This window comes from Salvelinus alpinus, chromosome 22, assembly GCF_045679555.1.
Source record: "Salvelinus alpinus chromosome 22, SLU_Salpinus.1, whole genome shotgun sequence".
Lineage (NCBI taxonomy): Eukaryota > Metazoa > Chordata > Actinopteri > Salmoniformes > Salmonidae > Salvelinus > Salvelinus alpinus.
The window spans coordinates 20,581,994-20,650,347 of NC_092107.1; the positions used below are offsets into that span (position 1 = coordinate 20,581,994).

The 68,354-nt window shown below is 43.7% G+C and overlaps 3 protein-coding genes and 1 long non-coding RNA gene across 5 annotated transcripts; 2 read left to right on the plus strand and 2 right to left on the minus strand.

Moving 5' to 3' along the window:
• Positions 1-401: 401 nt before the first annotated feature.
• LOC139549214 (inositol-trisphosphate 3-kinase A-like) lies at positions 402-21,716 on the minus strand. The gene is made up of 8 exons (XM_071359437.1): positions 21,581-21,716; positions 12,666-14,037; positions 4,442-4,538; positions 4,075-4,288; positions 3,629-3,833; positions 3,321-3,422; positions 3,122-3,193; positions 402-2,475 (listed from the first exon to the last, which is right to left on the minus strand). Exons 2-8 carry the CDS (start codon positions 13,863-13,865, stop codon positions 2,266-2,268), a joined length of 2,100 nt encoding a protein of 699 aa, XP_071215538.1. The 5' UTR covers positions 13,866-14,037; positions 21,581-21,716; the 3' UTR covers positions 402-2,265.
• Positions 21,717-25,093: 3,377 nt separating this feature from the next.
• Positions 25,094-37,335, plus strand: gfm1 (G elongation factor, mitochondrial 1). The gene is made up of 18 exons (XM_071359485.1): positions 25,094-25,286; positions 25,453-25,605; positions 25,792-25,924; positions 26,110-26,314; positions 26,409-26,525; positions 26,685-26,835; positions 26,982-27,136; positions 27,337-27,421; positions 27,568-27,705; positions 27,961-28,062; positions 28,210-28,266; positions 28,406-28,543; positions 28,732-28,814; positions 35,421-35,583; positions 35,980-36,124; positions 36,235-36,395; positions 36,519-36,572; positions 36,766-37,335. Exons 1-18 carry the CDS (start codon positions 25,212-25,214, stop codon positions 36,901-36,903), a joined length of 2,253 nt encoding a protein of 750 aa, XP_071215586.1. The 5' UTR covers positions 25,094-25,211; the 3' UTR covers positions 36,904-37,335.
• Positions 32,450-40,408, minus strand: LOC139549243 (latexin-like). 2 transcript variants are annotated; one of them, XM_071359486.1, is made up of 7 exons: positions 40,087-40,408; positions 34,739-34,897; positions 34,400-34,459; positions 33,993-34,167; positions 33,708-33,844; positions 33,336-33,398; positions 32,450-33,249 (listed from the first exon to the last, which is right to left on the minus strand). In XM_071359486.1, the coding sequence occupies exons 1-7, from the start codon at positions 40,237-40,239 to the stop codon at positions 33,130-33,132; spliced, it is 867 nt and encodes a 288-aa protein (XP_071215587.1). In that variant the 5' UTR covers positions 40,240-40,408; the 3' UTR covers positions 32,450-33,129. The 2 variants fall into 2 exon arrangements, with proteins under 2 accessions (XP_071215587.1, XP_071215588.1); XM_071359487.1 differs by lacking the exon at positions 40,087-40,408 and adding an exon at positions 35,133-35,271.
• Positions 40,409-47,626: 7,218 nt separating this feature from the next.
• Positions 47,627-53,259, plus strand: LOC139549244 (uncharacterized). Its single transcript, XR_011669853.1, has 2 exons — positions 47,627-50,326; positions 50,838-53,259. It is a non-coding gene; the product is annotated as an uncharacterized lncRNA (long non-coding RNA).
• The last annotated feature ends 15,095 nt before the right edge of the window (positions 53,260-68,354 follow it).

Sequence of the window (68,354 nt, forward strand, 5' to 3'; positions counted from 1 at the left end):
TTGATTGGCGCTGAGTGGCTCAGCGCATTAAGTTAAGAAATTCCACAAATTAACTTAAGGCACACCTGTTAATTGAAATGCATTCCAGGTGACTACCTCATGAAGCTGGTTGAGAGAATGCCAAGAGTGTGCAAAGCTGTCAAAGGCAAAGGGTGGCTATTTGAAGAATCGCAAATATAAAATATATTTTCATTTGTTTAACACTTTTTTTGGTTACTACATGAATCCATGTGTTATTTCATAGTTTTGATGTCTTCACTATTAGTCTACAATGTATAAAATAAACACTTGAATGAGTAGATGTGTCCAAACTTGACTGGTACTGTTGTAGGGCAGTGTAAAAACATTTATCAATATGATTCATACTTCTGATGTTGAATGAGACGACACAGGGCTTCAGATTAGAAAGGACTTGAGCTCTTAGTTCCAGTTTATTGCAATCAATGGTATTCTAGACAAAGAGAGCAGGGACCCGTCTCAATCCTTTGAACATTTGTATTTGCGTCCCCCAGCAACTGTACAGCACAGAGGAAAGGCTTATCCAAACTATATAAAATCTTAGGCTTTCCCAACCTTACAGTCCAGCTCACAGCCACACACAAACAGTCTGAAAGCCAGTAACTGTCAGGTTAAGAAGAGGATACATGGTACGTAAGATATAATACTTTGTAAACAATACATTATTCCAGAATGTGTTTTTATGGTGTGGAATATTTGAGAGATGTCAACAGTAGAAACATAATTCCAGTTCCATGATGTCAATGCTGACAGTCACACAGAGCTTCTCCATTGTCTAGACATAGAAATCTGTACACACACCATAAATACACAAACAGTATCTAACTGTTTAAGGATATGTAGGAAGACTTGGATGGGAATATTGGCTGGCAGATCTACAAATCCAGTGACACAAGTCTGACGTGTGGATGAACGTGTCATAACATACAGTAGCTCATTCATTCCAGTTTCAGGTGACTTGTTCAAATAGTCATTTCAGTTGTCAGGCCAATCGTTACCCAGTCCAGAAAAATGTATGAACCGAACTGAAGGAATAAATGGTCACAACTATGCAGATTGATCAACTTCCATTCACCAGAAAATGGTTTGCTTATAAGAACCTGGGACACCAGAGGGAATCCATATTCAAAGACAGAGGCAGGGCTAGCTTTGTTCAATGGCTTTTGTGAGGAACCCATTTGTGCAATACAGTCTAGTTCGCCATGACCACCAAGTCATGTGCCCCACTAGGAGAGAAAATAAAGAAAAAAAACATTAAGATCCATTAGTCCAGTGGTTCCCAACCATTTGTGGTTACTATAGCACCAGCTGAATTTTGCTCTGTCCAGAGTACCCCTGAAGTACCCCCTCATGTACTTTTTACCAGTAAGCCTATGGTCTCATTAAATATTCTCAAGTACCGCCCTGTGGATCGACCAAGTACCCCCAGAGGTCCTAGTAACCCTGGTTGGGAACCACTGTTAGTTTATCTGCTGGGTCAACTCTGCCAATCAACAGCCTCCAGTTTTCGCCATCCTACTTACAAAAAAAATACAAAAGTTACAGACTTTGGGTCAACTCTCCAGCAAACTTTGGAATGATATATAAAAAATAATCTGCCTCCAATCCCAAAATCTAGGCACAGAAAAAGTACAAAGTGTAAAGAGGCTACTCGTGAAGGCCAACAGATGAAATAAAACTGTATTTACATTAAAAGGCTAAGTACCAGATAAAGGTTACATATACCGTTTTTCCCCCCAGTGTTTCTAGTGTTGACAAATATATAAAATAGTTTAAAAAGCATAAAGTCAAGTGGTCCATAATGTAAATAAAATGTTCTCCATTGGTCACTTGAGGATATATCCCATTGGAAAAGTACAGTACATTATCATCATACTTGTGATCATATGAAGGAAGAGTAGTGTGTCTGTGTGTACGTGCTGCAGTGATAGTTGACGTCATAGCTCTTATAAATGAGAGAAGTTGATGAGGGATGACACACCGCTAGTCGTGTGGACAGGTTTCCTCACTCTGACTAAAGAGTGTCCACCATGTTCTGTGTGCTCCTCCGTTTGCCTCTCTTTCACTGTCATCCTTCTTTCCTTTCCCCTCCATCTCACATTCTAGTTTGGGTAATGACCAGTTCCATTTGTTCTTCCCCACTTTCATTCTCCATCTGTGACTAGGATGAGAGTGTTCTCTCCATCCTCCTCCTCCTCCTCTCTTCCAGGCCATCCCTTTGTACTCTCTCACACGGCCCGCTCTTTCTCAGCGGCTGGGGGGGAGCATGGTACTGAGAATGTCTATGAGGTTGTCCAGACCCCACAGGTAGCCATCCTCGCAGTTGCCCTCGATCCAGGGGGTCCGGTGGTCCAAGGTGAGGTGGGCAGGCAGGGGCACCGTTTTCCCAAAGTCTATCATCCACACACGGGCCTGGCCTGACGCATCGTGCACAAACAGCAAGGAGCTGCCCACCACCTGGGAGAAAACCGGACATTTGAGTTCAGTCTGTCAGTGAGAGTGTTTGTTTGTGATTTAAAGCTGCACTACGCAGAAATCGCTTCGCCATGTCCTGGTTACTAAAATTCTAATAGTTTGCCTAATTTGGAAGACACATTTCAGTTGAATGCATTCAGTTACACAACTAACTAGGTATCCGCCTTTCCCTTAATTTCAGTTTGAGACAAAACAAGCATGTATAGTGTAGAGAATCATTGTAGCATCTAAACCACTGAAATATATTGTCTATAACCAAAAATATTGTATTTTAAGCTGGTGTACAAAACTGAAAGTAAAAACGAAATTTAAGAATGGGACGCATCGAAAGAGTGCACATAGAACAGATCTACCGCTTTTTAGACTTGCTTTCAATGAGGATGACAGATCTATAACTATTTCTATTTGGTCAGGCAGCTCAAATTGCAGGTTTAATAAGGAATTTGAATCATGTTCATATCAATCACATTTAATCATAATCCAGCAAACAGGTTTGTTGAGGGAAAGTACTCATGCCAAACTTAACTATAAATATTGTCTTAATTTACCACTAGTAAGTAAAGCAGAGTACTATGGGTACAGAGAAGTGGGCGGTAGTATAGGGTGTGGGTGAGTTTGTGTGGGTTACCTCATGTGTTCTGAAGAACTGGGACTTCTCCAGCACAGATCGCAGCTCCTCCAGACGTTGCAGGTAGACTTTCTACCAGAGAGAGAACGGGAGACAAACAGTCAAACAGACAGTCAATCTGAATTGACTGAGTAGGTCCCCCTAGAACTCAAGTTCTCTTATGTGCCACCCGACTAAATGTCCCTCTAGAAACACGTACCAGGATCTGAATGTTCCCATCAACAAAGTCTCCCAGAGCCTGCATGACCTGCTCCCGGTGTTTGGTCTTCTTAAAGTTGGTGTTGCACGTCCCATCCGCTCTCTGCACATCACAAATAACACAAGAGTAATTGATGCAGTGAAATTATTATTATTAGTTTTTTAATGAAGTAAGCTTTATGTGACATTTTTGAGTGCTGACCCATCACACCCATTTCCTTGTCTCATTATTGTTAAGTTATTTTGCCCATAAATTTGAAACACTAAAACTAATTTAGACCCCGTGTTGAACCCAGTGTGCCCCCTGACCTTGATGCCCTCGATGCGGAAGCCCAGGGTGGCAGTGGAGCTGAGGGTCTCTCTCCACTGCATGTATCTGGGCTTCAGGATGCCTTGTTGGGCCCTCTCCTGATCCGTAGGGGCCCCAGGGTCCACGGCCACCATCTTCTCATACATGTCCCTGCGGAGCCGTGGACGCTCCCTGGCCTTCAGTAGCTCCTCCTCCAGGTAAGTCCTGATAGGACAGGGAAGACCGGGTTAGTGAGCCAGTTCATCATCTAACAGCGGAGTTATCTAACAATAGTAATCTCCTATGGGCATGCAGGATTTAGTTTTGCTCTGATGAAGGTCGACTGAAAGATGGCTCAGCTCAATTTTGCATCCAGCACCTTCACTAAAATCGGTTTTGGGTGTGTGGTAGATTCTGCCTATTATTTTCCAGCTCAGTACACCTATCTCTTCCCCCGGTCTCTCACCTGCTGCCCATCTTGCAATCCATGATGGAGGGAGAGTCAAAGTCAGCCAGGAGGTCGTCCATTAGGTTGTAGTCCTGTTCGTCCCTCTGCACCACGCCGTAGTAGCCAGGGACATAGGGCCGCAGAATGTCCCCCATCAGCTTCAACAGGCACAGCTGCTCACACTCACAGTAGCGCTTCAACAAACGCCCATACTCCCCCGCCTGGAAGTTACCTACGAGACAGAGGGAGGGGACAAGTGAGTGACAGAGGAGAAGAAAGTGAGAAATACTGAGAGAGAGAGACAGAAACAGAAACAAACAAACAGGGAGAGAGAGAGAGAGCTAGAGCACTAGAGAGACAGAGTGTGAAAGGGAGTGGTGTATACCTGCGTGCCCGGCGAGCTGCACCCAGGGATAGCGCTTGTTAATGGACACGAAGGGAGACCAGTGCACCATAGTTTTCAGCTTCTGCCACTGCTTGGTCTGGAAGGAGAGAAGCAACAAATGGGTTACACACCACCAGTCAGCTAAACTAGTGGTTTACATATGGTCATCCCGACTCATTCTTACTTGGCCACAGCAGAAAACTGGATAGAAATGTTGTATCGCTTATCAGTGGGTCATACGACCATTTGAGGTTGATGAAAATAGTTTGAAAACCAATGATCTAAAAGACACACAAACACACAACGGGAGGCACAGAGTGAGAGTGAGGTCCCAGCTCGCTTGAGCCAAGGCCAGGTACACAACATTTCTCACAGCCCCCATTCACCAAACATTGACCAGAAACGTCACACTGGTTCCACAATAACAAAAATATAACATTCCTGGCCTACACAGGAACACCATGTGCGAGTTTGATTGAGTAAGTGTGTGAGTCTGCGGACATGTGTGTAGTTAGTTTATCTTTATTGGGAAAAACACAGCAAGGTCACTATGCAAGAGAGTTTGACGCAAGCAAGCAGAGAGGAGAACACGCAGCAAGGTCACTATGCAAGAGAGTTTGACGCAAGCAAGCAGAGAGGAGAACACACAGCATCGATTGCACACACACCACTGATTAGGAAATGATACTGTATGTGTGTGGGAAGTCACAGGAAGGAGACCGAGAGAGAAAGGGACAGAGAGACAAGGAGAGTGCAAAGGTAGGGCAAAGACAAAACATTTGAGAAAAAGAGACAAGAGAAGAGGAAGGCAGAGGTCATCATAGAGGTAATTGAGTGGAAGGACAAGGTGCCATAAACCTATATTTTATGATCATTTACAACCCTCAGACTGCTAAAGAATGCATGCGCCACTACACTACAGACCAGTACAACCAACCCCAGCCAATGTTTGTCTGCCTCCTCCGCACCCACACATTCTTTACACTGGACTGCTGAAATGTTGTGCTGAATACAGAGCGAGAAAAGAGTAGAAATACAGGCCAGAGGCCGTATTCATTAAATATCTGAGTAGCAGTGCTGATCTAGGATCTGTCCATATAATCTTATTCATTATTATCGGAGACGCTTTGTGGATACGGCCCCTGAAGTTGTACTGAATACATTGTAAAGAACAGAGACAGCGCAGGCTAGTAGTCTGAGTCCCGGGGCTGGTCAATGCCAACAGAGACTTCCGAGCTCTAAAGCTCTTTACCAGCTTAACCCAAACATAACCCTTACCTCAGAGCAGATGACACATTCACACTCACAAGAGCGGGATTCAAACCACACAAAAGTGTACAGTCACCCACACACACCTGCCAGATTGAAAACATTGCAAAATAAAGACAAAGCCCAGAAGGAAAAGTGCAAAGAGGCAGAGGTCAATGTGACAGGTGAACGATGAGCTAGCTCCAAGGTGGCACAACACTAATCTGCAGGGGGAATTCAGCTAAGTCAATCACTATCATTCTCTCTCTCTGTCCCTCTCGGAGCTGAGCATTGGGTGCTGGGTGTCACTACAGGGGGTCCGGAGAGGAACGGGTAATCAAAGCAGAGCTATACCCCTCCTAAATGGCTCTTTTCTCCCCTTTCACTCCTCTCTCTCATCCACTCGTTTATCTCCCACTCGCTCTCTCTCCAGCAGCTCAGGCCAGACAGCTTAATGAATGGCCCAGGGGGGTCAGATGTAACTCAGTCCCCTCTATTCGATTTGACCGCCTCCTCCCATCTCCATTATTACCTGACCTGAATGACCCTGGAGAGGAGAATCTGCTCTTCTCTCTTTACTTCTCCTTTTCCCTTCCTCAACGTATTACTCCCCCTCTCCTGCCTTCATTCACTGCTTCCCGCTGTTGTTGTTGTTATCCTAATCCCGCTCCATTTCTCCCGCTCCTCCACTATAAAACAGCAGGGCTCTGTCCCTCTGCCCCCTCCCTCCAGCCTTACCCCTCTCTTTTCTTCCCTTCATCCTACACTACATTCTTGGAATGCGTCTTGACTCCTGTCATAATGACAGCAGCCATGAAACACACACACACACATATCAGTAGTGACGTCAGTGTTGTCCGCAAGAGGAACACGAAAACCTCTGTTCTGACCACGAGGTCAAAAACTAAAAGGTCGTGAAGCTGTGACCCTACTGACCTACAGCCCTAGTGTCTATTCTGACAACAGCCGTCATCATAAATCTCCCTGGCTTACCACCGCCTTAGGCCAGATAGAGACAATGCAAACGTCAACTCGGAGAACCTTATTAAAACACCCACGACATAACAGATTTTCATAATAAAGACAGATCCTAGGTGTTAAACCTGGTCAAATAAAGATACAATCAAATCTTGTTGGACTTTAATGGACCCAATACACACCTGACCCAGCCTACAGACACACAAAGACAACTCTCCTTCTACCTGTCCATACTAGCTAATGCCAAAGCAGATAGATAATCCTTCTACAGACGGACAGAATCCAACACCTGTCCAGACCTGCCTCAACTAGAGAGGACAGGGTTTGTAACAGTACTTCCACACATACCTGTGTGGATCAGCACAGAGAGAGGAGATACTGTGTACCTGCCCACCTCATACCTAATCCTAGAGAGAAACACGGTCTTACATACTGGATGTACACCAGGGGAGCGTTCAGCAGGACGCAACGTTTTGGAACGTTCAGTTAGCAATGCGCTATGTAGAACAAACATGCCTCTCTGACAAGTAGAATAAGGAATCACGTTGGCTCTATTTGTGGCATTTCTATCTGCAACGTTCAATGTGGCCCTACATCTCAGCCCACAAGGACAGGGACAGTCTTCACCTGTCCACCCCTAAGGTTATTATATCTATGACTATAGAAGACTATTGTTCTGACTTCAACTCCTCGCTATACTAAAGCAATAAGGCCTGAGGGGGTGTGGTATACGGCCAATACGCATAACGTAATGCAGATGGCATATACCACAAACCCCCGAGGTGCCTTATTGCTATTATAGACTGGTTACCAATGTAATTAGAAGAGTAAAAATAAAATGTTTTGTCATACCCGAGGTATACGAGCTGATATACCAAGGCTTTCAGCCAATCATCATTCAGGGCTCGAACCACACAGTTTATATTGTATTGTATGCAAGCCTGTCCTCACCTGTTGACATCCGTCTCCAATCTCAGCTCTTCCCAACAGTATATCTAATCTAGTATGTCTAATCTGTTTGTCTCATCTCTTACCTGGCAGACAGAGCAGTAGTGGAGCAGCAGACCGGCACTGACACAGGCACACACAGACACAGAGGGGAGGTGAGAGTGTAGCCAGTCCCACACACTCCGCACCCTCAGTAACAGGGTCTCCAAACGAGACCTCCACGAGCATCCGGCGCTCCATCGGACTGTCCCTCAGTTAGCCTAGAGGGGTTAGCATTTAGCCTTGCCCCTCTCTGTATATCCCTGTTAGCCTAGCATGAGCATTTGGCCCTACATATGACTGTTAGAAGGGCTGTGGCTAAATGCTACAGAGGCCATCTGTCCCTCAGTTAGCCCTGCAGCATTAGCAGTCATTCAATGCAATTGCCTGGCTTTGTTAACTTGTGTTTTCTGGTAAACATCCCCTCTCGTATGAGGTTACATTATAATCCCTCTCTGCCTTCTCTTTAACACCAACTGATCTCTGTCCTCTCTGCAGCATTTTGTCCCTCCTCTCTTACAGTATCACTGTCTCCCTACCTGGTGTTACTTCTCCCTCCCAGGTCTCGTGCTCGCTCGTTAACTCGTCACTCTCCCTCACACTAGTCTGTCACTTAGCGCTACATTTTCCCTCTCCAAGTTTGATGACCTCTGCCTCCCTTTCATCAATTTTCCCTCTCCATGTTTCTTTCCCCACCACACCAACTGTCTTTCGGATATCAGGGTCTCTCTCTAATCCCCCCCTCCCCATCAGCCTGTCCTGAGCCGGTGTCCTCAGCAAGACAGAGTCCCCAGTGACAGACTCGTCTGTAATACCCAGAGAGAAAGGGTCTCTTTACTCTGCACTACTTTGATGACACATACTAGTCCCAGGAAATGTACTACTGTAGTGTAAACAGACAGATCGATTCAAAATCTCTCTGAGAGATGTCTCCCACACTAGCTCCAGAGGTAGTGTGGGAGACATCTACCCCACATACCCCCCTGAGTAGTATAGTGTAAAGACAATGGCTCTCCCACACCACATGTCCCTAAATTAAATACCAACAGACAGCATTTTTTCCCCTTCTGTTAACTAAACTGAAAATTGTGGGGCAAAGACAACTTTCAAGTGTGTGAGTATGATGCAAAAGACATCGACCTAATGTAGCCAATTCTGTTTTGTGAGAGTCATCATGCTGGAGTCAAAGTGAATTACTAGATTGGATATTCAGAGGAAAACATTTCTAAATACCCCTAAGCACTAACCCCACTTTTGCTTGCTTTCTTTTTTTTTAAATTGATTCTATGGAACCCAGGACTCATTGGAAAACAGTGGCATTTGTTAGAGTGGGCTATCCTGACTAAATAAAGAACATTTAAATCCACTAGAGTACTCCCCTATAGCTCCCTCTATACCCTTCCCCCGCTGTCCTGTTTCTCTTTGTCCCTCAGAGGAACTCCTCAGACATATGTAAGCCCAGAGGGAAAAACACAGGCATGTGGCTGTTGTAAATAGCTTTTGATTTATAAAGGGGGTGCGCCCCGTTTTACTGCTCACAACACCAGCTGTAGTCTTTAAAAGACATCCTCCAGCGACTTAAAAAAAAATAATACTTTAACTGTTGAAAAGCAATATCCCAAGTATAAATACAGTAAAGTACACACACTAAAGGGTCAAATAAAATATCTTGAGCAAAATAGTGTTTTGTAGACCGCTGCAAACTTCAAGGAGTTGGACATTAAAGGAGTTGGTCTGATGGGAATCTGTGATAGTCACGGCCTTCCCCCTTGCTTGAGGAACAACAGAGAAGCATTAGAGAACAAGAGGAAAGGCTCTCTCTCCACTTGTGGCCATGTCATGACTAACTTGGACCACCTATTGAGATGTGCCTTTTGTTAAGTAAATCTTGTGATATCGCGTATCAACAGTAAAAGTTGAGTAAAAGGACATCTTACTCTTAGGCGTGATGCTGCTCTTTTTCCAGGCCTTGTTTACATGTAAACCACATCCCCTCTGCTCTCGGTGGCATGCACAGCACAGCTCAACCACAGCCCAGTTAACACACAAAAAGTGTCTGACACGAATGTGTTTTTTTATTGCTGTTGTGGACACTTACAAATATGAGTCTTTGTGTGCGTACGCATGTTCGAGTGTGGCAACTTTGCCATCACGAGTTGCATAATGCGAGTTTATCGATGAGTTGTTCTTGTGTGTGCGCATGTGGAGTATGTGCTGTACACGGGCGTGTGTTGTGGGATATATTGTAGAGTGTGTGTAGGGAGGGTACTTTATCACTCCTTCTCCATTTATCTATATTTTCCTCTGCCTTCTGTTCCACTGCCTGTGTGTCAGGGGAAAACCTTGTGCTGTGCTGCAAGGCTAAACATAGGGGGGGGGGGAAAGATATTGTCAGAGAAATGAAGGGATGATGCAGGCAGAAAGAGACTTTATGAAAATATGTCAAAAGTAATGTGTAATATATAAGACGTTACATTCAAAATACAGACCAAAGAGAGAGAGAGAGAGAGAGAGAAAAAAAGAGCGCCATATATGGCAATGATGTCGCCTAGCAACGCAACTGCCTGCAGCCCAATTTTCCATGACACTCTGAGATGGCATCAGAGTGTGTAGTGTCTGAGTGTGTGACTTCAACTCTAAAATATGCAGTGTGAGCAGGCAAGTATCTACAATGTACGTCACTGAGCACAAAGTGTAGCAACTGGTTTGGCCACACTTTGAAAGCGTACAGTTAGCCAATAACAACCAAGGCCCTAATACTATCACAACCAACACTCGCCCCAGTGCTGCCGTATCACACCAGCTAGATCCAAAATGGACATCCTGTACACTCACTATGTTCCAGATATTCAATCATAACAGTAGTGTGGGTGGGATCTATAACATGGGAACTGCTGACATACCCTCTCATCCAGACTAAATTCATACATTAACAAGGATGACACACGCGCAGATATGGAAATTTCTGGACTCGCAGAAGATAAAGCAAATTAGAGAAAGCAAATGAGGGAGGAAAAGAGAGCGACAAAGTAGATAGAAAGAGAGCTGTGGCTAAGTATCGGAATTCAGTTACATTATTTTTAAGGCTCACTCTCTCCACACATTGACTCACACACACACATCATAGAAACCCACTGGAGCACACACACAATGTGAGAGTGAGTCACTCACACCAATGTCATCTAAATAGGTCAGCCATTATGTGTTATTTGGAAGACCATCTCCCTTTCAGAGACATGAAGAAATTAGGACTGAACATATGTTCTCCTGAAGTAGTTTCTCTCATAAACACATTGATTACAATGACTACGCACTCAGAGAGAGCAAGTATGTGCGTGTTGGTGATATGTAACATGTACACATTCCAGTATTTCCACACAGTGGTGACTTCCAGGATTCACACCATTCCTGTTCAGGAAGAGAGCTTTGCCTGCGTTTCAATTGGTCAATTTCTAGGAAAGACATCCTGTTTTTGAGCTCATGTCATTCCAAGCATTTCTTGGTCAGGGCGCATTCAAAGGCTTGCGACTGGGGAGGGAAACATGAATGTACCACTGTACAAGGTTAGAGCTGGATCACGCACGGGTCAAAACAAGAACGTCTTGGGGTTGAGCAAATGACGCCGTGTTTATCAAGACGAGCTCATTAGTGACAATCTCGGCTAAGGGTCATAGTGGTTGGAGTCATGGGTAAAGAGTCACTTAGGAGTGAAAGGGCCTTCATTGGTGAACCTATTTATTGGCTTTGGTGTAGTATGTAAGCGACGCCACAGGTTCACCTAGCTCAGCTGATTTCCACCATGTTGTTTACACCCAACTGATCCTTTCTGATCTATGTGTAAATACAATTGCGCTCCAAACTCCTTCAGGCTAAATATTCACCACACACCCTGTGGTAGGAGCACAGGGGCTTGGTGTGTGTGTGTGTGTGTGTGTGTGTGTGTGTGTGTGTGTGTGTGTGTGTGTGTGTGTGTGTGTGTGTGTGTGTGTGTGTGTGTGTGTGTGTGTGTGAGAGAGAGACGTGTGTGTGTGTGTGTGTGTGTGTGTGAGAGAGACGTGTGTGTGTGTGTGTGTGTGTGTGTGTGTGTGTGTGTGTGTGTGTGTGTGTGTGAGAGAGACGTGTGTGTGTGAGAGAGTGTGTGTGTGTGTGTGTGTGTGTGTGTGTGTGTGTGTGTGTGTGTGTGTGTGTGTGTGTGTGTGTGTGTGTGTGTGTGTGAGAGAGAGAGACAGACGTGTGAGATTCAGATATGTTATCTAGGAGTAGATCTGACAGAGAATTGTGAATTCCTCCATCTCCAGTGTGTGTGTGTGTGTGTGTGTTTGACATGCAGTCTGTAAGTCAACAATGGAGTTGTGGTACTGGAACATGCATTATCAGTGAATGTCTGCTCTGCGTATTAGGGCATCATTTCAAATCATAGTGCAGCTCTTCTGCATAAATGAAAAAAGACTATGCCTTATATCAATAGCATGAGCGCATACAGTAGGCTACAAATGTACCATGGAAGTGTGTGTGTAGAGAAAGTAGTCTAACATAAAGCATGAGCTGGTGTACTCCCAGAGAAATTATTTTGTTTAGAGGTGCTGACTAACACCGTATAAACTGCAAGCTATAAAAATAGAGTTTATATATATATATATATATATATATATATATATATATATATATATATACTCCCAGTAATTGATTGGGTAAACCAACAACATTTTACCCTGAAGGAGGAACAGTGATGCTGAAATGTTGGTGGTTTACCCAATCAATTACTGGGAGTTTATATATAGGTGCTATGCTCTTTATTTATTAGTGTGCAGAAAGTAAACAATAAGGCTGTGTGTTTAAGTATGTGCCTATCCATGCCACTTCTAGCAAAAACATTTAGCACCGATTATAGCCAAAGAGTTTAACATAATACTAATGGGTGTTTTTGTATGCAACCTCATACAGAAGATAAACCTCTAGTCAGCAGACCACCAGATTTTATGCACAAACAAATTAAGGATGGCACACTCACCCCCATTCCTTCGTCTGGACTGCCCAGCATGTTGCAAATGACTGGGGACAGGCTGGACTCGATGTCGCTGCCGGTGAAGTCATCCTCGGACTCCTCAAACGACGAGGCGGAGGATACGCAGCCGGCGGAGGACGAGTTGGAGAGCTTTCGGTGAAAGCGCATTAGCGCCGGGGAGCCTCCCCAGCCACTGTCCGAGCAGGGGGACTCATCATCGGCGTTTGGATCCAGGGATGATCCACCGACTCCGAGTTCCATGGTCCTTGGGTCTAGTGTTTCCTGAGTCCGACTGGGGCTTGGATCTCTGGTTATAATAAGCTTTGGGATAGTACCAGGGAAACGTTGGCTACCTAGTGGACTTTGGACCTGTCCGTGTGGCTGTTTTGGAGAGTTAGTCGAGGGGTCCTCCTGGTTCCCCGACTCAACAGAACAACCGCATTGTTCATTTTTCCTGACAGCTTCGGGCTCACAAGAAGCAGTGAGAAAGTTACATTTAGTAATTTCTAACTCTGTGTGTGGTATCTCATACCTTATCGGTTCTGACACGCCACTTGTCAGAGGCTCGTCCAAACGCAAGCTCAGTGATGCCAGGGTCAGTTTTAAATTCTCCTCTCCAGATATGCGCCAATGGACTGAACCATCCGGTGATACAGCCCCCGGTATCGCCCTGACCTCGGAGGCAACCCCACTCTGTTTATCAAATCCGAATGGCTTGTTTTCCATGGCCCAAGCCGGGGCATTCCAGACATGATCCTCCCCAGTTGTTTCTGGGCTGCTGCGCTGCGTAACCACGCAGCGGGTTCTTTCGAATCCTCTGGCCAGCGTATCCAAGCCTGTCGCATCGAAGGAAGAGTCGGCCGCTCCCTTGCTCACAGCGTCACTGTCGAGAGCCTGAATCTTTTCATAATGAATTCGAGATGGGTATTCGGCGACCGGGGTGGTGTAGTCCACTACCGCCGACTCGGTCTGGCCTCTCAACAACTTTCCTCGCCCGTGACCACGAAGGGTTTCCGAATCTCCAGATCCGATTACAAGCCCCACCTCCGGTTGACCTGTGCCTGGCGAAGGCAACTGCTTCGTTTTCATCAGATTCCTGTAAAACCGGTCACCCCTTCGCTCCTCACGGGTAAATCTGCAGATAGGGAGCCGTTTGGCTGTCTCAGTTGGTTTCCAGTACGAGAGACCAGAACGCGTTTGACCCATTCTATACACGGTAGTAGCAGCGCACAAGTCACACCTTCCGAGATGTTTCCAATTTGAAACAATTCTCACTGTGCTACAAAGTAACACATGAGTCACGTGCTCCACTCATTGTTGCCAATGATAAATGACAATTATAGGAAAATGTTGATCAAAATGTTTGAATATTCCATATCTGCAAGAAAAAACAAAACAGTTTTAGAATATTTTGCCAAAACACTTCACATAAGTTACTGTACTGCTTTCCATTTGGTCTTATCTATGTCATATTGCAATAAACAACTTCAAACAATCTCATAAAAAAAGGTACAAGGTACACACTTTTGCTTTCGTTAAAAGAGATGAGTGAAATTGATGTTCGGTGTGAAGGGTGAATACATCAATATGGTACGAAAACAGGAAAAAAATAAAAAAAATTGTGCCTTTTGAGGCCAATGACTTGAGTTATATTGGCTTTGCACATGTTTTTGCATTTAGTATGGATGTGGCGGCAGGTAGCCTAGTGGTCAGAGCGTTGGGCCAGTAACCGTTAAGGTTGCTGGATCGAATCCCCGAGATGACAAGGTAAAGAAAATCTGTAGTTCTGCTCCTGACTAAGGCAGTTAACCCACTGTTCCCTGGTAGGCCCTCATTGTAAATAAGAATTTGTTCTTAACTGACTTGCCCCATTAGCTGCTGCTAAGGCAGAAGCTACTCTTCCTGGGGTCCAGCAAAATTAAGGCAGTTATACAATTTACAGTACATTCACAACACATTGTGTGTGCCCTCAGTTCCCTACTCTAGAACCACATAACACAACATCTGTGTGTATAGTGCACATGTTATTGTGTGTTAGTATTTTTTATTTAGGCAAGTCAGTTAAGAACAAGTTTTTATTTACAATGACCCGGGCCAAACCCGGACGGCACTGGGCCAATTGTGCGCCGCCCTATGGGACTCCCAATCACAGCTGGATGTGATACAGCCTGGAACCAGGGACTGTAGTGACGCCTCTTGCACTGAGATGCAGTGCCTTAGGCACAGAGTGGTGCAGCGGTCTATGTTTGTGTTGCTTCACAGTACCCGCTGTTCCATATGGTGTATTTATATCTGTTTTTTTAAATATAATTTTACTGCTTGCATGACTTACTTGATGTGGAATAGAGTTCTATGTAGTCATGGCTCTATGTAGTACTGTGCGCCTCCCATAGTCTGTTCTGGACTTGGGGACTGTGAGGAGACCTCTGGTGGCATGTCTTGTGGGGTATGCATGGCTGTCTGAGCTGTGTGCCAGTAGTTCAAACAGACAGCTCAGTGTTTTAAACATGTCAATACCTCTCACAAATACAAGTAGTGATGAAGTAAATCTCTCCTCCTCTTTGAGGCAGGAGATTTACATGCATATTATTAATGTTAGCTCTGTTTACATCTAAGGGCCAGCCGTGCTGTCCTGTTCTGAGCCAATTGCAATTTTCCAAAGTCCCTCTTTGTGGCACCTGACCACACGACTGAACAGTAGTCCAGGTGCGACAACTAGGGCCTGTAGGATCTGTCTTGTTGATAGTGCTGTTAAGAAGGCAGAACTGCACTTTATTATGGACAGACTTCTCCCCATCTTAGCTACTGTTGTATCAATGTGTTTTGACCATGACAGTTTACAACCGAGGGTTACTCCAAGCAGTTAAGTCACCTCAACCTGCTCAATTTCCACATTATTCATTACAAGATTTAGTTGAGGTTTAGTGAATGATTTGTCTGAAATACAATCCAGAGTTTTTGAAATGTTTAGGACTAACTTATTCCTTGCCACCCATTCTGAAACTAACTGCAGCTCTTTGTTAAGTGCTGCAGTAATGTAGTAGCTGACGTGTATAGTGTTGAGTTATCCACATACAGTCTTGGGGGGACTTTGCAATTAATTGCAATTCATCTGATCACTCTTCATAACATTCTGGAGTATATGCAAATTGCCATCATACAAACTGAGGCAGCAGACTTTGTGAAAATGAATATTTGTGTCTGTACATAGACACACTGGCTTTACTCAGTCAGTAACATGTCATTAGTAAAGTTTGAAAAAACTAAGGGCCTAGACAGCTGCCCTGGATAATTTCTGATTCTAACTGGATTATGTTGGATAGACTTCCATTAAAGAACACCCTCTGTGTTCTGTTAGACAGGTCTGCCAGATAAAACTCAGGAGGGACGACCAGGGATGTTCTCTTGATAAGTGCGTGAACTGGACCATTTTCCTGTCATGCTAGCCATTCAAAATGTATCGAGTACTTTTGAGTTTCAGGGAAAATGTATTGAGTAAAAAGTACATTATTTTCTTTAGGAATGTAGTGAAGTAAAAGTTGACTTAAGTAATACTTTGTAAAGTACTTAAGTAAAAATACTTTTCACCACTGCCTATAAGCATGCTGAAAGTCTGTTGTCAATTTGTTTACTGTAAAATAGCATTGTATCTGGTCAAACTATTTTTTCCAAAGGTTTGCTAAGAGCTGGCAGCAAGCTTTTAGGTCTGCCATACTAAGGGTTGGTAACAGGCTGATTGGTCGGCTATTTGAGCCAGTAAAGGGTGGCTTTATTATTTATAGGTAGGGGAATGAATGCTTGATCTGAAAATGTGGTCGGAGGATTCATATGGAGGGTGTGACACAATTGCGTAGCCTTCGGAGGCATGCAGAGGAAAACTCAAGCTCCGTACCGCATCGCCGTGTGCCTCAAATTTTGTAACAATGTGGAGGGCTTTGTAAAGCTCCACATTGACATAATTGGTTGATGGTAGGTGGAGGTGTGAGGTCCTGTATAAACAAACTCACTTCCTTAACTATTTGAACTGCTCTGCGAAGTGCTAAAAGTACGTTTTCTCTGACTTCTGCGGAGGCCGCATCGCAGTAAATGCTGTACTGCCAATGCAGGCATCGGATTAACCATGCCAAGCCTTTTATCGAGGTAACTTTGGTCAACTCGAGTTCAACTCAGGATAACCAGTACCGCAAAAGTGGGGCATGAGAGTGTCGAATTGTCGAAGACATCAAAACTATGAAATAACACATGGATTCATGTAGTAACCAAAAGTGTTAAACAAATCAAAATATATATTTCAGATTCTTTAAAGTAGCCACTCTTTGCCTTGATGACACCTTTGCACACTCTTGGCATTCTCTCAACCAGCTTCACGCCGAATGCTTTTCCAACAGTCTTGAAGGAGCTCCCACATATGCTGAGCACTTGTTGACTGCTTTTCCTTCACTCTGCAGTCCAACTCATCCCAAACTATCTCAATTGGGTTGAGGTCAGGTGATTGTGGAGACCAGGTCATCTGATGCAGCACTCCATCACTCTCCTTGGTCAAATAGCCCTTACACAGCTTGGAGGTGTGTTTTGGGTCATCGTTCTGTTGGATGAAAAAATTATATCCCATCTAGTTTACGCTTAGTGGAACTGGCATATCGCTGTAGAATGCTGTGGTAGCCATGCTGGTCAAGTGTGCCTTGAATTATAAAGAAATGACACTGACCGTGTCACCAACAAAGCACCACCACACCTCCTCCTCCATGCTTCACGGTGGGAACCACACATGCAGAGATCATCCGTTCACCTACTCTGCGTCTCACAAAGACACGACGGTTGGAATCAAAAATCTCAAATTTGAACTCATCAGACCAAAGGACAGATTTCCACCGGTCTAAGGTCCATTGTTTGTGTTTCTTGGCCCAAGCAGGTCCCTCCTTATTGGTGTCCTTTAGTAGTGGGTTCTTTGCAGAAATTCGACCACGAAGGCCTGATTCACGCAGTCTCCTCTGAACAGTTGACGTTGAGATGTCTGTTACTTGAATTCCGTGAAGCATTTATTTGGGCTGCAATCTGAGGCTGGTAACTCCTTTGCAGCAGAGGTAACTCTGGGTCTTCCTTTCCTGTGGCGGTCCTCATGAGAGCCAGTTTCATCATAGTGCTTGATGGTTTTTGCGACTTCACTTGAAGAAACGTTCAAAGTTCTTGACATTTTCTGGATTGATTGAGCTTCAGAGTGTTATTTTATTGTCCCCAGCACAAGGTGCACCTGTGTAATGATCATGCTGTTTAATCACCTTCTTGATATGCCACGCCTGTCAGGTGTAGGATGTAAACACATTTGTGCACAACATTGAGAAATAAGCTTTTTGTGCATATAGAACATTTGTGGGATCTTTTATTTCAGCTCATGAACCCAACACTTTGCATGTTGTGTTTATATTTTGTTCAGTATAGTATCTCTGCCTAGAGGATCTCCTGGAATACAAGCTAAATTGGCTTTAGCAAAGCCACAGGAGCCAGGCCCAAGTTGATGTGACTTCACTTCATCTAGATTGATCTATCTAACGACTTTCGTAAGCAGCATCAGGAACCTAATTAGGCAACAACTGTAGCTAATATCACCTTCTACCAAAGATGGAAAAGGAAGCGAGACATCCCACTGTTTCAAATGGTAGTCAATGAACTAAGCCGAACTATCGCATTCGTTTTTAATGGGAGAGCCACCCTGTTAAGTAGACCAGAACTTACCATTTTTTACAATGGTAAACGGCCTGAGTGAACTATCTTAAGTTATCCACCATCTTTGCTTCTACAATGCTGCCCACATTTCTGCTGCCCTCCAGTAGCCTAATGTAGCAAGCGTAAAATAACGTAGTGTCTCTCTTTCTGGTCCTGACTTGAACATTTTAGGCAGGTTCTCTTCTGCACTGTTCAACCAATCCAGTAAATTTGGAGCAGGAGTTAAGTTGGATTGTTGCCTTGTTGATGTCCAAAAGTGGAAGTCACATCACAGGCTCTCTTTCGATTTCACATGAAAACTGGATGCATCCGGTTTTGTGGCCCTTCAGTGTTGCAATGTTACAATACATAGCATAATAAAGCTGGAAACCATTAGTCTGTTAAGGAGGATCTGAGGGGGTTTCACTATTTCATGTATTTTCTTTAACATGAAAAGCTTCTAAGTTGAAGTTAATAAGATGAAACAGCGATGCTGACAGGCAAAGAAGACATGTCAATTTCCCCTAGCATCAAATCAGCGGAGAGAGTGAAGTAGTTGTGTTACAATTACTTGACCTAAGTTTGCTTCACACCGAATCCCCTACAGTAGGGATGGGCAATTTTGATGAACTCATCCGTTGCCCATCCCTACAGAATAGAGAGAATCTAGGACACTGGAAGGAGGTCCGTTTCTAGTTTGTGACTCTGAATTTGACGTTGTAACACCGATGTGTCTTTTACCAGACATTGCAATGGGGAAATGTAATATGACTAAAGCTCATATTTAGTGTGTAGTGATCAACACAATGTTCAGCATATTTAGAGTTTTTGTAAAACACCATTTCCAGTGTTCCGTTTGTGACACTCAAGATGCGGATTGATGGCCACTAGACTTGATGCTAAAGTTATGGATTATACTCATATCTGTTGATAGCGATAGACGCCAGACTGGAGGTTCAAGGACACACTGATTATTCAGTGTTGTATTGATAACATTTTGTGAACATTGATTCTGTAAGCAGTTGACAAAGTCACTGCCTTTTTTGTTGACTTCCCACAAGCCTCTCGGGCTGGTGTATGATTAATGGATCGACTGTGTGTTGCAATGTGACCTGCTGACCCAGGTTCCACAATAGAAAAGGGGCCTGCGTTTTTCCACATGTGGATTTGAATAGTCCTATGCATCATGCCAATACTATACACTGACTCATAATCATGCGGTCTGACTATATTGTCCAGACAGAATGAGAGAAGCATGACAGAAACCCTGTCAAGTCAGAAAGGAGTGCTTAGGCACAGGAAATGAGATGGGAAGGGAAATTATGGAAAGATTTGCTCATGCAACCTCCACACACACACTCACAAACCACACACACACACACACACTGATCTGGGCATAATGAATAAGTGGCAGTGAATCACACAAGGATGACAACAACACTGTGCTGCGTTGACACACCCCTCACAGATAGGGATGTTGCAATGTCCTTTTAGGGAAACTGGTCATTCCATATTGCTGCGTGTGGAGAACACTCCAGAGATTAACACACATCACTGATGGTGAGATAAATTTAGCAACCAAACAGCCGCCACAAAATAACCCAGTATGGTCATAAAGATGAATGATAAACACAACCAGTTAGCCTAATGTAACAGGTTGAAGGTTGTAGCCACTACGCCACCTTGTTTAACAAGGTGAGGTCCTCGGATAAATACATATACTACTAAACATTTACACAACACAGGTTCCGCACACATCAGGGGTGGAGCATGGAAATGATAAGACATATTGCACATATCAAACATGATCTTCAGCGCTATCGCTCAAAACAACAAGCTCTCCAATAGTTAGATTCAGTAAAAATTTGAAAAGTGCATAGTTGAGGAAGGAATGCTCAGGAAGACCGAGAGAGGATCTGGAGGGAGATGGGCACTACTACTCTCTTCACTGCCTCAGCACATGACACCTTCTGTACTACTCTGATCTTGGCAACCTCAACCTGCCTTTCTCTCACCGGACATTTCTGATGTCCACTACCATGGGTTAAACCACACTTATTCGATTGATACTACACCTTCCTTTGTCTCATGCCCTCTTACAAACTTCTCACATCTAGAAATATCCCTCTTACACACTGCTGCAACATGACACCTAAAACACCGTAATGGGTTTGGGACCAAAGCTCTATATGGGATAACTGTCACATCCTAACTTGACCTTGTCAGGTTGATTCTGCATCAAACTCAGGACAGATAGTGTCTTCTCTGTTTTACCACGCTCTCCACCAGGTCTGCGTCACACCAAAAGGCGGGTGTCAGACACCGGGAATCTTCCATTTCAGTTGATCCTCCTTAACACCACCCCAGTTATCACTCCTTTCAACTGGGCCCTGCTCCGGAGAGCAAAGCAAGTCCGTTTTTTTGGCACGCGATGCTGAGCACCCGCTCCCTCTGGAGGGAAGAAACAAAGAATCATCACGAGTCCACTTCGAGTTACTTTCACCGAGTCAACAGTCCCCAACCTCTCCATCACCCAACCTGACACCACATATGGATCAGCCAGATGGAAAGGATCCATTCTCTCCAAAAATCTCCCTCCCAGCATCTTTATCATCATCGGGATGAGGCTCGAACTCCGGTCTTCACCTCACCTGCCACCGCAGGTAATTCATCCCCACTCTCGTCAGGTTAAACTTCTGAGCTACCGAGTACATCATTTTTTGGGGGTACTTAATCCTCCACACCACACCGCTTCCCTCTACTCCTTTTCCTTCTTCCTCTCTTTCCAAAAATGTCCACATCTCCACGCTCTTTCTGCTCCTCCAGCCACTGTTGTAGCAAACTGTTCAAATAGTTATTGCGGCCATGTCGCGTCAACACAAAAAGCTCTATCACCGGGCATTTATACTCAAAACCCCACCCCACACTCACAGGCAGCACCTGGAAACTAATTACAATTAAGTGACGCATGTCACTCTAAGATATACACACTATGATGATCACAGTAAATGTTATAAGATACATATAGGTTACAGTAATTGAAACACATGAAATCCATGGTCAACTGGTATACTGATGAGCAGAGAGACAAAGTTTAGAGCTGATGTTATCACCCCAGAGATCAATAAGAGATAGAATAGGCTACAAAGCACCATGAAAAAACAACTACTTCTCCAAAGAGTGTCAGACTTTCTCCATAAACTGAAACGAAAACTTACCATCAGTCAAGTGTTTGCCAATAACCTGTTTGTTGTATAAAAGTGTATAGCCTGGTTGTGTGATGCCAAACCAATGATGCTTCTCCTTGCTTGTTAGGCTGGGAACAAGAGTCTCAGTGTGATATCTACTGTATTTGTATCTGGGTGTGGAATGGATGTCAAATCGGCTTATCTGTTTGCTTTGTGTGTGCAATATGGTGAGGTAAGAGCATGTGGTTAAAGTGATAGAGGAAGCACATGTCAAAATACTTGTTCACTGAACATGGAGTGCTTAAGCTGCTCTTCTTCTATGGTATTATGGCGGTCCGCAAACATATGTTAGAGGTGCATGCTGTCACCCACTGTTAAGGGTCGTATACAAGATTTAGAAAAATGTATACTAATATTGTTCTCAAATAATTAACAAAAGACAAAGAAACAAAAGCAAAAATCAATATACTTCTTCAGTCAAATTCAAACGTCAACTCCGAGCCCTATAGGCTCTGGGGCCTGAAAAGGAAGAGCGTCTTCGGACAGTATTCCTTGCAATGTTTCAGCTGTGAAGTCCTGGAGACCCAATAACTTTTCAGCCGTAAATACAATAATGGACAGTTTCGTGGACTTCTTGTTGGTTTAGGCAGTACAATTAATCACGTGCAATAAATGTCACAAAATCCATCTTCACGATCAGCATATCAGTTTACCTCAACTGTCCAATGACACTGAATCTCCACAGGCTGCGGGGCATCCACTGCCATATCTTCAGTTTTACTAGCTCCTATTTTGCGTACCTCCCTTTAGGAGACCTACTGTACAGCCCTGACCCTTGCCAGTTCAAACTTCTTTACCCTAACCGGGCACTCCGGGGAATTGGGAATCCTCAGATTCTTCATTCCTTCGACACACACTTGATACGCGGCCATACCTTTTGCAATTCCGGCAAAACACGGCTTGGACATGAAAGCGCTCACTTCGTTTCTCACAAATCCCAGCTTCACATGTGAAGGGAGATACTCTTCATCAAACATCAATAATACCAACAGGCTTTCCCATCTTTTTCCATCCACTGCACGGTTCAGACAGCGTGCTCCAACTACTCCTGATATGTTCCTTCGTAAACCACAAGGCCTCAAAATCCAATGCGACATGAGAGATTACACCTTTTAACGGTGCTCTGCTCCAAAAATCGAAACTCTCCACTTCATGTGACGATAGTTTGTAGAGCCTTAATGCCCTTTCCTTCTGCTCTTTTGGCACACAAGAAACTAAAACAAAACCACTTCCGGTCTCTCTGACCAACTCCAACTTTCCTAATGCATCCTTTACCATCCTTGCTACTTCAAAATGGATCTCCCAAAAAAAGCACGATTGTTAGTGAATCGTACTCCAACCAAAAACCTATGCTCATTTACAACTTTAGCCCGTTTTGTTCCATTTTCCTTTATCACAGTCTTCCATCAGATTCAATATTCCTCCAGCCCAGAAACTGTCATCCTTCTCGTCCTCTAGTTGTATCTAGCTAGCATCTCCATTCTGTCTGGCCATGCTGGATCCATCTTCCTTCCGGTCCCCAAGGCTCGAGTCCTTCCGTTTAAGTTGCTCACTACACGCCACACATTTTATGACATGGAAAGAAAAGACACACCCTCAACAGATAAAGCCAAGGCCACTCTCATAATAAACGTTGCCCAAGTTATAGACAAATAATAGCCAACGATAGGCCCTGTGTGTGATTCAGTTCAAGCAAATACATATTATAGTGAGTAATATTCATGTTATAAACTGAACACTGCAACAACTCACTGAATAAGCTTCTAAAAGCAGAGGCATTCATGTTTTCCTGTGTAGGCTAGAGTACTGTATTTCATTCAGGGCTCGAAATAAACTTTTTAAATTGGTAGCACTGGTGCTCTCCACTTTAAAAAGTTCGGAGCACATAACATGATTTATACTGAACAAAAATATAAACGCAACATTCAACAATTTCAAAGATTTTACTGAGTTACAGTTCATATAAGGAATTTAGTCAATATAAATCAATTCATTAGGCCCTAATCTATGGATTTCACATGACTGGGCAGAGGTGCAGCCATGGGTGGGCCTGGGAGGGCATAGGCCCACCCACTTGGAATCTATGCCCACCCACTGGGGTACCAGGGCCCAGCTAATCAGAATTAGTTTTTCCCCACAAAAGGGCTTTATTACAGACAGAAATACTCCTCAGTACCCCCTCAGACGATGCCGGATGTAGAGGTCCTGGGCTGGTTACACATGGCGGTTTTAAGGCCGGTTAGACGTACTGTCAAATTCTCTAAAATGATGTTGGAGGTGACTTATGGTAGAGAAATTAACATTACATTATCTGGCAACAGCTCTGGTGGACATTCCTGGAGTCAGCATGCCAATTGCACGTTCTCTTGAGACATCTGTGGCATTGTGTTATGTGACAAAACTGTACATTTTAGAGTGGCATTTTATTATCCCCATTACAAGGTACCCCTGTGTAGTGAGCTCCAGGTCATCTACAAGACCCTGCTAGGTAAAGTCCCCCCTTATCTCAGCTCGCTCGTCACCATAGCAGCACCCACCTGTAGCACGCGCTCCAGCAGGTATATCTCTCTGGTCACCCCCAAAACCAATTCTTCCTTTGGCCGCCTCTCCTTCCTGTTCTCTGCTGCCAATGACTGGAACGAACTACAAAAATCTCTGAAACTGGAAACACTTATCTCCCTCACTAGCTTTAAGCACCAGCTGTCAGAGCAGCTCACAGATTACTGCACCTGTACATAGCCCATCTATAATTTAGCCCAAACAACTACCTCTCCCCCTACTGTATTTATTTATTTATTTTGCTCCTTTGCACCCCATTATTTATATTTCTACTTTGCACATTCTTCCACTGCAAATCTACCATTCCAGTGTTTTACTTGCTATATTGTATTTACTTCGCCACCATGGCCTTTTTTTTGCCTTTACCTCCCTTATCTCACCTCATTTGCTCACATTGTATATAGACTTATTTTTCTACTGTATTATTGACTGTATGTTTGTTTTACTCTGTGTTGTTGTATGTGTCGAACTGCTTTGCTTTATCTTGACCAGGTCGCAATTGTAAATGAGAACTTGTTCCCAACTTGCCTACCTGGTTAAATAAAGGCGGAAAAAAATCGTCTTCTTGACATGCCACACCTGTCAGGTGGACAGATTATCTTGGCAAAGGAGAAATGCTAACTGACAGGGATGTAAACAAATTTGTGCACAGAATTTGAGAGACATACGCTTTTTGTGTGTATGGAAAATGTCTGGGATCTTTTATTTCAGATTATGAAACATGGGACCAACACTTTACATGTTGCGTTTATATTTTTGTTCAGTGTAGATGGCTTTGTCTGGTGCTACGTTTGGATTTTTGTGGATGAACTAGCACACGTTTGTCCGCCTTGCCATTTGTCCGCCTTGCCAATGTGAGTCACTGTTAAATTTGGCAAAGTGGATTTGTCGATCCCCCCAAGTTTGACTCCTCAGACATGCCGTAGTCCAGGAAGTAATGTTTCACAACGAACCGCCGTGCCGTATGGTGACTTTCACGGGTTGACTGACATCCAGTGGGGGTTGTGTAAACGGAGCTAAACCCGTCCTGTCTACCACCAAAATGCGACTTCTAAAAGCAGGACTAACCTTAGGTCAGACACATTTAAGGAAACCGGGAACACTAACATTAAAAAAGGTAAGAAAATACCCCAAGATGTTGAGAATACGACAGGTGAGAAGGGATGGAAATGGACACGCTAGGTTAGCTATCTAACCACTGGCTGTCCTGTCTTGCGTTGTATAACGTTAGTTAATAATATAGAAATGTATCTGAAAGATGTCTCTCTTTTTTCCTTTTATAGGTGTTGATGAACAGTTGTCGGTCGTGCTCCTCTGGTATCGTCCCCAATGAAAGAATCCGCAACATCGGAATCTCGGCGCACATCGACTCGGGGAAGACCACACTCACGGAGCGCGTCCTCTTCTACACGGGCAGGATAGCAGAGATCCATGAGGTGAGTTATTCATGATCATAATCTGGCTCTGATTTATTGCAGTAGCTAGTTGAAGTGTGTGTGTGTGTGTGTGTTTGCGCCTGCCTGCCTGCGTGTTTTAGAGGGAGACACAGGCAGACTGAAACAATTATGTGTTTTTATTCTTTACATACTGTATACACACTGTGGTTCCCTCTAACTCTATAGGTAAAGGGAAAGGATGGAGTCGGGGCCACCATGGACTCGATGGAGCTGGAGAGGCAGAGAGGCATCACCATCCAGTCAGCTGCCACATACACCATCTATAAGGATTACAACATCAACATCATCGACACCCCAGGTATGGCGGTACCTGGCAGAAAGATTTGCGTTAGTGGCAACACAGATCTTATGACCAGGTTCTTATTTTTTGACGGATATACCATAGGTCACAGATCGATGCTAGTGTAGCCAACAGCTGTTGAACTTAGGATGTATTTGTGCTTTTAACTTTAACCCCAGTTTCCTCCCCTCTGTCCTGTCTAGGCCATGTGGACTTCACCATCGAGGTGGAGCGAGCCCTGCGTGTTTTGGACGGGGCGATCCTGGTCCTATGTGCAGTTGGAGGGGTCCAGTGCCAGACCCTGACCGTGAACAGACAGATGAAACGCTACAACGTTCCCTTCCTCACCTTCATCAACAAGCTGGATCGCATGGGAGCCAACCCCAACCGCGCACTGCAGGCCATGAGGTCAGCAGATATACAGATACTGTGGAGTAGACGGATAGGCTCATCTGGTTTTCCATAAGCTCTGTTCTGAGTCCGACGGTGTTCCCTCTTTCAGGACCAAGCTGAACCACAACGCAGCCTTTGTGAACATCCCCATCGGTCTGGAGGGAAACATGAAGGGCATCATAGATCTCATAGAGGAGCGCAGCATGTACTTCGAGGGCCCATTCGGGTAAGAGAACGGAGAATGTGTGATAATGGCAGGCATTTAGAGATGACTTACCGTACATCTCAGACCTGACACATTTCCATAGCTGGAAACCCTCTAACTGGAAGGGGGGAAAAAATATGAAAAAAAGACTAATCCTCCTGTCCTCTGTGGTTCCTGCAGACAGAATATTCGGTTAGATGAGATCCCGGCGGAGTTCCGTGTGGAGGCTGCAGACAGGAGACAGGAGCTGGTGGAGTGTGTGGCTAACGCTGACGAGACCCTGGGAGAGATGTTCCTGGAGGAGAGGATCCCCACCGTGCCAGAACTAAAGGTTTGTGTGTGTGTGTCTCTGTTCATTATGTCTTGGGACATTGCAACAAATGATGTAATTTGATCTTCCGCATCAGTCATATTTTCTGCTATGACCTGTGAACTCTGCCCCCTGGGCCCTGACCTCTCCCGTCTCTCCTACCACAGACAGCCATACGCAGGGCCACAGTGCAGCGGCTCTTCAGCCCGGTGCTGGTGGGAACTGCCCTGAAGAACAAGGGGGTCCAGCCTCTATTGAACGCAGTGCTGGATTATCTGCCCAACCCCACAGAGATCAACAACTACGCCCTCTTCAACGATGAGTGAGTGTGACCTGGGTGCCTAGACAGTGACTCCATTCAATATGACACAGCCGTCTTTGAATGAATTGATATGCCAAAATCAGGTCAGAGCTCGGGGACAAACTTGAACAATGCATGCGTAGCTTGACGTTTTATGCCATTGATCTATTGATGTCAATGGAAGATCTCACATTGTCCTTGTGTTGTTTCCTCTGTGTCAGGGAGTCCAGTGACAGTACTAAGATCCTGATGGATCCCACCAGAGATGCCTCACAGCCCTTCGTTGGCCTGGCCTTCAAACTGGAGGTGAACACATCACAGCGCACAAACACTGTGTGGCAAACCATGTTCAACAAGTAATCTGGCACATTTACTGTATACACTTTATCTGTATGATAAACCATATAGGGATTGTGGACTTTCTCTCCTTTCTTCCCCTTACTCTGTTCTAGGCGGGTAGGTTTGGTCAGCTGACGTACGTGCGTGTGTACCAGGGCTGTCTGAAGAAGACCGAGTACATCATCAATACACGCACTGGCAAGAAGGTCCGTGTGCAGAGGCTAGTGCGTCTCCATGCCGACCAGATGGAGGTGAGACCCAGGAAGTGAATGTAAATCGAATAGACCAACGGTTTCAGTGCTGTGAAAAGCACAGCACTGTGATTGCTTAGAACGGTAATGTTCCGGATTTGTTTTTCCGTTTGTTTCTACCACACAGAACCTATGACCCAGATTCCCCTACCTGACTTATCCTAGTGATAACATCTCATGATTATAAACAACTTTATCTGTACATTTTTATAACCGAAACAATCTTAATTTGGTGTCGTCAAACTGTTTGGTCAGGATGTGGAGGAGGTGTATGCAGGGGACATCTGTGCCCTTTTTGGGATCGATTGTGCCAGCGGAGACACCTTCACCTCCCGGACCAGCGCCAACCTCTCCATGGTACATCCCTATGGCCATTGTCCAGACTAGATAAGCAACCACTCAGCACTCACTAATGTGTATTTAAAGATGCGATCTGTTGTGCACTGCCTGTGTGTGCATAATGTTATGACCTTGGGCATCATTCAACATGTGTTTCCCCCACAGGAGTCCATCCACATTCCAGAGGCTGTCATCTCCATGTCTATGAAGCCGTCCAACAAGGTGGGCCCTCTCAAATTCTATGTAGTATGAGGAGTCTAAATGACCATATAAGGCTTGATACTATTTCAGTAGAGTATATGAGCATGTATTATCAGTAATTAGCGTCGGCTCTATAATAAACTCTCTTCCTGTGGATCAGAATGACATGGATAAGTTCTCTAAAGGCATCAACCGCTTCACCAGAGAAGACCCCACGTTCAGGGTCCACTTTGACACAGAAAGCAAGGAGACTATCATCTCTGGTATGGGAGAGCTGCACCTGGAGATCTACTCACAGGTACTAGTCTAGTGCTCGGCTCTCCGGAGATCTGAAGATCCTTCTGTCCGCAGTGTTTTTGTTTCATCCTGTTCTCACAGTGGCTTAAGTTGTCTTGAATGTATTAGACTTCCAAACATCTAGAATCTTTAATGGCATTTCAGTGCAGTAAATCAAGCTGACCTTACCTTCTCGCTGTCTTTCTGTAGAGGATGGAGAGGGAGTATAACTGCCCCTGTGCGATGGGAAAACCAAAGGTAGCCTTCAGGGAGAGCGTGACCAGTGCGGTACCGTAAGTACCACTCCTAACAGACACACAAGCGCCAACGATGTCCAAACGAACCACTCTCAGAAGCATTCAATTGTTTACAGTGATGGCTTTATTCAAGGCCGGTCCAGGACGTTCTGCTGCCAAGACAAAAATCTGCCCCACCCCCAATATGTTTGGTATTGGGTCAATTCTTTTCTCAGCTAAAAGTCGGAGGAACAGAACATAATAGCAGCCCAATTAATAGGCCTATGCTACAAATTAAACAATTTAACACATCTGGTTAGTAGGCTATATAATCAGTTCAATGTCAATAACATAGCCTAATATTTTCAATCTGATTACATTGACAAAATCGCCAATGCCCTGCACGTTCTGCCGCCCTAGGTGAGACACAAATAATTACATCTTAGACATCCTTATGAATCTAAGCATGGCACTTTCAAAAGCTACCCAGACAGAGGCTCTACTGACGTAGAAAACTGTAACCTTCAACTGCTTGCTACTCGTCCGTTGTATAACCCAACAATAGAAGTGCTTCCCTAAAAGCTGCCTGGGTTTAAACAAACATCTTCTCTTTTCAGAAAGAGACAGGCTCAATTAGTAGGGACAGAATAGCTAAGTCAATTCTTTTTTTATCTCCTCGAATATTATAGCCTGCAGTTTAGCTTCAGATTGTCATAGAGAAGAATCAATATATCCCCATAGGTAGCCTAGTGGTTAGAGCGTTGGGCCAGTAACTGAAAGGTTGCTGGATCGAATCCCCGAGCTGACAAGGTAAAAAAAATCTGTCGTTCTGCCCCTGAACAAGGCAGTTAACTGTTCCCCGGTAGGCCGTCATTGTAAATAAGAATTTGTTATTAACTGACTTACCTAGTGAAATACAGGTTACATTTTAAAAAATTAAGTTAAATAAATATGCATCTTTCGCAGGCATTTTAAAGCTTGTTTCTAACAAAATGCATCACCGAGTTAAGCATTGTTATAGAACGCTTGATATAATCTGGATACGTTTTTTGTATTTATTTCAAAATATAAAGCAAACAATAGATATCCTTTATGCCCTTTTCTTTAACAAAGGGTATGTGATAACCCCAGTCAATTGGAGCCTTGGTTTTAGTCAAACACACCAAGCCCTTCCCAGACACGGAGGTATTTAATCAGTGCATGTATTGGCTATAGTAACATCCTATGGATAGGATAATTGTCTGTCAAACAGTTAGGCTTACCACTTATTTTTTGGAAAATGAAGAAATAAACTCAAATTATCTATGTAATTCTATGTTTATGTCCATAAACATTTTTGGTGGCCGCAAATATAGGAGGTCCCTTACCAGGCAGAAGGGGATTTTACTTTAACCCCTGCATCAGAGAGTTACGTTGTCGCTATCACTATGCAACCTACTACCTATAGTAGGAAAACAAGTTTCTTATTAATAATATTCCACCTGTTATCACACATGGTACGATCCCATTATTGTTACAATTAAAATAACACTTATGAACCATATATTTTAATATTCCTGTAGAACTGTAAAACAGAGTAAGATCATTTGAGCTTTGGAAACAAGTGCTTTCATAAATGCATGGCGGGCCTCGTTTCGCTAGATCAGTGTAAAATAAGCTTTATGTCAATGACCCAGCCTTTACGAATTTAGTTCATTTATATATCGAATTTGATTGTCCAACATCAGCATTTATTTATTTCGTCTCCACCTATAGTGGCCTCTTTCCTTTGCTGTGGTGCTGCATTGCAGTCAGCGATGTGCTCTCTCGGTAGCTGTCCATGGTCCTGAAATCAAAGCATCGGAGTTTGCTTGAACACCAGCCTGATCTCCAGCTCCTTCCACCTCTGGTGGAGCTGAGGAGGTGGCACTGATTCTTCCAGTCCCCGGTTCCTTCCCTGACTAGAACAGATTTGCACTCGTGTAAAAAAAAGTTGGCATCAAAAACAGAAGGCTGCATCGTTTTGCTTAGAATAGACAAGCCTTGGTCTCTCCCCGTTCGCCATCCTCCTATTGTAGTGGGCCACCGATAACTTTCGTTGCCCCTCATCTCTTGGGAAATTCCCCTCCTTATCCTGATGTGGCCCAGCCTGCACTAACATATCCCGTAAAGCTCCATTCATATATTTTGACCTCTCACCGGGATCTTTTATGTTTTTTGCCTCTGAGTCGGATTTAGCAGCAGCACCACCACTGTTGTCAGGGACAGGGAGCGACGAATCTGGGTCCAAGATAGTAGGATATTCGCGGGCATTGTTTGAAGGTGTGACCGACCACCTGTTCTTGTCCAGCCAGAGAGCTGTCATCATCGGTGGAAGTGCATGGCTCGGACTCCTCCGGTTTGCCCTCCTCGCTGCTAGAATCAGCGAACGGGGGCTCGTCGTTCTCGGCGAATGAATGGCCTGCCCTCGTAGGCTTGTCATTCTCCACACTGATACATTTCACCAGCGAATTTCTTTGGTTTAGAGTGCCACTTTTCCCAAAAAATAAAAAATATTTAAAAATTATACACTGCTCAAAAAAATAAATGGAACACTTAAACAACACAATGTAACTCCAAGTCAATCACACTTCTGTGAAATCAAACTGTCCACTTAGGAAGCAACACTGATTGACAATAAATTTCACATGCTGTTGTGCAAATGGAATAGACAAAAGGTGGAAATTATAGGCAATTAGCAAGACACCCCCAATAAAGGAGTGGTTCTGCAGGTGGTGACCACAGACCACTTCTCAGTTCCTATGCTTCCTGGCTGATGTTTTGGTCACTTTTGAATGCTGGCGGTGCTTTCACTCTAGTGGTAGCATGAGACGGAGTCTACAACCCACACAAGTGTCTCAGGTAGTGCAGCTCATCCAGGATGGCACATCAATGCGAGCTGTGGCAAGAAGGTTTGCTGTGTCTGTCAGCGTAGTGTCCAGAGCATGGAGGCGCTACCAGGAGACAGGCCAGTACATCAGGAGACGTGGAGGAGGCCGTAGGAGGGCAACAACCCAGCAGCAGGACCGCTACCTCCGCCTTTGTGCAAGGAGGAGCACTGCCAGAGCCCTGCAAAATGACCTCCAGCAGGCCACAAATGTGCATGTGTCAGCATATGGTCTCACAAGGGGTCTGAGGATCTCATCTCGGTACCTAATGGCAGTCAGGCTACCTCTGGCGAGCACATGGAGGGCTGTGTGGCCCCACAAAGAAATGCCACCCCACACCATGACTGACCTACCGCCAAACCGGTCATGCTGGAAGCATAGGAACTGAGAAGTGGTCTGTGGTCACCACCTGCAGAACCACTCCTTTATTTGGGCTGTCTTGCTAATTGCCTATAATTTCCACCTTTTGTCTATTCCATTTGCACAACAGCATGTGAAATTTATTGTCAATCAGTGTTGCTTCCTAAGTGGACAGTTTGATTTCACAGAAGTGTGATTGACTTGGAGTTACATTGTGTTGTTTAAGTGTTCCCTTTATTTTTTTGAGCAGTGTATTTGCTTCCTGATAGTTTGTCTCTTAGACATGGTAGCAAATCTCTATAGATTACTTTTGGCTAAAATTATATCCACTAGTAGTAGCTAGCTAACATTAACAGGCTAGTTTAGGCTACTGCCTTAATCACTAATCGTCTTCGTCACACACAAACTTTCAAAAATACAATAATGTATTTGGCAGATTAATTTTTATTAATGTTTCACAATTGGATAAACCCATATAAACACACACATCACCATAGCTACCAAGGATAGTGGGAGTGAACTTGGGGAGAAGCGGGAATGGGGTGAGGGCGGGAACTGCAGCAATGCTATGAGCTGATGGCCGGGGTGCCGCGGGTGGTGAAGTAGCCAATCGGGTGCCGCGGGCGGTGTAGTAGCCAATCAGAGGCGCCGGAGGGCGGGAACTGCAGCAATGCTATGAGCTGATGGCCGGGGTGCCGCGGGTGGTGTAGTAGCTAATCAATTGTCAAAATGTCGCCTCAAATTCAAGTGCCGCCATAGGAGGCGGCCTAATCTTTCCTAATGGGAGGGCCGGCCCTGGCTTTATTGGACCCCTTCACTTCATCAATAGAGTATATTAACAGAAAAAGCTTATAACATGTTTGTAAATCTTACCAAGAGTCTTACAAGCTGACACCGTGTGCCCTATCCTCTCCTCTGAAGCAGTAGTGGTGAAGGTAAACATTACTAAAGCTAAGACAAGTATGATGTGTAAAACAGCTTTTCAAAGCAGGTAGAAAGTGGCTTTTACCCTTCATTCAAGTCCTAAGAAAGATGTGCTATACCTTTCTTTGCAGCACTTGAATAAGGCTGAGGAGTATTTTGCCATGTGTGTGTGTGTGTGTATCTCAGTTGGTGGTGTTTGGAGGAGCCTCACAGTCGTGGCACTTTGGCTGCAGCTCACTCTGCAGGACTTGAACACCCTGTTCTGGGGACCAGGTGACTAGCAGCTTCCAGTGGATGATCTCCTGCACACACGCAAGAATGTTCCTGTATAATAATAAACATGACGTCCGAGTTATGTTAAGACAGGTGGCAGAATGTTTTTAGTTACCTGGGAAATCATTTCATGCAGCAGGACATGGTAGTTGAACCTCAGCTGGTCCTTCTCAGTCTCCTGTTAAGGGAAAAACAGAACCAGGAACCAAGTGTGAGAAGGATGGACTGAAAGGGTGGGGAGTTAGGGGTCAATTTGGAATTGGGCAGATGTCTCCATGGTTACACTGAGTTACTGTCCGACTACATTGCAGACGCATGCCAGATCATACCACGCCTGGATAGGTATTTAACATATCAGCTAACCACATGGTATAGCAATCTGATGCCCGACTGCACAGTCGATGGCGTGGCACGTAACCACTGGTTGACGCAATGCAACGCCTGCGTATCTAGTCGGGCGGGAACTCGACCTCTCTTGGCTGCTCACCAGCTGTGTGAAGTTGGCCACCTGGGCCATGTTGTAAAGTGTGCTCTCATTGGACTCCCTCAGCATGATGAAACTAGAGGCCACACCCCCAAGGTGCCAGAAGGGCTTCATGCTGGGCTCCATGTGACCGTAGCTGTCTGTCAAAGAGACCACAAACACATAACGGTCAGAAAGACCACAAATGGACCACAGTCTGAACAAAAATGGCCATTTCAGTGGTTGTCATGTTTGGACATTATGCCAAGGCTGACTGAGTTGTGTGTGTATTTGTGGCTTTATACCTACCTGGTATATCGGTTCCTGAAACCATGTTATTGCTGGCTCTGTGTTGCTGGTAGAAGGCCTCTTCCTGAGCCGTGGTGTTGCTTTGAAGCAATCCCTCACACGAGGCCTGGACCTGGGGAGCACTCTGTCCCTCTCCCCCTGGAAAGAGGAGCTCTGCAGAGCACTGCCCCGAAACCTTTTTATAGTTGAGGTGGGGAGGACAAAATGAAGAATAAGAAAGGAATGGTGTTGCAGTATTTTAGGAGAAGAGAGGAAGATACAGGAGAGGGAAAATAGGTTGTCTATCTAACACAGGCATATTTATCACCGTGGCAGTGTAGCAATAGTTACAGAACACACCATGTATTTATTCAGTTCTGTTATCTGTGCAATAGTGAGTCACTCAGAGAATGTGAGTCAGATCTTACGTTACTGATAGTTTCCTGCATGGTAAGCTCCAGTTGATACTTCCTCATCTCTGCCACATCCTGACAGCCAAGGAGAGAGAGAGAGAGCAGAAGTGAACCACTTAATTAAAACAGTCGTCAAAATAAGCCCTATAATCAATAGGAAACCTTAAGGCACATAAATATGATATACCCAAGTCTGTTAATGTGCCGGCTGTTGATAACTGACTTTTTATCCGCACTGACCTCCCATATCCATCCCTTTCTTCAAGGATCCTTCCTTGCTTTGTAATATTAACTGCCCCCCCCCCCCCCCCCCAGACTCCCCAAAGTTAGCTGATCCTCCATCTCCACTCTTACCTCTGCGCTGCCGCTGTGTACTTTGCTGAGAAATATCCACCTGTAGGGTGAGCCGTAGCGGGTGTTCAGGTAGTGTTGGACCACCGTGGCTGCCCGGCGGGCAGGGTAGTGACTTGGGTTCAGCACGCCAGTCGTCATCACTTCCTCCACCTCCCTCACCTAAGCCACACCGGAGAGAAGAGAGGGGAATGAGAGCAAACAGGAGGAATGAGAGAGAGCAAGGAGGGTTGGGACAGTGTCTGCTCTGATGGGACTTTGACCTCTGTGGGTGCAGGAAGTCTTGTCCTGCCCTAGTTCTAGATAAGGAGACGACCGAGGGGGAGAATATAGAGAAACATAGTGAGTAAGGGGAGGGTAGAAAGTGTCAGAGGAAGAGGGAGGAAACTGTTCTTGCCTGTGCCTGGAAAGTCCGAGACTCCCTGCCTGTTTAGAGGCTGTTGCTGGCAGATACTCAGACCGCTGGAAGAGCAGCCACACGCAGGGGTAGAAACTTCCTGCTTCCTCCCAAGCCAGGAATTCAGTTAGGACCGCCCATTTTTAAAGTGACAGGCCACACATTTCCCCCCTCTCTCTACTATAACATAAAAGCATGGCAAATGACTATATGGCTACTTTGTTTGTAAGTATTGATTGTTTGGGCAACTATAGCGGTTATTTACCTAGCAATGCTTTGTCTCTGCAGGTTTGACTTCACCCATAAGAAGCAGTCTGGTGGTTCTGGGCAGTACGGTAAAGTGATAGGAGTTCTGGAACCTCTGGACCAAGAGAACTACACAAAAGTGGAGTTTGAAGACCAAACTGTCGGAACCAACATCCCCAAACAGTTTGTGCCGGCTGTTGAGAAGGTATGCATGTCTGAAAATCACCTAGGCCCTTGAGTAAGTGTAATTCTGAGGGGGGGGAAATATACATATATTTTTAAAATCCTGTTGTTTTATTCAGGTAGAAATTATAGTAGAACTCTTATCTCATACCCCAAGGGTGGGCAAACTTTTTGGCTTGAGGGCCACATCGGGATTTCGAAATTGAGGGCTGCACATATTAGATTAGTTTGTCAAAATCAATGTGGGCTACAAAAATTGCACACAAGTTGAAAATATATAGATCCATTATCCTTTCTAAACTTTTTTTTTTTTTTTACTCAAACCTCCCGTGGGCCGGATTGAACGGGCCTGCCTGCCATAGTTTGCCCACCGCTGTCAGTCATTCTCCATCTCCTCACTCATCACTCTGTCCTGCAGGGATTCAGAGAGGCCTGTGAGAAAGGCCCTCTGACTGGTCACAAGATCTCAGGTGTCAAGTTCCTATTGGAAGACGGAGCGAATCACATGGTGGACTCGAATGAGATCTCCTTCATCCGTGCGGGGGAGGGTGCTCTTAAACAAGGTGGGTGTCAACCAACCAGAATACACTGAATGCCTGTTGTTCTCCCTCTATACTTGTTCCATGCTTCTCAGCTTTTTGACAAACCTACTGAATGTCTCCTCTCTCGGTAGCCATGGAGAAGGCCAACGTTGCCGTGCTGGAGCCAATCATGTCAGTAGAAATTGTGGCGCCCGATGAGTTCCAAGGGACAGTCATCGCCGGGGTCAACCGTCGCCATGGCGTCATCAGTGGGCAGGATGGGGCGGAGGGCTACTTTACGCTGTATGCTGATGTGAGTTCAGCTCTGTCCTACTCATACTTCTTATGCCTTTTTTCTTTCTGCAAAGACAGGATAGGTTAAACGTCTGTCCAGTCACTGTGTATTTGATGGTTAATCTCCATTTCCTCTCCCCAGATTCCACTGAATGACATGTTTGGTTATGCCACAGAGCTCCGGTCCTGTACAGAGGTAAGGCACTGGCTGCTCTAGTCGGATGTCAAGACGTCAATTAGTCATAAAAATAAAGGATTATGCCATACATTTTCAATGATATTGAGTTTGTATTTCCATCCCCCCCCCAGTTAATTTCTTTGGACCAAAGTAATTAGTCTATAATCCTTTCTGGAGAACTGATGTGTGGGTATATGTGTGTTGTGTCCAGGGGAAAGGAGAGTACACCATGGATTACAGCCGATACCAGCCCTGTCTGCCTGGCACTCAGGAGGAGCTCATCAACAAATACCTGGAGTCAACAGGACAGCTGCCTGCCAAGAAGGAGAAGGGGAAGTGGAAGAACTGAGTGTGGACCACACACACACAATCACTGAATTGTAAACACATTGCAGTACTGCAATGGAATGCTTGACAAACACAAACCGCGCTCAACCAACTGTAAACATACTGGGCCCTGCCTTACCAAGGTGGGTGTTTTATATCGTATGTTCATTCAAAATGCTACAAATGGTCAGACAGATGACCAAGTGAATTCCCTTGATTCACCCTCGTTTTCCGTCATACTCTCATCCTAAAGTATCTATTTTATTGCGAAGTTTATTTCCATTCGGCCTCTGCTCTCCAGCAAACAGTCTTGTCCCACAGCCAAGCAGTTATTATGAAGACTTGAGGCGAGCTCAAAGTTTGGACTTCAACTTGAGCATGTATATTACCTGGTTTTGTACTATGTACAGCATGTTGTTATAATGATGATGATGATTAAATAAGATTGATCTAATACAGTGGTTCCCAAAGTTTTTATAGTCCCATACACCTTCAAACATTCAACCTCCAGCTGCGTACCCCTCTAGCACCAGGGTCAGCGCACTCTCAAATGTAGTTTTTTTGCCATCATTGTAAGCCTGCCACACAAACACTATACGATACATGTATTATTAAACATAAGAATGAGTGTGAGTTGTCACAACCCGGCACGTGAGAAATAGCTCTTATAGGACCAGGGCACAAATAATCAATAATTTTGCTATCTTAAATAAAACTTTATTGTTCATCGAAAATTGTGAATAACTCATCACAGGTTAATGAGAAGGGTGTGCTTGAAAGGAAGCACATAACTCTGCAATGTTGTATTGGAGAGCGTCTCAGTCTTAAATCATTTCCCACACACAGTCTGTATTTAGTTCTCATGCTAGTGAGGGCCGAGAATCCACTCTCACATAGGTACGTGGTTGCAAAGGGTATCAGTGTCTTAACAGCGCGATTTGCCAAGGCAGGATACTCTGAGCGCAGCCCAATCCAGAAATCTGGCAGTGGCTTCTGATTTAAATGACATTTTCACAGAACCAGAACCGCTTGTTTCGATGAGGCTCTCTTGTTCAGATCGGTAAGTGGACTGGAGGCAGGGCATGAAAGGCATAACGAATCCAGTTGTTTGTGTCATCCGTTTCAGGAAAGTACCTGCGTAATTGCGCACCCAACACACTCAGGTGCTTCGCTATATCACAGTTGACATCATCTGTAAGCTTGAGTTCATTTGCACACAAAAAAATCATGCAATGATGGAAATACCTGTGTTGTCCTTGTTAATGCAGACTGAGAAGAGCTCCAACTTCTTAATCATCGCCTCAATTTTGTCCCCCACATGGATTATAGTTGCAGAAAATCCCTGTAATCCTAGATTCAGATCATTCAGGTGAGAAAAAACATCACCCAGATAGGCCAGTCGTGTGAGAAACTCGCCATCATGCAAGTGGTCAGACAAGTGAAAATCATGGTCAGTAAAGAAAACTATAAGCTCCTCTCAATTCAAAAAACGTGCCCATATCATTGCATAGTGCAGAAAATACACGAGTTCAGGGACCTTGCTTTAAAAGTTAACCATTTTCACTGTAGTGTCCAGAACGTTTTTAAAGCTGTCAGGCATTCCTTTGGCAGCAAGAGCCTCTAGGTGGAGGTGGATGCTGCAGTGTACCCAAGTGGCTTCGGGAGCAACCGCTTGTACACGCGTTACCACTCCACTATGTCTCCCTGTTTTGGCTTTTGCGCCATCAGTAGATACCAACACATCCTGACCACCAAAGTCCATTTGATGTCACAAAGCTGTCCAGTACTTTAAAAAATATGCTCTCCTGGTTTCCAGAAGAGCTGTAATGCATAGAATTCACTGGCTTTTATGCGAAGCAGTAATTGTTTCAAAACATCTCCTGCCATGTCACTGATGCGTCGTGAAACGGTGTTTGATGAAGGCATTGTCTTAATAGTTTTTTTGGCCTTTTCCCCCAGCATTGTCCCAGCCATATCCGCAGCAGCAGGAAGAATGAAGTCCTCCACAATAGTATGGGGCTTGCCTGTCCTAGCCACTCGGTAGCTCACCATATAAAACGCTTCTAACCTCTTCTTATTAATGGTATTTGTTGCTTTTATACATCTCTTACTACCCGAAAGTCGTCTTAATTCTCGCTCAAAAAACTCCTGTGGCTTATTTTTTCAAATGGGCATGTTTTGTTTCTAAATGTCTGCGCAAGAGAAGGTTTCATCGAGTTGCGAGATAGTACTTTTGCACATATAACACACTGTGGCTAAGCAAAGGCAATACTCCCAATATAAGTGAACCCCAAATCAATGTAGTTCTCATCATATTTGCGCCTCTTCGATGGTCCAACGTCCCTGTCTGTTGTTCGGTGCTTTCCCGGGTAAGGGGGCAGTAGCTCTTCGGCTGCATCAGATTCACAACTGTCAGTGTCCATGCTAGCTGGGCTAACAACAAATGTAGAATTACTGATGCTAGCATTGGTTGTGCTCGTGGAAGCAGAACAACTTGTGTAGTAGCTGCTATGTGTGTCTATGGACGCGGGCCTTACTTTTTTTTTAACCATTTATCAATTTTCGCGCAAACGGAATGAGCAGCAGCTACGTTTGGCTACATACGGAGCGTTAGTGGAATTCCTGCGAGAGAGTAACGGTTAATGTGATTGGATGTTAATTATTTGACTAGGCTTCCTGTATTTGACATTGTGTTGTTATATCGCTGAACACTAGATGGTTTAATTTGATTTTTGGCAGTGAAACGAGGCTACTCAGGTGAGGGGGGAGGGTTATTCACCCAAATGTATAGCCCCGTTGGAAAAAAAATAAACGGACTGTTTGAAAATGTGAGGATTTTTTTTTTAACGAAAATAAAAATATGTATTTTATTTTTAATATGTGAATCACATTTTTTATCTAATACAATTGTTTCACCAGGGTGTCATTGTTCCTCCATTTACTTAGCAGATGGTTGTGTGGTGGTTGTGTGATGTTAGAATTTTGTTTCCTGAATTTGATATAATCTGGAAGACAGGAAAGCACAACTTGGTTGTGAAATACCTAATATGTATCACAACAAGAAGCTGGACAAGGTTAAGTCAAAGCAGTATTTTCATGCAAAACAAACTGGAAACTCATTCTGCATGTTATGTAGGCCTATACTGAGTCTATGCTGATGTGCCTCCTCTGAGTAGTGGATTCTAGGGGTTTGTAGCTCACTCACCTCTGTAGTTGTCTGTGTGTCCTCGCTCAGAGGAACACTGTTTGGGTGTTGATCAGACCCCACTGGTGGTCCTGACCCAGTTCTGACAGTCACTGTCGGGTTCCCATGGACCACGGTCGGAACAACCAGAAGGATAAGCAGCGTCCAGTCCATACTCCACACTGTAAGATCTGAAAACTAATGCCAGAGAGGATTGAGGAGTCATCCTAAGGAATGCAAACTGATCCAGTTCAGGGTTATGCAAGAGGAAGGATATGGAGTGAGAGGAAACAGACTGTCCAGACTCAGCTGCCTGTTCTGTTTACTCGGTCTTAATCAAAACAAACTGCTCTTCTGCAATTCTGAGTCTCATATAGGCCTACACATTTAACACCGAGTAGAGCTGTCCTCCGGAAAAGTTATTTCTTTAAAGGTGCAGTTCAGTAAGAAATGTGATATTCCAGTTTAAAGATATTTCCATGCTGAAGTTGTGAAAATAATGCTATTTTAAAGTAAGAGCTTTTTGAAGAGAACTCCTCGGGCCTCATATCAATATTGAATAGAAACTATTCAAAAATACTACTTAAACGGAATTTAGAATGGTCATACCCATAGAAAATGTGTGATTTATCAAACAACCCTACAAGCGTCATAAGCACACCAGTAGGAGGTAACCATTGATAAATACCAATTGTTCTCAGCCTCAGTGCTAGTGCACGACCTTGGCTGTTTGCATTTAGAAACGCTCCTAATTAATATATGGTCAAAACCATCCATTCAAAGCCTGTGGGGAATATACAACGCCATACTATGAAACACAAAGGCGCAACCTATAAAAGCTAATACATGTATTTTTATTTCAGACTGAAATAGAATGGGCTAGTGTCAGAGATTGAGTACAACTAAAAGGTTTTATTTGGCTCGCTCAGTTGTGGCTTGACCAGTACAAAAAAAAACATCTACAAAGAGAGGACCATTAGGACAACTCAAGTTGCTTTAGCAATGGCAAATATACTTGAGTAGGCAACACTCACCAATAAGCCATCCATCCTCAACCGCTCCCACCTGTAGGCGTATAGGCCAACAATGCTGTTGTGCGTTCCACCTAGCCACCTTATTCAGCATCGTCTTTTGGGCATCACATGCACATAAAGAGTGGAAGCCTTTTCTGTTTACATATAAATCGTTTTAAGATGGTGATTGTATGGGTTTGTGGGTGCCTTCTGTTGCTCCGTTCGTATTTGGGAACCCATTGATGGCATGATGGCAAAGAAACCCCTCTTGACTTCAACCTGTTGTGCGATGGTGTATGGAAATTGTATGCGTTGCTGTTCGTTTTGCTGATGATTGCATCCAAAACATTGGACCGAGGTAAAAACAGATTTAAGTTGGATATTCGCCTGTAGATTTCCTTACGTCCACCAACAGCAGTTAGGGACCGTCAACATAGTGACAAATCAACATTTTCACATTTCAATAGCTCTTTAACCATTACTCCTAAAACTTTCAAAACTGGTTCTAGTTAACCCGATGGCATAGACACACATTGCACACACTTTTCTTTTGGTTGGTTTACATCTCACGCTATTTTAAATAATTTATAAAAAAAATTGAAATTCAATAGCGCCTTGGTCATGTGACCCACACACCTCAAACAAGGTTCATAATGTACACTCAGTGGGCCTACACATTGGACACCCTTTTGTTTGTCCATTTGCATCTCATCAGACTTTTCACATTTCAATAGCTCCATAGTCTTATGACCTACAACCCTCAAACTACTTTCAGAATATCCACTGAGTAGCCTTATATGTAGCACAACCTTTGTTTGTCCATTTTCATCTCACACGATTTTACATTCATTTTCAATGTTTTTCAATGTTTCTAATTTCAATAGCTCCTTGGTCATGTGACCTACAACCCAGAAACTACTTTCAGAACATCCAGTCACTAGACTTATATATTGCACACCCATTTGTTTGTCCATTTTCATCTCAAAGAATCTCACATACATTTTTCAAACTTTCACAATTCAATAGCACCTTGGTCAAGTGACCTACAACCCTCAAACTGCTGTCAGAATATCCACTGAGTAGCCTTATATGTAGCACAACCCTTTGTTTGTCCATTTTCATCTCACACAATTTTACATAAATGTTCAATGTTTTTCAATGTTTCTAATTTCAATAGCTCCTTGGTGAAGTGACCTACTGGACAAACAAGGTTCAGAATGTCCATTGACTACTCTTCTATATTGCACACCCTTTGGTTTGTCCATTTTCATCTCACACATTTTTACATTAATTGTTCAAACTTTCTAATGTCAATAGCTCCTTGGTCATGTGACCTACTGGACTCAAACCAGGTTCAGAATGTACACTCACTGGGCCTACACATTGCAGACCCTTTAGTTTGTCCATTTTCATCTCACACGATTTTGCATGAATTTTGTAAACGTTAAAATGGCAATAGCTCCTTGGTCATGTGACCTACTGGACTCAAACAAGGTTCCGAATATACACTCAGTGGGCCTACATATTGCACACCCTTTAGTTTGTCCATTTTCATCTCACTCGATTTTACATTATTTTTTTTAAATGTTAAATTTCAATAGCTCCTTGGTCATGTGACCTACTGACCTCATCCAAGGTTCAGAATGTCCACTGACTACCTTCCTATATTGCACACCATTTTGTTTGTCCTTTTCATTGCAGGTGATTTTACATTAATAATTGTTCAACATTTTAATAGCTCCTTGGTCATGTGATCTACTGACCTCAAACAAGGTTCAGAATGTCCACTGACTACCCTTCTATATTGCACACTCTTTAGTTTGTCCATTTTCATCTTACGCGGGTTTACATACATTTTTTTACTTTTTTCATTTCAATAGTTCCCTGGTCATGTGATCTACTGACCTCAAACAAGGTTCAGAATATCCACTGACTAGCCTTATACATGGCACACCCTTTTGTTTGTCCATTTTCATCTAACACGATTTTACATTAATTGCCTGCTCTGTTCCCCTGAAGGACAGTGTCAAACACATCTATTCACTTGGGCCTTCTGCCTGGGGCCTTCCTGACCTCCAAGCAGGGCCCCATTGACCTGGTGACCTCTGACTCCAGGCCTCTAGGCCTACACTCCCTGCCCACCTGCCTGCCCTCTGGGCCTGTGAGTGTATAGCTTAGTCCCTGGAACTACAGACCTCCAGGCCTCCACACCTGCTCTCCCCACCCGGTCAACACCCTTCTCACTGGGAATCACCCATCACCGCGTTCCTGCCGTGAATCAGCCATTTCCATAACCTTGCCCACCGGGTAATCCGGGGCACCCACACTTAAGCACCCCTCCCCAGACACTAAGACGTCTATATTCCCGCTGTCGGGAACCACGTGCACCTGGTAACTCGAAACAGTCTCTGTACACCTGGTGACCCACCTGCTTTTTTTTTTCTCACTCAGAGACTAAGTCGGGCTCCCGAGTGGCACAGCTGTCTAAGATACTGCATCTCATTGCAAGAGGCGTCACTGCAGTACCTGGTTCGAATCCAGGCTGCATCACTTCCGGCTGTGATTGGGAGTCCCATAGGGCGGCGTACAATTGGCCCAGCGTCATCCGGGTTTGGCCGGGGTAGGCCGTCATTGTAAATAAGAATTTGTTCTTAACTGACTTGCCTAGTTAAATAAATGTTAAATAAAAAGTCCTCATTCCAACCTCCATGGCCCCCGTATCCGGTCGCCTCGGCTCGGACTCTGAGTAACCCCCGCCTTGATGGAGGCCTCCTTGTCCACCTGGTGACCCTTCGACTTCTACAGCAAGTCCCAACCTGACTCAGAGGACGGGCCGGGCGGATGGGCGACCACCTAGCCTCCTACCTATCCAGAGCCCCATGTCAATGTCTTACGCCTTCTACCTGCCTGCCTGGGCTCTCTCACACTCTGTGTCTGGCCTCTGGCCCCTGGCCCTTCTGCGTGCACCTGGTAACCCTTAAGTAAAGAAGGAGGATGGTGGAGGAAGATCCGTCCCCAACAAAAGCTTGGATCGAGGGCGAAACCCTGACCCAAAATCAGGTCGTCTATGAATGATTTAGCACCAGGTTCCCCACAAGCATGCGGTGCACATCAGGAGAGGGGCGGCAACTCATCCGGCCGCACCCCAACCTCGTCACGAACAGCTCTACTCACCTGCCAAAAGATGCAGACTATCCCGGGCCAACCGAAGATCCGTGGTGCTACGGTATCGTTACGTTTAGGGGGGATTCTGACAGAGGAGTTCAGTCAAAATCCCACAGATAGTAGCTTCGCACATATACCAAATGTGCTTGGGTGGTTTGAGTGTGACCGTGACAGGTGGGTATGCGCCTTTGAATTTCATCAAGTTGACATTCAGTGATCCGTGCCCAGTGGGAACCTAGGCTTCATCTGTCCGTTTTACGGGTCCGCAGCAAATCAATGGGCTTGGATGGTACTACCCACATCAGATGTAGGCCTCCCTCCCCAGACAAGCTGGAGATACCTCCAGATTCATGCAATGCCCTATCACTGCGGGGCCAATGGGTTTATTCTCCGCCTCGAGTCTCATGAGTGTTGGTGTCCTGTCAAGGTCAGGATTAGTTTACACTTCATTGAATTTCTTCACTTTGACATTCAGAGCACTGGACAGAAATCACATCGCGTCAACACTCACCTCAGGCCTTTGCGATGCTTTGTTTTAATTAAACAGTCAGATTCCCTCGGTCCGCACCAGTTCTAAGTCAGCTGCCAGCGCTGTAGCTGGGGAGATCCGTGAGAAGGGCCCGGCGCGCAGCCAGAGTCTCCGTCACAAACCACTGGACCCAACCACTGCACCCCAGCCCTTAAAGCCAATATTTATCCCGAATTTACGGATCTGACTTGCCCACTGAGTGTACATACCTTGTTTGAGGTCAGTAGGTCACATGACCAAGGAGCTATTGAAATTCTAAAGTTGACAAAATTCATGTAAAACCGTGTGAGATGAAAATGGACAAACTAAAGGATGTGCAATGTGTAGGCCCACTGAGTGTACATTCTGAACCTTGTTTGAAGTCAGTAGGTCACATGACCAAGGAGCTATTGAAATTTTACATTTTGAAAAAATCATGTAACATGAGTGAGATGAAAATGGACAAACTAAAGGGTGTGCTCCCTAACTAATTCAACTAGGAATACAAAATGCTGCTCACATTTCCACATGTTTATTAGCTTTGGAAAGTGAATTAATGTCCAAATGGTGAAAATAAGACCTGTGCAATGTTCAGCGCAATTTTTCTAACATCATGACACTTATTTGGAGTCTGTGGCACAAGTAGTTAGAAAGCTATTGAGGTTTGAAAGCGCGAATATCCGTTGAATATCCAATTTGAAACTGTCTTTACATCGGTAAACATTGGCTCATCAAGGACTGTGTGATGTCAATCGGAAAGCTCCGGTTGCCAAACACTCAAGGGTGGATAGCACTTGGATGTGCACCGGAATGGCATGCGTTTGCCTTTTTAAAGTAGGTCTTAAATCCTCACAAAAATAAAATAAGATAGGTTTTGGGAAACGATATCTGATGAGGCTATCTGTACTTCCTGCAGAAAAAGTCCCACCTGTCTCTAAAAACGCACTCTGCGAAATTCAGCGTGTGCCAGCCACCATATCTAACAACAGCAATATCAGCCATCTCTCATTCGATTTCCCATTATCTCAGTCTTTTATATTATTTCAACAATGGTTTCACTTTCACACCTACCTCTAATTTAAAAAAGAAATCCCGTACTTTACATGGATTATCGTAACAAACGCACTGATGTCGTCAAATTATACAGCATGTCAAAATATGTTGCATGAATTTACAATGGAAATATAATCCCTACAGACAAATAATTGCAGTCAAAATGCAGTTTAACTGCAGTATGCTACAAATACTGCGTCCAAAATAACACTTTTTTTAATGCTGTAATTTTACAGTGTAACTGTTAGAGTGCAGTTCAACTGCAGTACACTGCAGTTCAACTGCAGTACACTGCAGTTATTCTGCAATTACTGCTGTCCAAAATACCACAGTGGCTGCAGTTACTGCACTTTTACTAGTTTCAAAATTGAAATATTTTTTGTAAGGATGAAATCGAAAAATTATTACTCTCACAATTTCACAAATGTTCAATATATATGTTCCCCATTCTACGCTTAACAAGCAATTCCCTTATTCCATATATTCCACCAGTTGTCACTGTGCATACGCATGGTCGTGGCTGTGCGTAAATTTACATACAATCTCAAGCAAACGTTCATGTTGATAATGCCACGTTCATGTTCTAGTCCGAACTAGGAAATTCTGACATTTCCGACGTGCTAACTGGTTGTAGTTATACACGTACCGCATTTAACCAGTTAGCAAGCCGGACATATTAGAGTTTCCTAGTTCCAACTATCACCTGAACACGTGGCATAAATCTCACACTTTGCGTGGGAATGATCCCATGCATGGTTTATGCAGATTTGTGCCTACATATGATTGATAAATGAGGCCCATGGAATTTCAGCCCGTTCAGGTGGGATAGTTTTTGGGCCACAGCATGACGATCTGATTGGATTATTCTGACAAATGACCGCTCATCTTTTATTTGCATATGTATCATCCTACTTTGAAGGGATGAGCAGGGTAGGCTCTATAGCGCGTGTCAAACTCATTCCACGATGGGCTGAGTATCTGCGGGTTTTCGCATCCTTTGTACTTGATAGATGAATCAAGGTCACTAATTAGTAAGGAACTCCCCACACCTGGTTGTCTAGGGCTTAATTGAAATGAAGAAAAAAACAGAAACCTACAGACACTAGAGCTGTGTTCGAATACTCATACTAACAGCACTAACTGTACTATTTGTGACGATAATTGAGTATATAGTATGCTTATTGGTCATAGTATGATATAGTTAGTATGCCAAAAGTTTCCGGATGTTGTACTAAATTGGCCAAAATATTAAATATACACGCAGAGGACACTATTTCAGTACTTTGGGGCGTGGCTTCACATCGTTTCCAGATTTGAAGAAAATGGCGGAAAATATGCAGTCGAAGTACAACGAGAGGGAGTACAAATTCATTGCCTTAATTAATTTTGACAAATGTTAAACTGTAGAGCAATGTAATAAAGTAATGACTTTTCAAATAAGTTAACTTACACGTTATTATGGCTGATAATTTGATAGCTACTCTGTCCTTACGAACCACATAGCGTGTCATTACAGCAGTAACTTTGTTAGGATTTGTGTTTATTGCACTATAACCCAATGCTATATCACATGTGATATAATATTAGCAACTGTTAGCCTGGGCGCCTGGGTGTCTGTGTGTGTGTGCTGGAAGTAACAGTTAGCCCCAGATAAGTGTGCTGGGAAGCTGTGGTTAGCCTTGAACGAGAACAGTGTGCTTTGTATGCAGGTGCAAATAGCTCAGACAATGTTGCAGAGCTGTCTGACCTCAGTCTCTGGGGTGAGGGAGCGTAATCTACACAGCAACAGTGCCGGGACACCAAAAAGTGCCAAGAGGCTGGGACTAGTGTTAGCTATAATATTGTTATAATGCCTTCATTATTAAAGCAGACGTGGTTGTAACACTTTGCTGCACCCCACAGATGAACCAGTTCTGCCTGTGCCAGATACTAACCTTACTCCCACACACACACAGAGAGAGATGGCTGACACAAACCATTTATGAGCACTGATAAGGCAGGGGGGCGCTCTGACCTCAGGCGCCAGTTGCTGGTGTCTGCTTCAACATCTTGTCAATACAAGAGACAACCCAGACCGGCATGGCACTCAACGAGCATGCGCATGCATATACACACACACACACACAAACCCCTGTTTCAGGCGGGAGTTCCAAGGACAAAGAACACTACTGAGAACCAATGGAACATTGATATCAGCCTGAAGGGGACCGCCCTCCACTCACAGCGACCAGTCAGGAGAGCAGAACTACTAGAATCTAACTACGTCATTTCACTGTATAAAATGTATTGCACAATATGAGTCGGGGCTCCTCCTGCTAGCTCCCTCTGAGCTAAATGGACGAGCCCGTGCACGTGTTGTCAGATATCTTTGCAACTTATTAAACTGCCTTAAATATCATACCTTATCCACCTGGTCTAGCGTCTCAACTTGGTCTCTCTCTTCTAGTAAATATCATCTGATCTTTAACATGGTAGCAGAGGACGGTTTTCTAAGAACCTGAATTCGGTCCATAGGAGGATGATGAGAAGAGAGAGAGAAGTTGGAGACAAATCCAGAGAGACGGGTGACCTGAAAAGGAGCTGCCGGGGATTCATCTCACCTCAGGAATCTGATCTAAAAGTCGACTAAACAAAAGGTAAGCAGAGCCGGTTAAATCAAAAATCTGCATATTGTAATATAGAGATAACCAAATTTAAGATCAGTGACTGAGTGTGAGTATGAATTTCCGTTAAATTTATTATATAAGTTGCATACTGAGGCATTGATGCAAAGATATTTGTCATATAGTCTAAGAATGAAAAGAGATGAAATGAGTAATGAGAAATGATTGACCTCCGTAGAAGCGGGCCTAGTTGCTAGAACTAGAAGGATCCTGCACGGTTGAAGTGTCTGTTCAAGTTGTATCAGTGTCCGGGACTAGAAGTTAGTGTAAGTTGAAGATGTAAGTTGTTGGTAACCTCGTACACGCCTCGGACACCCTTCTAGGTAGCATCGGAATTAAACTGAGCTTGATCATTCGGGAGCTCGTGCTGAATTGGCAAATCCGGGTAAGGTTAATAACTATTTTTTAACTGGTCGCCGCTCGGTACCTAAGTCCAAGCCTGAGCTTTAATGTGGTGAGGACTTAATCCTCTTGGCCATGTTTTAAATTCTTGTGACAGGTATAACTATGTAATTATGTTTTGTTTGTAGTAAACGTTTGGGTTAAGGGGATTTACATGTTCCCAGAGACAAGGTATCTTAAAGGGGCACACTCATATATGGAATATTCAGAGTTTTATTTTCTGAGTTTTAATTAGACAAGGAAATTTTTAATTTTTAAAGATAAGGGGTTCTTTAATAGGTCTAGACATGGTATGGAACACGAATGTAAGGGGGTGTTGTAACCTTTGACCTGCATCATGGCTGTCTCTTGAAGTCTGATCAGCTTCGGGGGAGGGCCATGTAGATAATGCATTTGTGGTCATTTGGTATACTGGTTTTGAGGTAAATTAATATGTAAGGACTCTAGAAATTGCCACCATAGACATGTTTTTCTAAAAATCCATGAGTTTAGATGAAGCCAAACAGTGAGACATTTAGTTAAAATTTGGAAACAAAACAGTTGTTACAGACAGATAAGGGAAAGGGCAGACAGACAGGCCCTCCCTACACTGCTGAGACCTTGAAGGTTTGAGAGCAGAGAGGGGAGTTTCGGAAGGGGCGCCAGGACATGGATAACAGAATGGGTAGATAACAGTTACTGAATGGAGACATGAAAGGGGCGCTCCTACAATGATAATGTAGAACATAAGAATATTTTACTATTCTTACCTAAGTCATTATTTAGAATAGGTAAGGTTGTTACCTGGCTAGAGCCAGGTATCAAGAGGGGGATGGGTACATTGTGGTCTAGGATAGGATGGGGCCTATTGGATAATAAACTAATTATAAAAAAATAAATAATAATAATTAAAAAATAAATAATAATAATAATTAAAAAATAAATAATAATAATAATTATAGCTAACAAATAGGTATAGAAGTTAAATATATAATCAGATAAAACAAATGAGAAACTGGTGGTTAACCGAACCTGTATGTCCAGGATTTTATGCGTTACAGATGAATTAAAGGAGAAGGTGATTCACTTGACCTGGGGGCATATCGCACTTGGAGGGTGAGACACACTGGCACTGCCGAATGATCACAGAGTTAGGGAGAAGAACTGTTGCTAATAAAGCTCAGGGGTCAACTCCTTAATGAAGAATTCCCTGACCCCGACCTGTCATCACTGTGAACGTTCATAGAAGTGAAAGTGTTGCTTGATCTCTGGCTGATGATGTGTTCTCTGGGAGAGGGTGGGGTTTTACAGGACTGCTTGTAGTCCTGAGCTGTCCGATTAGGATACGATGGGGATGTTACCATCGCAGTACTGCCAGAACAACCACCAGTTCCAACAGACCAGGGATTCAGCCGGCCTCCTCCACCACTTCAAGACCAACTCCCACACCACCACCTAAGCTCTCCAATCTGGTACAGGTAATAAATGTAAAAGACATCTCAGATAGTGACCAATTGGGGACTTAAACTGAATATGAGGAAAGGGAGAATATGTGGTTGGCCTACAAAACAATAAATAGAAAGGACTGTGTCGTATGTGGACATGCCAGACCTATTCTGGCTGCTCACCCATTTGCCCTAAGTAATGGGGAAGGTTGGATGTGTACATTGGAAAGTTTAAGCCAAATTCAACCCTGTGTAAAACTCTGAGTCTTGTGTTCCCAGAAGTCCCTCCCCAGAAGGTACCGTGGGGAGTTAAGGCATATGGGGGATATTACAGCTGTATCACTGGTACAGGTAGGGGTATAGACTATGTGAGGCTCCCTACTACTGCCTGCATCACTAATGTCACTATTAACTAGAGGTGTTGCTGATGTATGGTGGATGTGTGGACCTGCCAGGCAGTTGACCCCCATTTTGAAAGGAAATTGTCGTTGCACATGTGTTTTGGCCAGTCTGATAACACCATTGCCTATTATTGAGGTTACAGCTAATCAACTTCTGGGAGCTGCACATGACACAGAGGCTCGGAACCAACCCAGGAGACGGCAGAGCCGAGACGCTACTTGGTCCGAGGGTACAGATAACATCCACACCAACCTCTTGGGGGTCCTAATAGGGGTCCCCCCACGAATTCCAGGCATTAAACAGAAATGATGGTCTGTGGCATCTGATGCCCACCATTCTTGGTCCAGCTATTGTTGATACTAAACAAAATGCCTGGATCAATTATATCTACTATAATCAACAATGATTTGTCAACTACACCCACACTGCACTTAGGGGGATGGCTGAACAATTGGATGCCACCTCTCGAACTGCTAGACAGAATAGGCTAGCACTAGACATGATACTGGCCAACCAGGGAGGTGTATGTAAAATGATTGGAGAACAGTATTGCAAGTTTGTCCCTAACAATACTAGTCCGGATGGGAGCATTTTAAAAAAAACTCTGAGTGGGTTGGTAAGGTTATCGGTGGAGATGGAGGGTCTTGCAGGTGTGGAGGAGAGTGGACTGTTCCCCTGGCTGGGTGGTTGGTTTGGTAAGTACACTACAATGATGAATACTGGATTTCGGTGTCCCTAGTTGTTGTTTTTCTTATGCTCATGTGCTGTGCTGCCTGTATCATACCTTGTTTGAAGAAGTCTGTTACAGATGTGGCAAGGACCTCTGGTATGATGCCGTTGCTTGATGCTCCAGTTGGAGAGGCTGATACGGAATCAAGCTTTCGCAGGAGAGTGGGCTTGACAGAGGAGGACCCTTGGTTTGCTGCAATTGATGTTGTCGAATGAATAAAAAGTGATGTTTGTCCTCCCTGTTGTGAAGGTTTGAAGTTCCCGGGTGGCGACGAGCCCACCTGGTACAGGTTGTATAGAGGGATGGACCTGAGGGTTTAACATTAATTTTCTCGTTTTTTGGTTAATAATGTGGGATTTTGGACTCAACAAGGCTTCGAGGCGGTCCATGGCCAATTGGCCGCTACATCCCTGATGGCATTTCAGAATAGAATCGCAGTAGATATGTTGTTGGCTGAGCGCGGAGGTGTTTGTGCCATGTTTGGGGAGCAATGTTGTACTTTCATTCCCAAAAATACAGCGAATGATGGAAGTCTTACCGCCGCCCTAGAGGGTCTTCGCACGCTTAATGGGAAGATGAAACAGCACTCCGGAGTGGACACTACTATGTGGGACTCTTGGATGGATGCTTTTGGCAATTATAAAATGCTTGTTTCCTCTATCCTTGTCTCAATTTCTGTTTTTGCCGCGATACTTGTGCTTTGTGGTTGCTGTTGCATTCCATGTGCTCGCACTCTGATACCCTATCTGCTATAGACCCAAAGCAGACCGATAGGGGTCAGATGTACCCACTCCTTGCTATTGAGGAAGCTGAGCCTGGGTATCAATTTGATGACTAGTGATGGCTAGAGGATTTACTATTGTCACGTCTCTGGTGAGACGTGAAGAGGGGGAATAATAAAAAAAATTGTTTGCTGACAGATTTTACTGTGGTCACGTCTTTTAAGACGTGAAGAGGGGGATTTGTTAGCTATAATATTGTTATAATGCCTTCATTATTAAAGCAGACGTGGTTGTAACACTTTGCTGCACCCCACAGATGAACCAGTTCTGCCTGTGCCAGATACTAACCTTACTCCCACACACACACAGAGAGAGATGGCTGACACAAACCATTTATGAGCACTGATAAGGCAGGGGGGCGCTCTGACCTCAGGCGCCAGTTGCTGGTGTCTGCTTCAACATCTTGTCAATACAAGAGACAACCCAGACCGGCATGGCACTCAACGAGCATGCGCATGCATATACACACACACACACACAAACCCCTGTTTCAGGCGGGAGTTCCAAGGACAAAGAACACTACTGAGAACCAATGGAACATTGATATCAGCCTGAAGGGGACCGCCCTCCACTCACAGCGACCAGTCAGGAGAGCAGAACTACTAGAATCTAACTACGTCATTTCACTGTATAAAATGTATTGCACAATATGAGTCGGGGCTCCTCCTGCTAGCTCCCTCTGAGCTAAATGGACGAGCCCGTGCACGTTTTGTCAGATATCTTTGCAACTTATTAAACTGCCTTAAATATCATACCTTATCCACCTGGTCTAGCGTCTCAACTTGGTCTCTCTCTTCTAGTAAATATCATCTGATCTTTAACACTAGCCTGAGTGCCGGCGATAGGCTGAGCAAAGTTTAAACCACGCTCAGCCTCCACTGTGATAGGCCAACAGACGGGTTGGAACTAGTCTGTCACAGTATAAGAACAGCTGTTTACTTACATCCTGCCAGTTCTCTGTTCTGCCCTGCGAGGTGATACAGAGAACCCGTATATACGAAAATTGCATTTACCATTTATCGCTTGAGTTTAATAAAAATACTTAAAGTCTATTCGGTGACTCTGAACCACATTTTGTCCTGATACCAGATTTGAATTGACGCAAATCCCTTATATACCGGTATGTTGTTAGCTAGCTACTTAACGTTAGTTGACTACTTATACATCAAACTTGCCAGTATATTAACTATAGGCTATCTAACTAACTACCCAATGTTTATTGCCATTATTATTCCCGTCAATCTTAGCTTAGCTAAATAGTATAGTCGTTGTGCGTTCTCAATGGACATTCGGGTGCTTTTGTAAATTCGCTCTGGCTATCTACTCCGATTTCAGAGGCCTCTCATCTGAGTGTAACGTAAACTCACCCCATTCCGTACAAATGTGCGTAACCGCGACATTCAAACGAGGCTGCAATGAAAACGAATGGGACTGTAGTGACTGTTGGCATCAAAATCCGGTGTGTGAACTACGTTTCGATTCAGCGTTGATTGACATGGTAATGGTCTAACAGTATTGGAGAATATGTTACAGTATGTTAGTATGGGTATTCGAACACAGTTTTGGCCTTCCATGGAATGAGTTTGACACCCCTGCTCTAGAGTCTAGAGACAATCCTATCTGCCAATCAGGTGTGTATGTAAATATATTTACATTTGTGTCAGCAAGCCCACAAGATTAGACTGAGAATTTCAATGGCAAAAGGAGGTTCAGGGGAATCATGTCATTGGGTTTCTATAGTAACAACTCAATTACACCTAAGCTGTGTTCAAATACCCATACTGTATACTACATAATTAATGAGTATATACTACATACTATATACTATTAGTTTATTTTAGTATACTCTAAACGAACGGTATCCTTTCAGTTGAGTTTACTAGCGCTTCGCCTGTCTACCAGAAGTTGATGCTGTTGCTATGCAACCTCTTGCTAGCTTGTTAGCATAACAAATTACTAGCTAGACATTTTACGACTTTGAGCGTGTTCGTACATTCAATCTGGAGTGCCCTTTGGGCGTTTGTAAATTCAGAGTGTTGTCACTTTGTCCGTTCGTAAATTCAGAGTGCATGCTGGACGCTCTGGCCGAGGAGTAGGGTTAATCCGAGCGTTCTGACCTCACAACGGCAGTCAAGCACCCAAGCTAACTGGCTAATGTTGGCTAGCTTGCTAGCTACTTCCACCTCACTCTGACCATTTTACTCGCCCTAGCAGAGATGGTGGTTTTCATGTTATCTAGAGCATTGGTGACTAACTGTGCTGCTGGCAACAATTTATAATTTGTTTTCCGACGTTTACTGACACCGGCCATATTCAACTCTGGGTGTTGAGCGTTCGTAAATTAATCGGAGTAGATAGCCAGAGCGAATTAACAATGACCATTGAGAACGCACAACGACTATACCATTTAGCTAAGAATGACACATAGTTAATATACTGGCAAATGCGATGTATTAGTAGCCAACAAACGTTAGCTAGCTAGCTAACATACCAATACATACAGCTGTAATGATGTGCTGCGGTTCATAAGGATAGCGTAGCTAACAAATTGACAGCCAACATAAAGTGTAATTTATTTGAAATGCGGCTGCATTTTTTCTGCCATTTTCTTGAAATCTGAAAAAGTTGTGAATCCACACCCATTTTTTGATGAATTGCATTATGGGCCCTAAAAACACGAAAACAGTGTACACTGCTTGTATACTTCATATTTTGGTGCATTTAGTACGACATCCTGGAACTTTTGTCATACTAACTATATCTATACTATGACCAATAAGAATACTACATACTGAATTTACGTCACAAATAGTACAGTTAGTGCAGTTAGTATGAGTATTCAAACACAGCTCTGGTGTAAGGGGTCAGGTGTGATGAATATCTGCAGTGAGCCGGTAACAGCCTTTTGGTTACTCATCTGCAACCTAATTTGGGTCCAGATTTCCTTGGCAGAATCTCAAATGTATATTGAGGATCTGCGAAGAGATTAATATTGAAACGAATGTGCTTGTATTTGCAGGTAATCGAGGAGAGGAGCAAACTCCTCAGTTTGCCTATTACCAAGTTGACACTCTCCTAAATATGGCAACCACTTATGGTTTCTGGGTTACGAGTCGAGGAATGGACGGACTTTGCACAATTTAAAATCTCCCCAAGACAGGCCTTTGTTTAATGTGTGTGATGGAATATTCAATGTGAGAGCGCACAATTTATTGATGGAAAAATGATTCATGAACATAAACTTCTCATATTTATTTTTATCCACTTCCACTTCTTTTCTGAGAACTGCCTGTTGAGATATAAGATATAAACAGGGGGTTTTGAAGTTAAAAGATTGAGGGAGATACAGTATGGTGATGGGTGTTGCATGTCCATGCATACATGCATACCATGAGGTGTCAGAAGGAGAAAGATCCCTGCTGAAACCCCCACCCCAGCATAGGCCAGCATACAGTGCCTTCAGAAAGTATTCATACCCGTTGACTTATTCCACTTTTTTTTTTTGCAGCCTGAATTCAAAATGGAAACAATTAAAATGGTCTCACCCATCTACACACAACACCCCATAGTGACGAAGTGAAAACATGCTTTTAGAATTTGTTGCAAATGTAATAAAAATTAAATACAGAAATATATAATTTAGCCTACATAAGTATTCACACCCCTGAGTCAGTACATGTTAGAATTCCCTTTGGCAGCGATAACAGTTGTGATGTGAGCAGTGGCAATTTTAGCATGTAAATCTTGATGGGGCAAAAAAAATAAACAAGTGGGATGCATGCCAGCAAAGCCACAACACAACACTAAACAATACATTCATTGCACTGTAACGGTGACAAACGGTGCCCACAAAGGGCCTACATAACACTGTCCCAACAGCAGTCCCAACATCTTACCACTGCTACATCTGGCTATCAGTGGAGCCTTGTCTGGCAGCCAAACAGTTCATTCAGCCTCATTTACTGCCTTTAAAAAAAAACATAGCTGATATGGCTGACTTGCTTGAACAAATGTGGTTTCTAATGACAATTGAGATGTACAAAGTCTGGTATAAGGGGACGACAAGCGGATTAGAGGCAATCCGTAATTTCGATTAAGAAATTAATGAACAAGCTTGGACCGACGTAGTCAATTTAGCTATTTGTTTGGCACCTTTGACATGTACAGTGACAGAATTCAGAACATGGGCCATTCTTACAGTGTTCTCCCTGTACACCAAGTCAAAACCGTAGGATAAATAAAAAGGGCATATAACCAGACAATGAAAGCTCTTACAATATTCAATGACTATATTTCTCTAAAACAGGTTATAGGCTATATGTGCACCACCAAGTCAGAAAAGTAGGCAAAATTAAGAGGGGTAAATAGACCACATTTTTAGGGTGAGGCACATGGGCTACTAACATCTTACTACACAACATACACTTAGTATTACTTTCTTAGCTACAGAATACATATCTCCCTGGTATATTACATTTATGCAGCAGCATACAAGACATTTTTGGACTCACCTTGTTGTACTTTGCTCACTTGAACAGGAAGGTGGCACGGCAGTCCTTCGTGGGCAAATTTTGTCATCCAAGTCTGGCATTCTCTGGATTTATGGTGCTTTCAAAACAGCTGGGAACTCGGAAAAAAACAAGGTCGAATCATGATGACGTCATTGATCTTCAGGTCGTAGCTCTAGAAAGAGGGCTGATTTACAATTTCCGAGTTGGGTGACCGTTCAAAACGCATTTTCTCAGTCGGAGCTCGTTTATTCCTGATTTCACAGTTGTCTTGAACTCACTGACGTCAAGTTTTCGCAGTTCCGAGTTAACAGTTTTGAGCACGGCACAAATCATGCTTCAGTGACAGCATGGCCAATGCTGAATGTTTATTATTTTAAACTTGGAAAAGAGCCCCTTAAACCCAGATTTGGGACCACACAGTCACTCCACTGAATAGCAGGCTAGTGATTGCTTTGCAATGCTTGCAGTTAACATTAGCCACTGTCACTGATTCCTTCCAAACCACTCATTGTTGAATTTGCGATTTTCAACTTGTTGTGTAATGTTGATGTCCAATGGCTGATGAGCACCGATGCGTTTTATCAAAAATGTCTCTTCAGTATTTCTCTTCATATGACAAGAATTAAAAAGGATTTGCCAGTAGATTGTTGATTCATGATGATGACGGCTAGCTAAGATTTTAAAAGTATGATGTTGACATGATCAGTCTAATCAAAGCTACTGTAGATATAACGTGGTTTGACATAATTTTATCTGTGGACAATGACCTTGAGCCTTCTTGGATGGGCACTTCTAATGTAACTCTATGGTAGCACCCAGAGAGCTAGAATTTCCTAGCTCTCCCCTTAGACTTGACGGTGACGTAGTGCCCTCGTGAGTGACATAACACTGAGCCAATCACGGCGCAATGCTTTGTATTTTCTGCTGGTTTGCCCCACCACAGAAAGCACTGAACTAGGCTGAAGCACCTGCATTTTGAAGCTGCCTTACTCAAGAAAACAAAAAATAGACCATGTTTGTATTCGGCTTTATTAACTCAATGATGTATATATTTTTACATTGTTTGCAAACTGATAAGTGAAACATATTAATGCTAAAATAACATGCAAAACAGGCAAGGCCAAAAAAACTAAATGTTTTTTTTTGCAAAAAATGTGGGGGCCTGAATGCTGGGTCGCCACTGGATGTGAGTCTTTCTGGGTAAGTCTCTAAGAGCTTCGCACACCTGGATTGTAAAATATTTGCACATTATTATTTTCTAAAATTCTTCAAGCTCTGTCAAGTTGGTAGTTTATCATTGTTATTAAATTATTGCATCTGAGCTCCTAGGGTGCAGCTCTCCTTTTCTTTTTTTAAACTGTAAATAGGCCACTCAGGAACATTCAATGTCGTGTTGGTAAGAAACTTGTGTTTTAGGTTATTGTCCTGCTGAAAGGCGAATTTGTCTCCCAGTGTCTGTTTTCCTCTAGAATTTTGCCTGTACTTAGCTATATTTTGTTTCCTTTTATCCTAAAAAAACTCCCTAGTTCTTGCCAATAACAAGGATACCGATAACATGGTGCAGCCACCATCATGCATTGAAAATATGAAGTGGTACTCAATGATGTGTTGCGTTGGATTTGCCCCAAACATAACGCTTTGTATTCAGGACATAAAGTTAATTTCTTAGCCACATTTTTTTCTGTTTTACTTTAGTGCCTTATTGCAAACAGGATGCATGTTTTGAAATTAAGTTAGTATTGTGGAGTATTCTACAATGTTGTTGATCCATCCTCAGTTTTCTCCTCTCACAGCCATTAAACTCGTACTGTTTTGGCCTCATGGTGAAGTCCCTGAGCTGTTTCCTTCCTCTCCAGCAAGTTAGGAAGGACGCCTGTATCGTTGTAGAGACTGGGTGTATTAAGACCCTCTAAAGTGTAATTAATAACTTCACCATGCTCAAAGGGACATTTCATTTCTGCCCATCTACCAAATAGGTGCCCTTCTCCGCTAAGTATTGGAAAAGCTCCCTGGTCTTTGTGGTTGAATTCATGTTTGGAATTCACTGTTCAGCTGAGGGACCTTACAGATAATTGAATGTGTGGGGTACAGAGATGAGGTACTCATTCAAAAATCATGTTAAACACTATTTTCATATACAGAGTCCATGCAACTTTTTGTGACATGTTAAGCACATTTTTACTCCTGAACTTATTTAGGCTTATCATAACGAAGGGGTTGAATACTTATTGACTGAAGACATTTCAGCTTTTAATTTTTTATTCATTTATAAAAATGTATGAAAACATAATTCCACTTTCACATTATGAGGTATTGTGTGTAGACCAGTGACACAAAATCTAAATGTAATCAATTTTAAATTCAGGCTGTAACACAAAAAACTGTGGTAAAAGTAAAGGGGTGTGAATGCTTTCTGAAGGCACTGTATGCTAGTGCTGGTTTTGCTGGTGACCAGCGTTTGTTGTTCTGGACGATTTGATGCTGGTGACCAGCTTATGCTGGGGTTTACAGGTATGCTGGTGACCAGCAAAACCAGCATCAAAGTGCTTAATTATTACTGATGCGCCAAAGGTTTTGTATAATTGCAGTGAGTCGTTTTGAAAGTAGTGCTCACGAGTCAAAAATGGGTCGCTGAAAATGTTGCACAATTGTGTACAGATCTGGCCTGCTGGCTTGCAAAGTGATGTTTAATTCCTATTGGAATCCAGCCAGATTGGGGATATCCAACATTTGTAACTTTTATTCATACACAATCTGCATTCAGAATGACTGCCTGGGTTAAAAATATGAATAAATGAGACTACCTACACCGTCTAAACTGGAACAACCACTTCAGTAACAGGTGAAAAAAATCCCCCAAATTTGATTTGTTTAGAAACATTTATGTTATGTATCTTTGTGTAACATAAGACTCATTAATCAATCAATGTGCATGCAAAAACACAGATATTGAAACCAACAATTCCCCCAAAAATCAAACTGCAATAGAGCATGCTGGGAAATATAACAATGATGGGTGTGGTTTTGCTGGTCAAACCAGCTCAAGGTTATTATAGTAAACTAAAAATGAAACTAAAACTAATCATGAAAAAAACAATGTATTCAAATAAAATAAAATAATTAACAAACCCATTTGAAAAACAAAAACTATACTGAAACTATTATCTTTGATTCCAAAATAAAATATAAAACCATTAATTATATTCAGATTTAGTAAAAAAAAAAAAAATTATAATAATAATAGGGGAGGGGGGTAGTTAAAAAATATACACCAAAATGTTCTTCAAAAGGTTCTTTGAGGATCCATTAAAAAGAGGTTTAAAGGGTAATTCAAAGAACTTATAGAGGTTCCCCCACAGTTTCAATATGAAGAACGCCTAAAGGATACTCCAGTACCCTTTACTTTTTAGATTGTACATGTAGTTCAACTCGTAAAATAACTTAATTCTGCAGTTCAACTAGTAAAATAACTCCATTCTGCAGTTCAACTAGTAAAATAACTCCATTCTGCAGTTCAACTAGTAAAATAACTCCATTCTGCAGTTCAACTAGTAAAATAACTACATTCTGCAGTTCAACTAGTAAAATAACTCCATTCTGCAGTTCAACTAGTAAAATAACTCCATTCTGCAGTTCAACTAGTAAAATAACTACATTCTGCAGTTCAACTAGTAAAATAACTACATTCTGCAGTTCAACTAGTAAAATAACTACATTCTGCAATTCAACTAGTAAAATAACTACATTCTGCAATTCAACTAGTAAAATAACTACATTCTGCAGTTCAACTAGTAAAATAACTACATTCTGCAATTCAACTAGTAAAATAACTACATTCTGCAGTTCAACTAGTAAAATAACTACATTCTGCAATTCAACTAGTAAAATAACTACATTCTGCAATTCAACTAGTAAAATAACTACATTCTGCAGTTCAACTAGTAAAATAACTACATTCTGCAATTCAACTAGTAAAATAACTACATTCTGCAGTTCAACTAGTAAAATAACTACATTCTGCAATTCAACTAGTAAAATAACTACATTCTGCAGTTCAACTAGTAAAATAACTACATTCTGCAATTCAACTAGTAAAATAACTACATTCTGCAGTAGCTTGGTGGTAGTTAATTACTTTTTGACATGTAGCAGTTTAGCTACTGACTGGACCTGCCTAATTCTCACTTGAAACATTGTTTTTGTGTTTAATAGGTTAAATGACACATTCTGTTAACATATGACCCAAAAATGATCTGTTCTTGCAATTTGTAGTCACATTTCAGATTTCAGATAATTTTTCACAAAGTGGATTGCCTGTAGTGAACTAGTTTTTAAAAGTAACTTTAGTTCAGTCAATTGTATTTTCCTTATGGCAGCTGTAGTGTAGCTTAGCTTATTCCAGTGTGAAGTGAAGTAGTTGGTCGGTTGGTAAACTATATTTTCAGAATAAGCCAGTAAATGAGACTGCAGCAGGAGGCCAGCAACTGAGTGTGGAACAGCTTAAAACATTCAAGTTGTGTTACTGAAATTGTGAGGTTCTGTGGTAGGCTTATTTCCTCTGAGGATGTGGCAGGTATAAAGCTTGGGATTCCAGTAATTAGCATATACAGTGCATTCGGAAAGTATTCAGGCTCCTTCCCTTTTTCCACAGCCTTACTCTAAAAATGAGAAACAAGATTCTCTGGTCTGATGAAACCAAGTTTGAACTCTTTGGCCTGAATGTGAAGTGTCACGTCTGGAGGAAACCTGGCACCATACCTATGGGGTGGTGGTGGCAGCCTCATGCTGTGGGGATGTTTTTCAGCGGCAGGGACTGGGAGACTAGTCAGGATCGAGGGAAAGATGAATGTAGCAAAGTACAGAGAGATCCTTGATGAAAACCTGCTCCAGAGCACTCAGGACCTCAGACTGGGGCTAAGCTTCACCTTCCAACAGGACAACGACCCTAAGCACAAAGCCAAGACAACGCAGGAGTGGCTTCGGGACAAGTCTCTGAATATCCTTGAGAGTCACAGCCAGAGCTCGGACTTGAACCCGATCGAACATCTCTGGAGACCTGGAAATAGCTGTGCAGCATCGCTCCCCATCCAACCTGACAGGGCTTGAGAGGATCTGCAGAGAAGAATGGGAGAAACCCCATAAATACAGGTGTACCAAGCTTGTAGTGTCATACCCAAGAAGACTTGAGGCTGTAATCACTGCCAAAGGTGCTTCAACAAAGTACTGAGTAAAGGGTCTGAATACTTATGTAAAGGTGATATTTCCGTTTTTGATTTTTAATACATTTGCAAAAATGTAATAAGTACATTTATTCTGTTCGCTTTTGAGGGTAAAATGACCATGTTTCTTTACCGCTGTTTTGATTGTTAAGTTACAAAACATCTCCCGGAGTCTGCACATCGCGAAAAGAAGGAAGCCAGATTGAGCCAGTGCTTATGTTCGGTATCACTTTTTGGTCAAGTAACTTAGCCTAACCATCCGCTTGAACATCATGAAAGACAATACTTTGTGCTGGTTACTTACTGGATATCTGAGAGAGAACTTCTGGAGACGTCTCCCGCCCCAATGAAGGTAAATACCGCGACCCGTATATTAAAGCAATAAGGCCCGAGCGGTTGTGGTATATGGCCAATATTCCACGGCTAAGGACTGTTCATATGCACGACGCAACGCGGAGTGCCTGGACACAGCCCTTAGCTGTGGTATATTGGCAATATACCACAAACCCCTGAAGTGCCTTATTGGTTACCAATGTATGGTTACCAATGTAATTAGAGCAGTAAAAACACCTTTTTGTCATACCCGTGGTATACGGGTCTGATATACCACGGATGTCAGCCAATCAGCATTCAGGGCTCGAACCACCCAGTTTATAATACGAGATCAGTTGTTATTTTGTAACGTTAATTCAACTGTAACAATTTACAGCACCAACTGTAACTTTTGCCTTTTTTGTTTTGTTATGATTGTAATGGCTCCTGAGTGGCGCAGCAGTCTAAGCTGCATCTAAGTGCAAGAGGTGTCACTACAGTCCCTGGTTCAAATCCAGGCTGTATCACATCCGGCCGTGATTGGGAGTCCCATAGGGTGGCGTACAATTGGCCCAGCATCGTCTGGGTTTGGCCGGGGTGTAAATAAGAATTTGTTCTTAACTGACTTGCCTAGTTAAATAAAAAAGAATGGGCTGAATGTCAGGTGTTCCATTTCAATTGCATTTAAAGTGGTTATTTTGATACACTCATATTTATCCAGTAGCTAAATGCAACTTTTTCAATTGAATAATGTTTCAAGTCTATGCTATTTTATTATGACAATGTAGCAAACATGTTTTTAGTGTGAAGAGAATTGTATGGGGTGCTTTTTGAGAAGGCTACATGCATAGGCTAACTATCATCTGAGCCTTACCACTCTTTGCATCAAGAGTCCATAACTAGCTAGTATTTCAGTCACATAATACCTTGAACCCTAAACTCACAACTACAGCATTTGTTGACCCCTGTGTTTTTGTCCTTTCAGGACCTGAGTGGTGGGACAGGGGTGTTCTCAAAGTGATGGTGAAACACAGCTCACTCCCAAATATCTAGCCTCAAAGACCTGAGCAGGAGGAGACTCCTGAGTTGCCTCCAGAAACCCCCACACCTGACAAGGGCCACCTGGGCTTCCCTGATCCCATCAGTCATCTTCAGGGTTACCCCTACCTGGGCTTCGCTGATCCCATCAGTCATCTTCAGGGTTTTCCCTACCTGGGCTTCGCTGATCCCATCAGTCATCTTCAGGGTTTCCCCTACCTGGGCTTCCCTGATCCCATCAGTCATCTTCAGGGTTTCCCCTACCTGCGGCATCCCAACAGAGCATGTATGAGCTGGCCTTTAACAGTTGAGAGGGCTTTAGGTAGGACGATACTTTGAAAGGTTTTCCATAGTTCTTCCTTTGGCTCATACATACATTTAAGTCATTTAGAAGACGCTCTTATCCAGAGCGATTTACAGTTGAGTTCTTACATTTCATACTTTTTTATTGTTCATACTGGTTCCCCGTGGGAATCAAACCCACAACCCTGGTGTTGCAAGCACCATGCTCTACCAACTGAGCCACATGCTTGCTCATATTATGTCCTCACATAGTGATGTCCCACGGTGATGACCCCCATTCAACTGAACACTGCTGGGAGGAGGTTAACTTGAGCTACTTATGCAGAAGGAAACCAACAAAGGCAATTCAGAAACCCCCATCCATTTTCATTCATTCCAGGTCCTCTAAATTGCAATTTAAACCTATTTGATTCTAAGCAAACAAACAGCTATTTGAAAATGAGAATGAATAGCCTAAGGGACATTAATTGACAGTTGGAATTTAATCCTGATAGATTGATGGAAGGAAAAGTGCAAGAGAAAAAACCATTAAATGGCCATGGGGAATTCAGTGTGTGCTACAAATCAATTGGTCCAATAATCTGTTATCTGTGAAACCAGGGATCGGGGGCAGGTCCACGGCGGCCAAACTCACGGTGCGCGTAATCACTATAGCAGTAAGGGAGGGGAGGTTAGAGGACGGTCAGTGCAGGCCAAGAGATGGATTCGATTTCTCTCGCTCTCCCAGTGCGAGTGGGGCATGCGGTATCTTTGTAGTCAGGGAGGGATTTCTCTCGCTCTCCCAGTGCGAGTTGGGCATGTGGTATCTTCGTAGTCAGGGAGGGATTTCTCTCGCTCTCCCAGTGCGAGTGGGGCATGTGGTATCTTTGTAGTCAGGGAGGGATTTCTCTCGCTCTCCCAGTGCGAGTGGGGCATGTGGTATCTTCGTAGTCAGGGAGGGATTTCTCTCGCTCTCCCAGTGCGAGTGGGGCATGTGGTATCTTCGTAGTCAGGGAGGGAGTTCTCTCGCTCTCCCTGTGCGAGTGGGGCATGTGGTATCTTCGTAGTCAGGGAGGGATTTCTCTCGCTCTCCCAGTGCGAGTGGGGCATGTGGTATCTTCGTAGTCAGGGAGGGATTTCTCTCGCTCTCCCAGTGCGAGTGGGGCATGTGGTATCTTCGTAGTCAGGGAGGGATTTCTCTCGCTCTCCCAGTGTGAGTGGGGCATGTGGTATCTTTGTAGTCAGGCAGGGATTTCTCTCGCTCTCCCAGTGCGAGTGGGGCATGTGGTATCTTCGTAGTCAAGGAGGGATTTCTCTCGCTCTCCCAGTGTGAGTGGGGCATGTGGTATCTTCGTAGTCAGGGAGGGATTTCTCTCGCTCTCCCTGTGCGAGTGGGGCATGTGGTATCTTCGTAGTCAGGGAGGGATTTCTCTCGCTCTCCCAGTGCGAGTGGGGCATGTGGTATCTTCGTAGTCAGGGAGGGATTTCTCTCGCTCTCCCAGTGCGAGTGGGGCATGTGGTATCTTCGTAGTCAGGGAGGGATTTCTCTCGCTCTCCCAGTGCGAGTGGGGCATGTGGTATCTTTGTAGTCAGGGAGGGATTTCTCTCGCTCTCCCAGTGCGAGTGGGGCATGTGGTATCTTCGTAGTCAGGGAGGGATTTCTCTCGCTCTCCCTGTGCGAGTGGGGCATGTGGTATCTTCGTAGTCAGGGAGGGATTTCTCTTGCTCTCCCAGTGTGAGTGGGGCATGTGGTATCTTCGTAGTCAGGGAGGGATTTCTCTCGCTCTCCCTGTGCGAGTGGGGCATGTGGTATCTTCGTAGTCAGGGAGGGATTTCTCTCGCTCTCCCAGTGTGAGTGGGGCATGTGGTATCTTCGTAGTCAGGGAGGGATTTCTCTCGCTCTCCCTGTGCGAGTGGGGCATGTGGTATCTTCGTAGTCAGGGAGGGATTTCTCTCGCTCTCCCAGTGTGAGTGGGGCATGTGGTATCTTTAGGTTTTCCTAGCTTGTTGTGGTCCTGGCATACATTTCCCACATTTAGGCCTATGAAACTAACTCAGTGTTCCATCTCCTCAAGCTCCATCGCTCCCCTCCTGTAACTGTAAACGTGTTTGTAAGAGCAGAAGTTCAAAGGTCATACAACAAAATAGGGCAATGAGTGTTGGATAGAAGGACTCAGAGATCCTATCTTAACTTAATATTTAGTATAGCACATATCTTTATTAATTACTCTGGCCAGGAGACCTTATTTCCAGAGTAAAAAAGATAAATCGTTTTTTTTCTCTCCCATTGCAATCCAATTTTTGTTTAGCGCTCATTGCAGTGACAGATTATAACTTCTCTTACCAGTTCCACCTCATTCTGATTCTCCCCATCTTACCTACCCATTTATCCCTGGAATGAGTAAATTTAGAGAACACCAGTTAGTGGGATAATGTCCTGGAGATAAAAATGTAGAGAAAATGAAGGGGAGATTGACTAGCAGAGACTGACGTTAGGTAACATAGTAGAATAAGCACCAGATACCTGCATGTGTCACATTGTTCTCCTCCTTAATTGTAGTCATTTACATTTGGACTGCGGCTCACTGCTAATAACGGGACGTAACTGCAGTGTGTGAGGCTGAATTCATTTGCAAAATGAAGGACATTTTCTGGCTGGTCGATAGAATGTCCTTACAAAAGACACATTTAGGTGGATTGCTACATTGAAATAGTCTAATCTGCAGTCATGCAGACCTATATAGCGAGAAATATAGAGAGAGAAGAATAAAGTGATAGAGCGTGAAAGTGCGAGAGAGCGGGAGAGGAAGAGAGGGTGATAAGAAGCTGGCGGGAGCGAGAGAAAGAGTGAGGGATAGATAGTGTGAACGTGTTAGAGGGAGGTAAAGCGAGAGGGAGTGTGTCTTCTTTTTGTGTTTAATTAAGAGGTAAAAGCCAGGTCATGGCAGGATAGATTTTCTTTTAGCAGCATCGCAGATATTGAGATGAGCGTGATGCAAGACTTGGCTCTTATACAATCACACAGAGTATCTGTTCATGTGCACGGGTGCGCTTCACACCACTACAACGTGGTAGCTACGGGACCAAAACAGTGGAGAAGTTTAGCCTCGCCCTTCTACATTCCTTTTTTTGAATTTTACCCCCTTTTTCATGGTATCCAATTGTTAGTAGTTACTATCTTGTCTCATCGCTACAACTCCCATACGGGCTCGGGAGAGACGAAGGTCGAAAGCCATGCGTCCTCCGAAACACAACCCAACCAAGCCGCACTGCTTCTTAACACAGCTGGCATCCAACCCGGAAGCCAGCCGCACCAATGTGTCGGAGGAAACACCGTGCACCTGGCGACCTTGGTTAGCGCGCACTGCGCCCGGCCCGCCACAGGAGTCGCTGGTGCGCGATGAGACAAGGATATCCCTACCGGCCTAACCCGGACGACGCTAGGCCACGGCTGCGACAGAGCCTGGACGCGAACCCAGAGTCTCTGGTGGCACAGCTAGCCCTTCTACATTCCTAGTTGTTGAGGAAATTGACCTACTACGTCATCTCGCTGAGTCTACCTTTTAACCTAACCTATGACCTGACCCATCACATTATGCATCATTGCCCCACAGTGGCAAGAGGTGACATCCCAAAAAACGAACTATACAACACATAAATGTCTCCTAGCCTCCCACAGACTACTTCCTGTCCCTAACACAAAACCGAAGTAATATAAAAAATATATAAATATTTTTATAAAACTTACTCAAAGAAGTGGGGATTCCTTAAAGTGTTGGTTGTCATTCAACGAAAGACGACTAGTTTACGTGCACAATTTTTTACTTGAGAAATACTGCACCAAACATCTTAGATGTAAAATTGCACAACTAACACCTCCCTGGTATAACCATAAAAATGACAGATTTCTTGATTTATCTTAGATTCATTCATACTATTTTGTACTATACTGGCTGTTGTTGATACAGCATCTCAAGTGGGACAAACAGCAATATCACAGTTCTATTTTTTTTCTTGTTTTTCTAGCAAAGGTCTTTTTAAGGGAGTATGCGATTCAGAGGTCTGCTAGGAGCAAACTGAACCTAGTACGCGGGCGCCTTTATGGTCATGTATAAAACAAGGGTTAGTTGACAAAGTCACAAACGATGCACACTCTTCAATGGGGCAGAAGTTTGTGTGTTGTGATTAATTCTGAATGGCCAGATGGCTAGCAAGAAACTTCCATGTGGGGTATCGTAGATGGCTCATTTCAGCTAGTTTTATCTTGTTCTTGATACCCTGTTGTTTTGACTGATGTCACATCTATGCTAATATGGCAAAAAAAAATGCTAGCTGGCTAACCAAGAACTGTAATGATGTATTTGAGACAAGTGCTCATTGTTCAACTGTATATTTGGAGACTAAATCTAGTTTACATGTCAACAATCTAAGGGTGCGTTCGTAAATTCACCCTGGCTATCTATGCCGATTTCAGATCGCTCTTGTCTGAGTGTGCCAGAGCGCAGAATAACTGATGAATTTACGAACGCTCAACACCCATCGAATATGGCTGGTGTCAGTCAGTAAACACCTGCAAAAAAGCTTAAATTGTTGCCAGCAGCACAGTTAGTCACCAACCCTCTGGATAACATGAAAACAGCATAACCAGCTCTGCTAGGCCAAGTACAATGGTTCTCTCATTTATGTCTGGAAGTAACTAGCTAGCTAACTTTAGCCCATTAGCTTGGGTGCTTGACTGCCATTGGTAGGTCAGAACGCTCGGATCAACCCTACTCCCCAACCAGT

Excerpts from the sequence above, each read along its gene's own strand:
- LOC139549243 (XM_071359486.1), bottom strand. The coding sequence starts at position 40,239 with ATGGACTGGACGCTGCTTATCCTTCTGGTTGTTCCGACCGTGGTCCAT. Across the intron at positions 34,898-40,086 it reads ACACACAGACAACTACAGAG|GTGAGGGAGGTGGAGGAAGT; the intron begins GTGAGTGAGCTA and ends GGTGTGGCTTAG. Across the intron at positions 34,168-34,399 it reads TGCAGGAAACTATCAGTAAC|GTTTCGGGGCAGTGCTCTGC; the intron begins GTAAGATCTGAC and ends AACTATAAAAAG.
- gfm1 (XM_071359485.1), top strand. The coding sequence starts at position 25,212 with ATGCGACTTCTAAAAGCAGGACTAACCTTAGGTCAGACACATTTAAGG. Across the intron at positions 26,836-26,981 it reads CCACCGTGCCAGAACTAAAG|ACAGCCATACGCAGGGCCAC; the intron begins GTTTGTGTGTGT and ends CTCCTACCACAG. Across the intron at positions 36,396-36,518 it reads ACTTTACGCTGTATGCTGAT|ATTCCACTGAATGACATGTT; the intron begins GTGAGTTCAGCT and ends TCCTCTCCCCAG.
- LOC139549214 (XM_071359437.1), bottom strand. The coding sequence starts at position 13,865 with ATGGGTCAAACGCGTTCTGGTCTCTCGTACTGGAAACCAACTGAGACA. Across the intron at positions 4,289-4,441 it reads GCAGCTCGCCGGGCACGCAG|GTAACTTCCAGGCGGGGGAG; the intron begins GTATACACCACT and ends TCTGTCTCGTAG. Across the intron at positions 3,194-3,320 it reads ATGGGAACATTCAGATCCTG|AAAGTCTACCTGCAACGTCT; the intron begins GTACGTGTTTCT and ends TCTCTCTGGTAG.